The sequence below is a fragment of the Panthera tigris genome, chromosome C1 (assembly GCF_018350195.1).
Source record: "Panthera tigris isolate Pti1 chromosome C1, P.tigris_Pti1_mat1.1, whole genome shotgun sequence".
NCBI lineage: Eukaryota > Metazoa > Chordata > Mammalia > Carnivora > Felidae > Panthera > Panthera tigris.
The window spans coordinates 40,785,108-40,846,055 of NC_056667.1; the positions used below are offsets into that span (position 1 = coordinate 40,785,108).

The 60,948-nt window shown below is 48.2% G+C and overlaps 1 protein-coding gene across 10 annotated transcripts; it reads right to left on the minus strand.

Moving 5' to 3' along the window:
- Positions 1-3,269: 3,269 nt before the first annotated feature.
- On the minus strand, positions 3,270-57,737 carry TTC39A (tetratricopeptide repeat domain 39A). Of its 10 annotated transcripts, XM_042997133.1 has the most exons (19): positions 36,067-36,280; positions 35,851-35,958; positions 35,586-35,690; positions 26,833-26,964; positions 25,940-26,016; positions 24,707-24,774; positions 22,978-23,042; positions 20,858-20,957; positions 19,483-19,548; positions 17,477-17,585; positions 16,889-16,956; positions 16,746-16,805; positions 15,704-15,865; positions 11,036-11,127; positions 8,753-8,873; positions 6,568-6,679; positions 6,050-6,164; positions 4,839-4,955; positions 3,270-4,305 (listed from the first exon to the last, which is right to left on the minus strand). In XM_042997133.1, the coding sequence occupies exons 3-19, from the start codon at positions 35,648-35,650 to the stop codon at positions 4,182-4,184; spliced, it is 1,653 nt and encodes a 550-aa protein (XP_042853067.1). In that variant the 5' UTR covers positions 35,651-35,690; positions 35,851-35,958; positions 36,067-36,280; the 3' UTR covers positions 3,270-4,181. The 10 variants fall into 10 exon arrangements, with proteins under 10 accessions (XP_042853067.1, XP_042853061.1, XP_042853060.1 ...); XM_042997127.1 differs by lacking the exons at positions 35,851-35,958; positions 36,067-36,280 and adding an exon at positions 57,292-57,737; XM_042997126.1 differs by lacking the exons at positions 35,851-35,958; positions 36,067-36,280 and adding an exon at positions 57,292-57,737 and having other exon boundaries at positions 35,586-35,693.
- Positions 57,738-60,948: the final 3,211 nt, after the last annotated feature.

Genomic DNA, 60,948 nt, shown 5'->3' on the forward strand with positions numbered 1-60,948 from the left:
ATTTTGAAAAAGTAATGAACCCCATTTCTCAATCGGCCTCATAGTACTTAATCTAGGCCTTCCAAAAGCAAGTTTTAGGCATTGTGTAAATTCGGAAACCTGGATTATGCTATCAGAAAGACATAGGAAAAAGAAACCATTGAGATTGGCCTCTGGCACTGTCCATTCTAGAGGTGTGGTAATAGGCTACATTCTGCCAGTTCCAGAACCATGTCACATAGACAAAATGCTCCATGTGTTCAAGCCAAGGATTCTGGTGTTTGAGCTATTATCCAGTACTTTTTCCACCCTTAATAGTGGCCCAGGGGCCAATATAAGTCAGACCCAGCTTTAAACTGATAATTTTACAGTTTGACCAGCAGTTCAGCAAAGGATGGGCTTTAGAATTCAACTGCCTGGCTTTAGATCTTTCTATTGTATAATACCTGTGTGATTGTGGGCAAGCTATTTAATCTGTGTCTCAATTTTCCCATCTGTAAAATGGCAGCAATAGCCCCTTATCATAGGGTGGTTATGAGGATCAGATACACGTAAAGTGCTTAGACTAGCAACTGGTAAATAGCGAGCACTTGATATGAGCTGTTATTCTTCCCAGAGCATATGGTATCTGGTGTTCTGACCAGTTTGCTAATGATGTGAGGAAAACAAAACCCAATCCAGTGAATTGTGAGGTATTGCCTGTGGTTTGTCTGATTAAACTTGAATGTCAACTTTTAGAAGTCCATAGCAACCTTCAATAACTGTCTTCCCAAAGGAAGGGCTCTACTGTATTTTGTCACTTAACAGTTGGCTTTATACAGTAGAAGCAATTCATAGATTGCTCATTTAGAAATGAATTTCTCAAGGCCTAGATTTCAAAAGAGCTTTGCTAACCTAAACAGAAAGGCGTTTTCCAACCTTGGAAAGCTGCATCTGAGAGGTGTGTGTGTGAGAGAAGTTCCCTTTTTTGCCTGGTATCCAGGTACCTCTCATTTACAGTGAATTAGTATGATGGTGCTAAGGATATAGACAGTTGTTGAAAAGGCACACTATTAACGCTTTAAATTTAAAGCAAAGGAAAAGACTTGTCTACTCACCATGATCTAAGAAACTTAGGAGTAACTCCAGAGAACTCTCTGGATGTTTTTTTCTTTGATTCTAGCACTCAGCAGGCCGAGGCTTTCTGAAAACCTCCTGGGTGCTATTCTTCAGTTGCTGGGACTCTTCCACCTGGGCCTCAGCCAAGTCTTGGGTTGGCATTGGCTTTTTAAGGGTCCTGGCTTTGCTGTCAGGTTATGACTTTTTGCTGTGAATGACGAAAGCTGTCTTGGAAACATTCCCATTCGGACTTGAGAGATAAGGCTTAAGGAATCCTGCCAACACATGGGAGAGCTGATAGGGACCAGCATACTGCTGGAAGCCACTTTGCCAGTCCAAGGGCCTATGACCAGTGAGAGGCAGAGGTAGACTTTCCATTCCCAGGGGCCTGTTTAGATCATATTAAACAGTTACTACTTCCTAACAATGGAGTTCCTTTGTGTAACAGGATTTAGGTTTTCCCAAAATAAAGATTATTTGCTCTCCAAGTGTGCTGGGCTATTACAGAGGTCTTTGATTGAGAAAGCCAGTCATTCCTGGTTAAGTTGCTTGGGGATACAAGGCTTTGGCAAAGGATGGGGAGGTATATATCTTGCCTCATTTTGGAGATGAAAAGCCAGAAATGTACTTGACCAGAGTACTGTTGACAGCAGGAAAGAGCCTTAATCTAGTGCAAATTACTAATTTTTAGAGGATCCATGACTTCCCAAGGTCACTCTGAAAATTGGTAGCAATCCAGGGACTAGAATTGAGGTCTCCTCCTCGGCCAGAATTCTCCACCTGATGTCTGCCTCTCCAGGGCAGATGTGCTGGAAAGCTGCACTACTTAGAGAAACACCAACCAGAAATGGCTCAAATAAGACAGAATGAGATGCCCAGGACAGAATTTTCACCTTCAAAGCCTCTGTACAAGGATATGGTATTAGACACCTGATGTTTGCACCCTACTTCCCAAACATGTTTTTAATAGACTATCTCAAGCCGCAGGGGGCATAAGGGAGACAAAACCCACTGATTTCACTTACTAGTCAGACTGCAGCCGTGGCAACAGAGATAAGGTGATGTAGGCTAATTAATGAAGCTCAGCAGGAAATCAGTAATAACATTGACAAGAAAAACATCCTGGCATAATTTTAAAAAAAAATAAAAGTGCCTAAAATGAAAAGTTTTTGTTTTGTTTTTAACTGCAGTTTTTGCCAACTGTGCTTGGTATTCTGTGACCAGTGCTGTTTTCTTTTTATACAGTAGTATTAGTGTTCTAATATGTGAGGGAACCACAAAAGGCCACCCTCATTCAGTAGCCTGGTTGTAGTCACCCCTCTCACACTACCCTAACAACCTAGAAATAGGCTGATCTCCCAGAATCCAGGCTGTGGAGGAGAGAGAACCTACAAAGGACTTGCTCTTGGTGTAGAGCATTCTTGTGTCTAGTTCTAACAAAAAGAGAGTTTTCTTTCATGACATTTCTGCTTTGACAGCACTAAGTGCTGCAAGATGATCTTGAATGAGGGTTTTCCGCTTTGTTTTTCTAATGACAATCTGCTTTGCTTAAAACCTAGGACTTCATTCGTATTAGTCACAGAAGACTGGTTGGCTGTATGTTAACCTGCCCCTGGCAAGTGTTAAGTGTTTACTAAAAATCCAGCAATGCTGGAAGATTGGAAAAGCTCTGTGGTTTCTCCCTTACAGAAATTGCATTCATCATGTATTTGAGGAGTCACGTTTCACAGATGAATATTTTTACTGTGTACATGATTTTTCCCTCCAGGGAAATGGTTAAGTTGAAGTATGCTGTCATTAGCTTGTGAATAGTAAAACTTGGTGTTGGTCACTAAACTTGAATTCTCCCTGTAACAGTCCCAGAGTTTGAAAATTCAGATGCTTTTAGGGGCCAGAAGGGTAATATAAGTGTTTAAAGCAGTCCCTACTCAGTTCCAACTGATTGTTGCCTTATTTTCTTATAGGGATGAGCCCAGTGTTGATAGATTGGATTTTCTTTTTAAATAAGAGGCCAGAAACCAGATTTTTAGTGAAATCTCCCCATTCTTAAATGTTAATAACTTACTCTAAAACATTTTAGACATGTTGTCTAAATAAGACAGACCTGGGCCACATGGCTTCTGATCGAGACTTTCTGCCTTGCCCAAGAATTCAAGCAACATATTTTACTGAAATAGATGTTGCATGATCTCTTAAGTTGTGTAAGTTTTATTAAATATCTTTTTTTCTCTTACTAAAAAAATCTAAAACATATACAACAGGCCAAGAATAACCATTCTAAGAAAAATGCTGTCAGTAAATAAATGTACTTTGGAGTGAAATACAGAAGATTTTTGTTTCGTAAATTATTCCCAGTTGTTTCAGTTTGGCATACAGTGAGGATGCAGACTTGTGTCTGAGAACCTCCCCCCAACAGAAGGGCCACACAGCTCCCCTTCCATCCCCCCGGGCAACCCCTATTTCTTACTGGTGAATATTAATATATTTTTTTCCTACAGATGGACTCACATGTCTTTTTAGTGAGACAACTTTCATTTTTTTTTAATTGGAGAGTTACTGAGGGAATGAAAATGAAGTGTAAGACGTAAGGTAGAGGGTGTCTGTATGCAACCTCTATGCCCACCCCTCAGAAGCCTTGAAGCTTTTGAGGTACAGACCCTCCGAAGGGTCCTTTCAGCCCTGGAAGATGAGACCTTGCTGAATTTTGAAAAGCAATTTGGTCCTGGACATCATAGATTTACCTCCAGATTAGAATGGGTTAAAACAGATTTACAGGTGGTTGGTTACTTTTTTTTAAGCCAACTGTGATACCATTACTGTATTTCTAACATGTAAACTCTTCATACATTCTTTTAAACATCACAGTGAAAAACAAGTACCCGTATGTGTGATAGGGCAGGCAGAGGGCTCCACCTGCTCTGTCCTTGGTAAAGGCCCTTGGCCACACTGGTGAAAATGCCGACTTCTCTTCTGCATGAATACAAATGTTGTGCCATCCCACTGGAGCACCGGTGGACCCCGAAGGCAGGGCAGGGGGAGGGGACCTTTTTGAAATGTTTCTAGCTCTGTCCAGCTGTCTTCCAGCCTGGGAATGCCGCATAAAACTATAAGGACACTGATGAGACCATGGATCTGTTGCCATTCTCTAGGGAAGACTTGGCTTGGAGTATGGCTGCCTGGATTCTAAAATGTGTCCTTGACTCCATGGAGTAATTCTTGTAGTTTTGCCTGGAAGAGACCAGAGAATCAAACATAAAAGGCTGCTCGAGGAAGTACTTTTCCTTCAATCTGAACTATAGGAACCTACTAGGCCAAGGAAGATTTTTAGAAGCTTAAATCCTGGTCTGTCTAAAAGAGTTGGGCCTTGCCCAGTAGGGATTAACAGAAAGGATGGGTAGTCCCTCACCCTCTGGAACCAGTGTTATTCCTGTTGAGTCCCCAAGCTTGAGGGAATGATTTGAAGAAGTAAATCCATGAGGCTGGAAGGCAGGAGACCTGGGTGTGACCAGGTAGTTGTGCTGTGACCCTGGGTAATTCACTCCCTACTTCTGGGATTCCAATTCTCACTGGCAGATAATGAGGGAATTGCCTTCTACACCAGGTGAGAGCTGGGTACCCAGGGACACAGGCCTGGCTTCTGGACTGCCATAATGCCCTTGCCAGCACCCTCTCTTCCTGCGTCCTGTGCTCCTCTGCCACCAACCAGGGTGAAGCTCCTGAGGGGGTAGGAAGACCAAGGCTATTCAAGCCTCCAGCCTTACTTGGCAGTTTCCAAGAGTTTGACAGCCTCTTCGTTTCTGCCTTGCTCCATGAATAGCAGGGCCAGCTCCAGCAGGGCATTTGGGATCAAGTAGTGGTCATACTTAATCTTCTTTTCACTGTGGGACAGAGGAGGACATGTCTTATAGGCTCTGCCCTTGAGACATCCTATAGGTTCTTGAGCCTTCCCCCAGAGGGAGGATCTAATCCATGCCCTCAAGTGGAGTTCCTGATAATGAATTCTGGTTGGAGAAGGTTTCCCTTCATAGCCACAGAAAGGCTTAAGATTCACTGCAGAGGCTTCCAGTCCTCTGCACCTAGAGCCCCCAATTCCCTAACAACTTCTGGCTCATGCCATGTATTGCCCATGCCTGCCTCTGTCCCCAATGCCCTTTGTCCAGGTTAAATGATTTACTAAATTGGGAAGTCTATGGTCTCCATTCCGGCCCTTCTGACTCACTCTCTTTGGTCTGCCAGAGATATCCTTTTGAAGCCCAAATCTGCCCTGCCCAGTCACCTTCCTGGATCTTTTCTGTCTACAGGATTAAGTTCAGCCATGTAAGCAAAACATCCAGGACTTTCTCAGTCTAGTCCCCCTTATTTCATCTGTACCTTTTCCCTCTATAACTTCACCAAGGCAGCAGAGGACCTAATCACTGTCACCCCAACCTCAGGTATTTTTCCTGTGTCCAGGCTTTTTTGCAGAATGCTGTACCTACTCTACTTAAAACTCCTGCCTTTCTTTCTCTGCCTGATGGAACTTCCCAGTTAAAATGGCATCCCTGAAAAGCATTTCTTGGTATCTTACTTTACGTATAGGTCCCTCCTCAGGGCACCTGCTGTCCTCTCTGCTTTCCTGTAATAGCCCTGGTCATATCAGATTGAGTTGCCTATAGCTGTCTATCTGTAACATTTGTGCTCCTCAAAGGTGGAATTGAATTACAAACTCCAGGAGGCACCATTCACCTGAAACTTTTGTGTGGATGCACCCCTGTAGTTGGGCAATCTGGTGGCCCTAGGGGATGAGGTCTGAATGATCTCTGCCCAGCAAGGATCCTGGCATAGAAGAGACACTAGTAAAAGTGTAGTGAATGGGGGTAGGCTAGGGTCAAGCACTGGAATGCATGTGAGGAAGGAGAAACCCAATTCTACCCAGGAGATGTGGGCCCAGCAGTAGGCCATCTGGAGTGGGAGCAGCCTCAGAAGCACTTACTTGGAAGAAATGCTCCTGAAGTTCTCCTCAGCCTCCTGAACACGGCCGAGGTATTTCAGACAGAGGCCTTTCAGCAACTTCACCAAGCATTCATCATCCACTGAGTACTCATTCTCTAAGAACAGGGGAGTGAGGGAAGACAGGCTTGTTTATTTCTGCAACAGTTCCTGCATGGAGCCCCTACTCTGCTGGGCCTTGGGGACAGAGAGTTAACTCACACATGGTCCCTGTCCTCAGCAAGCTCACATCTGGGAAGTAAAGACAGATACTGAGACAATGACCGTACAGTGAGATTAGGATTGACTGAAGGAGGCCCAGGGGTTGTGGGAGCCCAGAGGCGGCCTTGACCCTACCTGGGGGACAAGGGACAGCTCAGAGAAACTGCCACTGAAGCTCAGTCTAGAAAGGCAAAGGTTCATTACCTGGGTAGAGGAGGAAGGACATTTTTGGTAGAGGGAAACTTTAAAGACCTGTGGTCTGACTCAGCCTAGCAAATTCAAGGGCCTGAGGGTAGTCACCTGGGCCCTTTTCCAGCGTCTCTTCAGCTTTGGTGATAATCTCAAGTATCCCATCTGTGAGTTCAGGCTGCTTCCCAATCACAGCGTAGCCATTCCAAATGTACATCATTTCCTGAGGGTAGGGGAGCAAGTCAGTCAGGTTTCCTCCCCAGTGGAGCCTTGGTTTCCCCAGCTGTAAAATGGGCAGCTCAGATTAAAAGCCCTTATAGTTTTAATCTTTTATGCCAAGTCTCAGCCCAGCCTATGTAGTTGTGGACTTGAAGGGATCATGGCAGGGAGCCTCATCACTTTTTGGGATCTCACCTTACACCAGTGTGGATTTAAGATGGGCCCATATCCTTGATGTTCTGCTCACAGCTGCACATAGGTTTCAATTACTCTTCTGTTCATAGCTTCCCTGGGTGTTCAGCTCTTTCCCAAACCTCTCTGTCAAAACTCTTTCCCCATACTTTGAGGACCAGGCCTTGACCCACACTCTCCAGGAAGTCCTCCCTGTTCCAGCTGGCAGGATAAATATTGGAGGAACCATACTTACTTAAGCACTTCAGGATTTCCAATAGCTCTTAAGACTGTGTCACCTTCTCTTTTCCCCCAAGGCACTGGGCTTGAGTTACCCTCATAAATACTATGAAACACATCTGGATTCCTTTCTTTGCCTCAACTCTCAGGAAGCTCAGAATACTAAATTAAATATTCATTTATAGTAAATGTGTTAGCATTTCCTAAACTATGAAACCAGGGAATAGATGTGGAAGTGATTTGTATACAAAAAGTTCTATAAAGATGTTATTATGTTTCTTGTTATACTCCAGGGATGGAATTAAGTTTAGAACCAGTATTCCTCAAAAGGTTTATATGGTCCCAAGTTAGCAAATATTCCATTAAAAAAAGAGGCCTGTGGCCAGTTAAGTTAGGGAAAAAATCATCTTCATGCTTATTCTTGAAGACTTACAACATATTATTACATAAAGGCTCCAAAAGGTATATACAGCAAATAAACTTTTTTAGACTGTCTTGAATACATTTAATACACAAAACTATTTTAGGCATAAATAAACATTTTGCAGATTACAGTTTGGGAAATTCTAAATTTTTTGTATAGTTGCTTCCCCATTCCTTTCCTTCCCATACCCCCCCATATGATAGTTTTATTATGCATTTCAAACTATAAGCAGTTTCAAAATTTGTTTAAAGATATCCAGGATATAGAAGTTCTGTATTAATATTCAGTTTTTTTTATTTATAAAGTACTTAACACATTTTATCAGCTAATTCTCTTAACTGCTCTATGAAATGGGCAAGGTATATATTTTACATTAAGGGAAAGGGAACCCTATCCAAGGTCACACTGTTAGTGAATAGTGGAGCCAGGACCAGAAAAAAGCAGTGCCCTTTCTACTTTTCGGGTTACCTTAGTATTTAAACAACACTCTTAACAAGCTGGAAACTTCTGATGCCAGCTCAGATCATGCATGGAATTAGCATCATACAACACTGGTTCAGAATATGGGCTCTGGAACCATTCTAGATTTAAATTCTAATTCCCAACTCACTAGCTGTGTGACCTGGACAAGTTATTTTTATATTTATATCTATTTATTAGACATCTTTCTATTTATCTATTAGGCATTATTATCCCCGTTTCTAAAATGAGGATAACACCAGCACCTACTCTGAGTTGTTTTAAGGACCAAATGAGGCAAGGGGTGTAAAGAGCCTTGATCACACAGCAAGTGCCCAATAATACTGTCAGCTATTGTTATTTCAGAGGCGAACAGAACACGGTCCCAGGCCTCAAAAGCTTGGTCCAGTGAGAGGGACAGTGTAAACAATTATAATCATGTGACAAGACTGAAACAGACTGGGTGGGAACAGAAACAGCTGAGTGATGCCCCTGCCTGGGCACAGGGGTGTGAGCCTGCTCTTTCATCTTGAGGCACCTGAAGCCTGCTCACCTGTTTCCCTAGCCCCACCAGACCAGTACTTTCTCAGGCAGGGGATGGCTCAGACTCATTTGTATGCTTCCCGAACAGTCTCAGATAAACTGAAATCCTTTCCAGGCCCCTGAGGTATGAAGGTCTTGCTTCCTCATCCACTTCCCCCTTGTCATAGCTGTATCTCTGGCTCTCAGATAATCCCCACAATCCCAAACAAGTGCAGAGACAGTCAAGACCTTCCTACTTACCAGAGCAGGGATTGGCAACGAGATTGGTTTGGGAGAGAGGTAGCGTCTGGACTTCCGGATGGCAAACTTCTCTGTAGGTAGAGATTTCCCAGCAATCTTGAGCTTCAAGCCTGGCACTGCTCTGTGAAAGAGATGAGGAGGGTGAGAAAAAACTAAGGACCGAGATCCTCAACCTGCCCAGCCTCTGCTTCGCTCCTCTCTGGGCTTTGGTTCCCCAAGTTTATAGGATAGTGTTGGACTCAGCCTGTGGCTATGGCCTGCCCACTTCCTGAGGCTAGGCAAGGGGCTTCCTCCACATCAGCTGGCAGACATGAGAATGTCAGCAAACTCCCCAGGCCTGCTTTGCTAGTTGTCTCACCACTCCCAGGCCTCATTTCCAGAACGCCAGAGAAGCCTGACCCCAGTTTCATAGGGAAGACTAATACCCAGAGAAAGGGAAGGACCTGCCCAAGACCACACAGCTCAAACCTTTAATTAAGTCCTGCCACGTGAGTTGTGCCCTCAGCTGTTTCCAAAGGCAGAATAAAATGTGTGCAGCTGGGCAAGCCTCCACATGGGGGGGCTGGGGGAAACCTCACCCATTCAGCTCCATCCCACACTCCTGATTTGTGCCACAGGCACTGGGCGTGGCTGTGACCCTCAGGCTTCAGCCATCCAGGCCCAGGAAACAGCTGGATCTAGTTGTGACTTCCCTGCCAAACACCTCCCCTGCTTATTCACTATGGAACCTCTCTGGGCCCCAGTTTTCTCATCTCTAATTGGAGATAATGATATGAAGGGGAGTAGAATTTGTTACCCCAGAATATGCCTGTGTGACATAAGGATTATTTTAGGCTGATTAAGAGACAGCAGATATAGGAAAAGCTCTGAAAACCGAGTAGAAATTTCTCTTTTGTAAGAGACATTTTTTTTTTTTAATTTTAATGTTTATTTTTGAGAGAAAGCACATGCATGAGTGAGTGGGGGGAGGAGCAAAGAAGAGGGAGACACTATCTGAAGCAGGTTCTAGGATCTGAGCTGCCAGCACAGAGCCAGGCATGGGGCTGGGCTCAAACTCACAAACCATAAGATCATGACCTGAGCTGAAGTCGGACACTTGGATGTTCAACCTAGTGAGCCATCCAGGGGCCCGAGACAATAACATTTATAAGGGAGACCTCCATTTGTAGGGGCATCTCCTCTGTACCTGGAAGAGGAGGAAAAGCCCTAGAAACTCTTAAAGGAGGCAGAGACTTAAATCTGCATAACAACCTTATCCCTCCTTTACTGTGCTTTGCCTGGAAACCTCCCATAACTGGCTCCCTGTCTCCAACATCTTTTATCTTTAGCTGGAGATGGTTTGGGTGATTTCAGTTACTGTTTTTCCAGAAAAACTGGGTCTCTCCATGTGTATAGGAGGTATACATGTTATTAAACTCTGGTTTATTTTTCTCTTGTTAATCTTTTATTAATGGGGGGCGGGGGGGGGGCGGTGGTCTCAGCCAGTCTCTAGCTAAGAACCTAAAAAAGTAGAGGGTAAAAAAATGATCCTTCCTCCCCACAGATACTTAACCTCACAGGCTTTCTGGAAGAGTTATGAGATTGAGAAGTGGAGGCACTGGATAAATGATAAACACCCTACGACTGTGACAACAGTAGCTGAAAGCTCAGGTTACCACAACTTCCAGGTCTGCAAATTAGGGTCAACCCTCACCCATGGCCAGAGGAAGGCCCTAGGCTCCATCCTCAGCCTGCTGAGGCTGAGCCCTGCTCTAGACACTTCGCAGAAGGCAAACAGCAATACAGACTAAGAAAAACAGCCAACATTTAGTGGCTCCAGACCTTACACCAATGTCTTAAATATAGTCTCTATTTCATTCACAAAACAACTCTGCAAGGCAGAAGTTGTTATTCCCATTTTATAGCTGCTGAAATGGTTCACAGTGACAGCTAAGAAATGGCAGAGGGTGGATTTCATCCTGTTTGACCTCTTTGGACAGCAGTGTCCACATCTGTCCCATTGACCAGAAGAAAGAGACTCAGTGGAAAAGATGTTGACAAACCACTTTCATGAAGTGGGGGGAAAGGCCTCCGAACAGATTCAAAGAGCTGGAACAAGCAGCAGCAGGAGATGGTGGTTATGGAAGGGAATGGGGCACATGGGGGAATCCTGAGTGAGGGTCAGGGAGCCCAGAGCCAGGGGAATTAAGAAGCCCACCACCACCCTCCCTAGTGCCTACAGCTCAGGGCAGCTGTGGGCAGATGTGGCTGAGGCGTAGGATAGAGTGCGTTGGTAGGACCCACCTAAACAACTCCACTTCATCATCCCCGAACGGCTTGTAATCCTCCTTCCCAAACATGCTGAGGTAGGCGGCCTTCATGTAGATGTAGGTGGCCTGTGCAAGGCAGAGCAACAGGTGTGAGCAGCCGGCCTTCCAGTCAGCCCCAGATTGGCACAGATACCTCATTCAGACCTCACTAGGCCAGCACAGTAGCCAAGCCCCAGGGGAGAAACTGAGGGTAAGGAAGCTGAAGTACCTTGAGGACTTGAGCTGGGAGCTAAGTCCAGGAAAGGCCCATGTCTACTTAAAGTAGCTGCCCTCCCTCTGAAGCAGTGGAGAGAAGGACTCAAGCAACTAGTGGATGTGCAGGGCAGGGCAGGGCAGTGCTGAGGCAAGGATAGATATACAAAGAGGACAGTAAGAGCTTTGGGGAAGCAATTATTTTAGATTGGACCCCTGAGAACCATGGGAAGATTCACAGAGATCTGAAAAAGGACCTTTCAGGCAAGGGCAACAGCCTCAGCAAAGCCAGGGAGGGGCAGAGATGTGTAGTAAGAAGCATAAATCATAGCATAAATCATAGAATGTGTAAAAGAGATGTGAGGCTGCAAGAGTGTGTCAGGGGTCGGCTCAGGGTCCCTGCCTTTCTGTGTGCCAGGAACTGTACATACACCACCCTACAGGATTCAAAAGACCATGTTAGAAAGGAATCTGCACCTCGCCTCTGCTTCCTGGGACTGCAGAACTTATGTGGGGGGGAGGGGGGGGCAGCAGCAGAGCTGGAAATGACGCTAAGTGTGTGTGGCTTTAAGGGCCTTGCCCACTGGATCCACAGCCAACCCAGACAGGGAAGATGCAGTTGTGCAGAGACCCCTATCCCCACCTCCAGATACATCCCTTCCCCAGAAGTCCAACACCAGAGGAACCTGGTTCTGTACTGCCCTCCAGTGGCCAAGCCTTGAACCTCAGCTCCTGCTAGCTGGGGCTGTTGAGGAAGTACCTGCGGGTGGTCTACAAAGAAGTGTAGGGGGTGGAGAAGGAAAGGGAGCAGAAGATCCTGGAGTCTAGTCTCAGGAGAAGGCAGAAAGCAGCCTCCACCAGGGGCACCTCCCAGGCTGAAGCCAGGGTTACTCCCAGTTGCACTCTGCCCTCCACACTTTCATCCACCCTTCAAAAAATGAGGAAAAGCTGGTCTTTGAGGGGGTATGGGAAGAATCTACCCCCTCTGAAACTGTTGCCCATCCTGTCTTTAGCCTGGTGTCATCCCTACCTTCTCCCTCTCTGCCCTGGAACTGAGTCACCAAGTCATGATGATCTTACCTCCTATAGCTCTTGAATCCCACTTACTGCAACCAGCCTCCACCTTGGGTCCCTGCTCCAGGCCACCAGGGATGTCTTTCTACTGCCCTTGTCCATACGGTCTCCTAACCCATCTCCTTGCTCCCACCCCTGTCCCTGCAAGCCATGTCCACCCCATTGCCACTCTGATATTTTAAAGTCAGATCATGTCAGTCCCTCTTTGAAATCTTCATATCCCATCATGCTTAGGATAAAATCCAGACTCCCTGTCAATGGACTATGAGCCCTCACCCTGTCTTCCTCAGTTTCCTCTCCAACTTTATCTCCTGTTGTTTCCCCCTCACACACATCACTAGCCACAATGGCCCCGGGGCTGTTTCCAGAACATATCAAACACACTCAGCTTCCCCCTCCCTCACGCTTGCATTTTCAGTGTCCTTGGTCTGGAATGCTCCTCATTAAGATACCCACATAGCTTTCTCCTGCACTTCATTCTGGTGTCTTCTCAGACAGGCCTTGCCTGATTTTTCTTTACTACACATACCAGCCTGACATATTACACTGCACATCTATTTGTATGTTTCTTGTCCCTCTTCCCATTAGAATATGAGCCTTGAGATGGAGGGGTCTTTGCTCTGTTCACTGCTGGATGTCTTCGACCTGGCACATGGGGTGCCAGCAACTGCAGGAGGGATTCTTAGAGCACAGATCCAAGCCACACACATCAGGGGCTCCCCCACTGTTAGACTAAAGGCCTAACAGCCACTTAAGGCCCTCTGCTTGTCTGGCTCCTCTTGTGCCATTCCTTCCCCATCAGTCCTGTGCCATCTCTCTGCCTGGGAAGCCACTCTCTCTTCTCACCAGGCTCAGCCGCGGGCTTCCTCCAAGAGCCTTCTCCTACCCCTCAGCCACCCAAAACAGCTTACCCTCACTGAATCACCAGAAGTTAGGATGGATAAAGTAACCTAGAGTTCTGAGACCCACAGACATCCAAGTTATCAAAGGATGCTATACAGCCACACCGCCGCCTCGCCTGCTGGGAGTCCTGTCTCCCAGGCTTATCTGACTGCCCAGTGACTCCACACATTTATTTTGCTGCATTACTCTACCAGGGTCTGTGTAAACAGACAGTACTTGTCCTCAAGAAGCTTACAGCCAGTGGCCTGGGGGAGATCCCTTTGCAGCCGCCTGCACTCCCACCCACAAACCCCTTCACCTGGTGACACAGAACCTCTTGGCAGCACCCTAGCTCCTGAGCCTCTGTCCTTGCTGTTCTATTGGCTCCACTTCCTCCACTCTGCCACCCTAATTCCTCCTCCTCTGTCCTCTTGGCTGGGCTACCCAGGGCTGCCTGTGAGTTCCCCTTGGATTCCCCCACTACAGCCCTAAGCACACCACTGTCACAGAGCACAGGAGTGAAGGCTCCACAGGGATGACTTGGCACAGTTCAGGCAGAGGAATGCAGAGCAGAGGGGCAGGTGCATATGGCAGTGACCATAAGCTTAAGTACCTAAAGCTGGAAGTTGGTGGACTCTGATGGCCAAATGCTGCAGATTAGGAATGAATGAGGCCCCGAACTCGAGGCGCTACAACCCCCACTCCCAGAAAACACTTCTGAGGGAAGCACTGGAGAGGGAAGGGGACCAACCACCTCAAAGTCACACAGCAGGCTGGAGATGGAGCTGACTCATGTCCAGATTTCCTGACACCTGGGAGGCTGGCGCTCTCTCTGCTCCTCACAGCAGCTGTGAGGCCACCCCAGGCCTCTTCCCTGTGTAGGTGAACCCAGCTGCCTGCCTTCCACCATAGGAAAGCTTCTAGGTCACTTCAGTTCAACAAGGTTCCTTCCCTGATGTTGTTTTTCTCATTGGGAGTGGGAGGTGAAGAGGAATGAATGTCAGGCCCACAAAGGCTGGGTCTGAGAGTACACCTTCAACAGCAGGGTGGTCTCAAGGCAGGAGGGGCCTCCTCCGTGGGACTTAAGGAACAAGGGAAAAGCAAAGGCCTCTGAATCACACAGAACTGTCTTCAAATCCAGTGTCTGTCACCAACAGCTGTGTGGGCCAGGAAAGTCACATACCCTCTCTTGGCCTCCAGGTCCCTTGTGCGTCCAATGCAGATAACTTCTACCTCAGTGGGTGTAGTGTGGAGGAAATGGCAAATGCTGGGCACACAGAGCTCAGTGAAAACCTGCTCCCTCCTCCAGCTCTGCCTGCCCCGGACCTAGAGAATTTCCTTTCAGCTTGGTCTCCAGGCAGGGGTACTGAAAAGGGACTTCCATGCAGAGGTGGGGAGGGATGAGAGACAGGGATTTAAGGTCACTGAGACACAAATTCTATATATTTGCCAATACCAGATTGGACGCTCTCTGATGATCTCTATGATTCTGACTCTTGGTTCAGAATTCTGTGCTATCGTTACTATGGTAATATCTAGTACTTATTTTACCACTTACACTAATGTAAGTTTTCACCTATGGTAGACATCTATCTGCTTTGCTTTACTTTGCCTTCATGGTATCTTTTTAATGCTTCCCCCCAAACCAACACTTTTTATAGGGACATCACCTCATTTTTTTCCGGAGAACCACCCTTCTACTCTTGATCCATGAGGAGTCTTCCCACCCCTGTTTCCAGGCACTGAAATGTGATCTATGCTAGACCCAAGAGCCTCTGTTGTGGGACTATGGTTGAAACTGAAGGGAAGATGTTGAGTTAGGAGCAGGCAGTCCTTGGCCACCCTGCCTATCACATGGAGAGAACCTGCCTGCATAGCAAAGATGTCACAGAGCAGAGGACAGCCACAGATGGAAAAACGCCAAGCTGAAATGACATAATTTGAATTCCTGGATCCAGCTGTACCTGAAATCAGATGTGCCTAGAATGTTTAGTTCTATGAACCAAAGAACCTTTTGTGTTTTTTACCTGCATAGTCCAATACAGTGGCTACTAAACCCATGTGACATTTTAAATTTAAATTTGAACTAATTAAAATTAAATAAAATTGAAAACATCCAGTTTCCCAGTTGCACTAGCACACTGCAGGTGCTCAGTGTGCCCATGTGGCTGGTGGCTACCACAGTGGACAGAGCAGAAATAGAACATTTCCATCATAATGTCAACGTTCTGTTGGACAGCACTCACCTAGACAGTGTGAGCCATGCTTCTGTCCCTTATGACTAAAACTGTTGACTGATGCTTTGTAATTCTAAACTTTATCTGCTCCTCATGGTCTTTAGTTCCTTCCAACCTATTAGAATTTATGGTTCTATTTAAAATTCCAGCTGATTTTCAGGTTTCAGTTAAGGGTGTGGCTCTTATGGTCTGGAGTCTTATGGCCAGGCTGTGTTGGCCCGGTCCCCCAATGACCCCAACACTTGGTGTCAGCCCACCTTAGACCAGGAGTTCTCCTTGCTGAGCAGGTCGGCATAGAAGTAGGCCATCTTCCACTGGCCCTTGTAGGTGAAGCACCACATCAGCTCCCAGTAGCACATGTGGTGGAACTGCTTCCAGTGCTGCTGGGCCTCACAGCACTCCTCAAACCGCTGGATGGCCTGTGGGCACCTGCTGGTCAGCCTCATGGCCCCACCACCCCACCACATCGCATAGAAGACCCAGCCTTTTCCACAGGTCTAGTCTAGCCCTGTGCCAGGCTTAGGGAGGGAGGGCAGGCCGCAGCACTGGGGAGATGGGACAATTCTGGGCTCCAGTCCTGGTTCTACCCACTAAGTCTCACTTCCTGCCCAACTCTGGGACTCTAGTCTTTCAGCACAAAATGAAAGGATGGGATAGAGCTATAATGGAAGGATAGGAGACAGTGGAAAGTTATTAATATTAAAGCAGCATAATAATGTCTGCGCCTCAGAGCAGACTCCAAAGTTTCCAGTAGCTCTCATGAAAGGAACTGGACCTAGGGCATCTGTCCTTCTGCTTGAGGAATCAGATCCAGGGCCAGCTGGAGACCCCAGAACGCCACACTGTAACAGTCCATCCTGGGTATTCTGCCAGACCCATGACCCTCCCCCTCTAATCCCTTCATTGGCTCCATCCCACCTATGGAGTCCAGACTCCTTAGCCAGGCTACCAAGGTGCCAATCTCACACCCTGGCACCACTACTGTGCCATTCACAGTGCCCGTTGTCATGCCCTGAGTAGGCCTTCCCACCACTCTGCCTCACTCAAGGACCTCCCTCTGCAGGGAGCTGCAGTCTTACAGCTCCTTGCCAGATCCTACTCACCACAAATGCCACCTCCTCCCTCATCTTCCTAGACTGTCTGATTCAGAATTGCTTCTCCTACCCTGCTGTCTTGTTGGTTCTCCCTTGGAGCACTCCTCCCAGTCTGCTCTGTCTCTAGTGTGTCTGTGTCTGTCTGCTTACTGGTCTGGGAGACCCCAAGGAGTCGCCAGCACTGGCCCAGACTCCCATTACTCACTGTGTCAACATTGCCTTTAATGGCTTCAATCCGCCCCGCAAAGAACAGGAAGATGGCGCCCTGCAATGACACGCACGTGGGTCTGTGTGGGTCCACAAGTCACACATTGGCTGGGGGTGTTGCAGCAGGAAGCAGGGGCTCACCTTAGGATATCGCTTCAGGTAGGGGTTCAGGAGCTTCTCTGCCTCCTCAATGTTCACATTCCCAGTACCTAAAGGAGGTGAAGGGACAACACACATCACCACCACCGGCTCTTGTAATCCCTCCAGCAACCCACTAGGAGCTTCTCAGGGCCTCTATTTCCCTCTCTGTGAAATGGGGATGATAGTTCTTCTACCTCCAGGATGATGTGAGCATTAAATAAGATGATACAGATATCATCCTGGGACATCACAAGATTCAATAACAAAGAGCCATGCCTGCCAAGGTGGTGCCCAGAACCCCAAGGACCTAACTACAGTGCCCTCACACCCTGCACAAGGTGGGCATGGCCATCCCCATTTCACAGATGAGAAAAATGAAGTTGGAACCTGGTCACATTGTGAGGAAGTGAGTGGTCAGCAAGCCAGGCCCGAACACAGCTGATGCGGCTCTGTTGATTCTGGTGTCAGCGCCCCATCCCCAGTCTTGTGGACCCAAGCAGGGTCTGCAATCCCTTGCCATCTCATCCCCTGCCCTTAGAGCCAACCAAATCCCAGAAGCCCCAGCTTTTGCCCAGGAGGCGCACCTACCGAGCACAAAGGTGAGGAAGGTGTGGTAGCAGAGCAGCAGCATGACACAGAGCACAGCACGGAAGCTGTGCCCGGACGCGCCCTCCTCCAGCTGCAGCAGCCCGTAGTCCTGAGGGAAGAGACCGACAGGCTGAGGCCAGCCCCAGCGTGGGCAGGGGCCTGGGAGGTGGCTGGACAGCCTTGAGAGCAGTGCTGCTGGAACGGGGGTGGGGGGGTAGTGGGAGGGGACAGCGCTGGACTCCAGACACATCTGGAATCCTGATGGCCAGGCCTCCTCTAGGGGCCTCAGCAGCCTTCCTGGGGGGCAGGGGACACTGCTGCCAAGGCCAGGGCAGAGGCCTGGGTCTAGGTGTTCCCTATTTCTGCAACAGCCCCTTCCCTGTTCCTGCCTTTGTTCACCTGCTTGCCCCATGGTGGGTACTGAGCCCCTGAGCAGCCCCTGGTGGGGGAGGAGGAGGAGGCCAGATTCCATTTAGGCAAATAATCCTAACCACAGTCTCAGGGCATAGATGGGGCCAAGATGACTGCAGTCTGGGAAGGCTTCCTGGACAAGAAGACTCTAGAGCCTGGCTGGGGAAGAGGAGAAGCCAGATTCCACTTGTATCCCTTCCTGTAGTCTCTGCCCATCCTGTCTGTTCTCCAGGGTGTTCTTGTTCTTTCTAATACACAAATCTGACTTACCTCACCCTTACCTCAAACCCTCCAAAGCTTCCTTGCCTTTAGGATAAGACAAAGCCAGAGCTGGTGCCTGAGGGCCCTCACACTCTGACACTGCCTCCCTCTCCTCCTGGCCAGGCAGGCCACATTATCCCACCTCTTGGCCTTTCTCATCCTCTTCCCTCCTGTCATCATCCTGAAATCCTTCTCGTGACCCAATGGCCTTCTTAAGAAAAGAAAACTAAAAGGGACCTTCAGAGCCTCTGGCTGCTGTTTCCCCAGACCAGGGCCATGGACCACAGATGGCAACCAAGATTTTAAAGGTCTCCAGACAGACATGAGGCATGGAGTCCCAAGTAAGGGTCTTCCCCTCTCAATTCTCTGTCTTCATGGCATCAGGGAGAAAGCCTCAGTCCCATGCTGGTGTGCGTTCAACATCCCTGTTGCTCTAAAAACCTCTTCTCACAGGAAAACAGCCTCTACAGATCATACAACCTGCTTTTGCAAGATTGCTTGGCCCTCACCATATCTATGATTATGTTCTTATCGTGCCAAATAATGTGGGTTTTCTACGTAGTAATGTTTCCTTTAGATAAACTTACATAAAAAATATGAACCATTTTTGGGAAGAATAATACATAAATAATAATACAGAGGTCTGCAGACATGGCAAAAATCAGGAAAGGTCAGAGGAAGTTCAAGTTGAGAGGCAGTGATCAGTCAAAAAAAAAAAAAAAAAAGTCCCTTGTTACACCCAAAAAAAGGCCCAGAGGAGGTTGGTTTTTGCTCTAAATCACAAGGAGAAGGAGATGAGGCTGGAATGACCCAAGGCTCCTAACTTCCAGGCCACTGTTCCTTCTGCCACATGGGGCCTGCTCCACCAGGGAGCTTCCCCTGATCTGCTACCTAGTACTTAGACTCCTGCCCTTAGCAGAGCCTCTGGGTGCTTCAGTCCTCTGGTTTCTGCCCTCAAGGTCTGCAGGGCTTCCCTCAGGCATTTCCCACACAAGAAAATGGTCCCAAGGGAAAGAACCTGCTTAAGGTCTTCCAAAGGGAGGTGGACCAGGATCCTGACACCGGTCAGGCTGAGAACATGATTCCAGACCACTGCACGAAGCTGCCCTTCATACCCACCCTTACCCTAGAGCCTCTTCACTCTGTGTGAGGCCAGGCAGGTATCACTGGCCCCATCTGATTGGAAAGGAGACTGAAGCTCAGAAAGGCCTGGGCCTTGTCCAGGGCCACATACTGAGGGGTGCTGTGCCATTACTGGCACACAGATCCTGCAGCCCCTCAGCCTCACCCTGTTCAGCTGAGCCACTCAGAGGTCCCAGAAGTCAGGTGGTTACCTTGTTTCCTGAAAACCCCACAAACTCCAGCAGCCGCAGGATCCTGGTAGGAAGCATGGACAGCGTCTGCAGGAACAGAGGCAGGTGGGCCTGTGGAGGGGCTGGAGCTGTCCCTCCTACTCCCCAAGCCCCCAGAGTCCTGGGGGTAATCCTGGGGGAGTAGAACCTATCTCCAGAATGCCCACAAGAAAGCCCCAGGTTTCCCATAAAGCCAACTTCCCTAGATAGAGAAGCACTACAGTGTGACATTTAGAAGCAGACTGTGTCTAAATCCTAATCTCACCATGCCCACTGGGTCACCCTGGGCTAGCTACATATCCCCTCTATGACTCAGTTTCCTCATCTGGGAATAATAATGCCCCCTACCTCCTCGGGGTCCTGTGAAGATGGATCAAATTAATATATGTAAAGCATATAATGGAGCCTGAACATAATAGTTAGCCATTATTGTTGTTACAAAGAATCCCTGCTCTGCACCAGGGCTCCATCATTGCATTTGATCCTCAGAACAGTCCTGCAAAGAAAGATTACTGCCCCTTTTGACAGATGGAAAAATAGAGGCATGGATAAGTGACAGGACATGTCTAAGGCCCCACAGCTCATCAGAGGGGAAGCCAGTTCTTAAACCCAGGACAGTCCAGCTGTAACATGCTAAAGCATCCAATGAACTCTGCCGTTTGTACTTCTCACCACTTGGGCCAAGATCCCCGTTCTCATTTTACATACAAGGAAACTGGAACCCAGAGTGGGGCAGGGACACCCCACCACCCAAGGCCTGCTCTTGGAACAGGCTTTGCCTAGAGGGGAGAGAGCCATCCCCTGCCACACACACTTCTGGACAGGTCTGTGGACACCCAGGGCCAAGAGTCTAAATTTTCAATGAGCAACTCCTCCTCCCAGGAGTAGGCTCAGAGCCTCTCTCACATTCCTTCTGCCTAGGATGCCCTTCCCCACCTATAGATCCTTCAAGATCCAGCTCAGACACTCCTCGCTCCTTGAAACCTTCCCCAGCTCCTCCAGGAAGGGGTCTTGGCTCTGTCCCTGCAGGTTGCCTGCTGCTTCCAGGCCTGTCTCCCTCCCTACTACTGGGCAATGTTTAACCACCAGCTCTCCAGGATGGAAAAGGCCCTGATTTATTGTGTTTGTCTTTTTCTGGTCCTATAAATACTGCCACCATGGTGCATTTCAAGCTTTCAACTTGACTTGGGAAGAAATGCACAGAGAGACTCTGAAGCACCTCCACCCCACCTCCATCCCAGCTCTGAGCTCCCCATGACATTGGCAATGCGTCTGCTTTATCACTAGGTCCCAGGATCAGCTCAGCGCCCAGCACGGTAGGCCAGCAGAGACCATGTGAAGGTGAATTCCCACTCACCAGGTTGAAGGCTCCCACGCCGAGCTTCACCCCTCCTTCAAAATGCCTGTGGTTCTCTCCCTTACAGTATTGTGAGGACTGCACGAGGCTGTCCAGCTCCCTGTGGAGACAGGCAAAGTCCTTTTCAACCACGTAACAGCGGCTAGGTCCCATTCCAGCTGGGACTAAGGTTGTCCCCCACTCCCAGCTGATCTCAGAACTCCCTGGTGGTAGACTGATAACAGTTCTGGCAATCAGAGAGCTGACATTCAAGGAATTTCTGACCCCGTCTGCCTAATAACATAGTCTTTGCCCCTGAGCGTCAGCTTTATCAGCCCCAGCACACTTGCCTTGTCCAGCATCTAAGCATTTTCACATGCTCTTCATTCTGTCTAGAACAATTTCTCAACTTTGGCACTACTGACATTTTAGGCTGGATAAATTCTTTCTTCAGGTAAGGAGGGGGCTATCTGTATATCATAGGATGTTTGGCAGCATCCTTGGCCTCCACCCACTAGATGCCAGACACAACCTCCCCCCAGGTTGTCACAACCAAAATGTCTCTGAATATTGCCAAATGTCCCAGTGAAGAGCCACTGGGCTAACTATAACACCCCCTCCTTCAGGAAGTCTACCTGGGGTCTCTTGGTTGAAATCCACCCTTCTTTTTCCTGGTCATCAATTGCACAGAGTCCATATCCCAGCCCGTCTTGGGCAGGACAGAAGCTTTAAAGATGTGCCTGCCTCTTTCCCAGGCCATGAGCATCTTGAAGCCTTTCAATCATCAAACACTGACTGAGGGCTCCCTGTGTCAGGCACTGGACGACAACTAGAAGCAAAGCCACCAAGTGGCTGCCGTCACAACTCTCCCACTCTAGGGAACAGATCCTCCCCCACCCCCACCATCAAGTCACTGTGGGGATGCAGGGGGGCTTCAAAGGAGAAGACTCCTGGGGTTTTACCCAGTCTGGGGTTCAGGGAAGGTTTCCCTGAGAAGCCGACACTTGAGCTGAAACCCTAGGGATGGGATGGTTAGCCTGGCACAGAAAGAGTGTTCCTAGCAGAGATACAAGCATGTCCAAAATCCATGAAGTAGGAATGAGCTCAGCATGTCTGAAAAACTGAGGGAAGGCACAAATGTTTGAGGCAGAGTGGGGTGGAAGCTGTTGCTAGGAGGGCTAGGAGGAGCTCCCGGAATGACTCGGGACTTTATCCCAAAAACAAGAGGAGTGTCGGGAACTGGTAAGGGGGTGACCTGACAAGGTTTGTGCTTTGGAAACATCGCTTTGGTAGCTGAAGAGACTGGAGGGGGCAGAGCACAATTCCAGCACAGACCCACAAGGCCATGCAGTGTCCATATACTACATGGTGTGTTATATCCCAGTGGTACCTTGAAATCACACTCACAATCTCTCTCCAGGGAAACAGTCACATTAGATGGAGAAAATAAAGATGATAAGTAGTCTCAAGTCAATTCAACTTTTAATAGAAAGTGAGTTTTAATGCCAAACTTGGGGGAAGAAACTGGGCTTTCAAAGTTTTTTTTTTTTTTTTTTTTTTTTTTAATTTTAGAATTAGAGACAAGAATTGTGGTGCCATGTTGAGTAGAAGTGTTCTGGACTGAGTCTTATTTCTTTCATCCCTAGACAAAGCCTGTGCTTGGCCCAGTGCCGAGATGGCATGGAAATGATCTGGCCCTCAGGGAGCTCCCAGCTTGGGGAGGCTGTGTGTGTGGACACCATCCCTGTGTACTAGAGGGGTCCAAGGAAGGCTTCATGGGGAAGGTGGCATTTGGATTGGGCCTTAGTGGATACACAGGGGTTCTGCTGCTGTTCTCAAAATTACTGTTCCTGTGTCTGTCTCCTAGCCTCTACCTCATCAAGCTATTTGTGCAGAATCTGTCTTATTTTCCCCCAGGGTCAGGCATAGACTCAGGGGAACCAAATGAACAGATATACCCAGGAAACCACATAAATAATATTCTGGAAAACTGAGGTCCCGAGGGTAAAGAAATCTGCCTGAGGTTATATGGCATTCTAGGCATCCAGCATCCAGCCAGTGCTACCTCCCACAAAGCAGCCTAAGAGGCACAGGGTAGTAGATGCTGTGGCCCCAGGCTCCCCCAGACCAGCCCCACTCACTTGTAGGTCTGGTAGCTGTTTCGAACTTTGATGCCGCCCTTGATGAAGCTCACCATGTTCTCATCCTGCAGGAGGGAGAGACGCTAAGAGTCAGGCTGGATGGGTAGCCACAGGCTTGAGAGGGATCATACAAGGCTCTGGGCCCGGCCTGCCCCACCTTGGGCCCAGCTCTATGAGGGGTTCTGGGCGGCACTCAGAGGTTAGCCAATCCAGTCCTCTGTAACCCCTGGGACTTGAGATGAGGATCTGCTTGCCAAACAAGACCTCTAAAATGTCCAGGGCCTGGAGGAGGCACTCCCGGTGGTTAACAGTGCCTCCTCCAGGTAGAGGAGTTGTGGGAGAGCAAGAAGGACACTCAGTTTTGGACTATTTGTGTTTTCTACAACAAGCATCTATTTGTCACATTTGTAATTTAAAGCACTAATACCTACAGCCCACTTGTAGTTCCACTCCTGGGAGTACATGAGTATGCCCTAGAGAAACGAACAAACATGGGCTACAGGAGTTACCTTCAAGAATGTTCACTGCACTACTCTTCACAGAGTACAGAACCAGAAACAACCCCAATGCCCTTCAGCAGGAGACTGGACGAACAAACTGCTATACCCATAGAAGGGAATATTATACAACTACATAAGGTTGGGTAAAGAAAGCAAGTCCCACACAGCTTGAGGCCTTAAGAAGCTTGAAGCTAACTAAAATGTAACAGTATGCTCCTCACACATGAATAGGAAGCTGAGAAAACTGTTTTTTTAAAAAATAGGTTGGGGGATAATAAAACTCTAGCCAATGGTTTCCCCATGAAGGAAGCAGGGGACAGGGTGGGTAGAAGACTCGCCAGCAGTATTCTGTTCTCTAATTGGGTGGGGGAATTCATGGGTGTTTATTATGTGTAATAATAGAATAAAAAAGGCCATACACAATGCAATTATTAACAGTGATCCTAATGAAGAATTAGGATTATCTAATTCTAATTATGTGAGGTACAAAAAGGGAGGACAGCTAACAAAAGTAAACAGTACCCCAATAAAATTCTTATGTGCCTGTATACCCCAACACACGTATTTACATGATGATTGTTATGTTATAACCCAGATTTTCTGGTGAAATCATGAAGTGATGGTTCTCATAATTACCACTGTGTGGTGAGGAGCACAGGCTCCAAGTCAACCAGACCTGTATTCAAATCCCAGCTCTGCCATTTGCTAATCACGTGACTCTGTGAAAGTGGCTACTCCCCTCTAATCCTCCCCTTTACAAGCCTATGGTGAAGATTTAACAATATATGTACATTTATGTAAAAACAACATGCAATGTGTGTAAGGTATGTAAAAACTACATACATATAATATACACATAAAGCCTGGTATGTCGTAGAATCAAGTTTGATTCATTCAAACTTGTTTGTTGAATGAATCAAGTACAAAGCAGGCTTTGTGCTAATGCTGGTCACCCCACGTGACCCTCAGCAGGAAAACAGCAGTTGTGAGGTGGAAGGAAGCACATCCTAGTAGTGGACGGAAACATGTGTGCTGAGTGTGGAGGGGGTAAAGCCCATCACCTCTGTCACTGAGCCTGGCTAGGGTTGGGAGTGTTGGGGTGACTGAGCCTCAGTCTTCTCCCGAACCATAAGGAGGCGGACTGTGGCTGCTTATAGACCCTCTGGCTTGGATTTGGTGACTGATCTTCTGAAATCCCCAGGCTGCTTGTACAAGAAGAGGGTTCCTACCTGTAGAAAGGTCAGAGCTGCTCTCTGCAGCAGGCACTCTGCATAGCAGACTTCAGCATGGATTTCCTCTGTGGGGAGAAAACCAGCCCTGAGGCCTCCTGGGACTCTCAGCAGGCAGCACAGGCCAAATCCTCCCCACTCTGGGAGGTGGTCTGGTTCCTTCACAGCTATCAGCACTGTCTAAAATTTTCTCACTCCTTGCACTTGCCTTCCACCTGGTTCCCCCATCCCACCATCCAGAATGTCAACATACGGCCCTAGACCTTGTTCTCTTGTTCTCCACGCATCACAGTGCCAGGCAAGGAGAAGGTGCTGGGTTGAACGGATAAACAAAGAAGATCCTAATCCAGGGAAGCCCACAGGCTGTAGGAGTAAGGGAAGGAGAACTCACACAGCCCAGGGAGTCAGGAGAGACTTCCAGAAGAAAGGACATTTGAATTGAAAAGGAATGGAAAGGCGAGGCAAGAAGAGCTTTCTAGGCAGAGGCCTGGGAGAACCAAAAAACTCTGATGTTTGGGGACAGCCAAGCCACAGAAGGTCGAAATGGGGTTAAGGTAGGGAGAGACTTAGGGGACAGGTAAAGATGAGGGGCAGAGGTCTGACTGCAAAGGGCCTTATACATGGGAGGGGGGTGCAGATTTGGCCCTGTGGGTATCAGGGAGCTATGGAAGGCAAGAAGGAGGAATGGTCTTGTCAGGTTCATTGTCTTATGTTAAAAACTTCAAGGGCTCTTGAGGCTAGAGAACACCATTTGCTCCTGCACTGAAGAGCCCTACCTTGCTCCAGCTGGCTGCTGCTACTTCCGCGACTGCTGCATGGGGTCGCTGCACACAGGCTCTGGCAGCCTAGACCATCTCTCCCACTGCCTTCAGCTATCTGATCCCAGTGCAGGCTCCAAAACCATATTCCCCTCCAGGGCACTTGTGATCACTATGATCATCAGGCCAGTAAACCTAACCAGACACACAATTCTAAGCCCACCCTAGCCTGAAAAGCAAAGCTAATGACCTTGTGATGGCATTTTCTCTCCCCAGCTTCCAGGTCCTCAGCAGGTAATGCCATCAGGTAAGTGAGCCTCCCCTGCTCCCCAGCTCACCTGAGAGCAACTTCTCAAAAGGGCCCAGCCCACTCTGTGAAACTGGGAGATTAACCGCCCCTTTCCCCACCCATTCCTGGGCTGGGGACAGGGCTGCCTGGGGTCAGCGGGGTTGAGAGGACATTGAGATGCCACACCTTCCGTGAATTGGTCCATAGTGGGGCGATGCACCAGGTTGCTAAAGGAATCTGTTACAGAGGACTTCTTCCGGTGCCTGAAGAGGAAAAAGGGGCCTCAAGTCATTCAGTGAGGGTGAGCCAGGGGCCCAGGTGGGCTCAGATGCATCTCCCACCCTTCCCATGGACTCCACACACACTGAACTGGCAACTCTCCCAAGTCCAGGCTTTCTCACACTCTTGTTTCTGTTGTTACCCCTTCTCGGAGCCCCCTCCCCTCCTTCCTCTGCCCTGGCCAGTTTCCAGTCAACCTTTCAGGAAGCAGCTTTGGCATAACCTCCTCCAGGAAGCCTTTCCTGCTCCTCTGACAAGAACCCTACAGCCCCTGACCAGGCAGTTCAGGTGTCAGAGGTGGCCAGTGCCCACCCAGCACAGGGCCTGGCCCAGGGGTGTGCCTAGTGAAAGACGATTCCAGCTGTGCATAAACACTGAGGGTCCATTTGTTCATTCATTCACTCAAGTGGTTTATGTGTACTGAATACCAATTATGCACCAGGCCCTGTGACCCGTGTCTTCATTCAGTCCCCACAACAGCCCTACCTTCATACCTATTTTACATATGAAGAAAGTTGAGTCCAGAGAGAGACTTGCCCAAGATCAAAGAGTTACCACTTGACAGAGCCAGAATTCATCTCCTTAAAATCAGGCCTGGCCCCTGGAAGCTGCTTAGAGACTGGCTCAGATCATAAGACTCCTGAGGCAGAGCTGACAGGGACAGCTCCTAGCACTTGGGGACACACCCTCTTAGCCAAAAGGAGCAGCATTAATAGTGGCATTTAGGCACTGGGATAGGCCAAGAAGACAGAAGGACAGACCTCATGACCCCTCGTCCCTGCCCGCCCCATGGCCCGGACCTCTGACACAGCGTCTGCGCCTCCTTCATCATGTTGCCAGCAAGCAGGATGTCCTGAGGGTCAAAAGTCATCATGGCCTGCATCTCCAGGATGGTGGCATATGTCAGCGAGTGGTACATGCTCTCCTTGGTTCTGCCAGAGAGAAGGGACATGAGAGCGCCAACCCCCAGACCTCCAGAGGTAGCTGGCCTGTGCCGATCACCGCCATAAACTACCCACCCAGCATGGCAGGGAAACAGAGATTCAGAGAGCAGAAGAGACTCTCCCAAGGTCTGACCCTCCCATTGCTGCTCAAAAGGCCTCAGATCCCAGCTCCTCTCCTTCCTGCTAGTGGCACCAAGTGACTTTCCAACTCTGAGCCTGTTTCTCATCCATTCTGTAGGAATGGCAGCAGCAAGAATGTTGTGTGGACTAAAGTAGGACTTCAGCAACCTGTTGGCCTGAGACCATATGCCCAGTGCCCAGGGCCTGCCTCTCACCTTCTGCCACACCTCCTAGAGCAGAGCCCAAGTCCCTTCTATCCTCAAGCTCCCCTTCCCCACCCTGCCCCCTGAGCTTGCCCTATCCTTGTTCCCTGGGCCTTATTGGCCTCATCCCCTCCTGCCTTTCCCCATCCCATCATCTGACCATGTGGCTTTCTGCTTAAGTTCTCCCATGGCTTTCATGTCCCATGATATAATGCCTGGGCCCAAGGCTCCACACAACACAGGTCCTGCCGACCTCTCCAGCCCAGCCCTCTTGTCACTTCTGTTTCTGCCCCATGACCTGCCCTCCCTGACTCATCTATCAAGGCTCTCAACTGCCTCCAAGGCCACTGGGCATCCAAGGCTCCCTCCTCGGGGCGCATGTGTCTATAATGAAGCACAGGTCATACTGAATTTATATCAGCAGAGGCTTAGCTCTCTCCTCAGACTGAACTGTGGGCACCTCAAGGACAGAGCTTGTATGGAACTCATCTCTGTCCTCAGTACCAGCGCCACAGGCCCTTTGTGAGCAGCCTCAGGAAGCCTTCTCCTCCTGCCATCTTGCTTCTTCACAGCCCAGACCTCTCAACAGAAAAGCATATGGCAGGGGCTTTTAGTCTAACACATGGAAAGAAAAGCAGGAAGGGAGGGACAAGAAAAATGCCAGTTCCCCTCTGCACTTGGGGAAGTTACGACGTGTCTCAGCCTTGATTTATACTTCTGCAAAATGGGGACAATAATTCTGGCCTGCCCAGGTCCCTATGGGATTGGCAGGGGATCACTCTTGCTCGTCACATGGTAGGAGCTACAGCAGTTTTCACTCCCTTCCCTACACATCCCCTCATTAATTATTTACAAAACTCCTCAGTGCCAGGCTTATGCTGGGAACTTCAGGGGAAAGAGATGACTGTTCTATTGTAAAATCACATGACTTCACCCCTTTTCATACCTTTCTCATTCATAAAACTGTAAAATTAAAAACGCTTTGTAAATTAAGTGTAAATTCTGGGTGACCTCTCTGCCCAGGTAATATCCTGGGGAGCCAAAGGTTTTTAAAGGAAACCAAAGGCTGGCCCACCCCTCACCAGCCCTGGCAGCTGTCCCAGGTCTTTGCTAGAACTCCTTAATCTGAAGGCAGTGGCTTGTGGAAAAGAGGCCACAGCCTGAAGTGGAGACAGAACTCAGGCTTCAGCGTCCCTGAGACACAGGCTGGATGGAATCTTGGCTTTGCCAGTTACCAGTTGTGTGATCCTGGTGAATCTTATAAACTCTCTGAGCCTCAAGTTTCTCCTCTGTAAAATGGATACAATAATCATTCGCTCCCAGGGCTCTGGGTTGCTTAAATAGGACACCCAGGCCAGAGCCACATCATTGATGCTCAATAAACGTGAGTCTGCCAGGGTCAAGGGTCACTGCCCTAGAGAGAAACTCTCCCCTTCAGCAGACGTTTCCCTGGCAGTACCCAGACCCACCCCTCCAGATAATCCCCTCCCACCCCAGGCCTCTTGAGTTCTCAAGCCCCTGCCCCTCTCTTCCTCTTTACACACCAGTGAGACCTGGGACTTAGCCCTAAGCACCCAGTCTGATACTGGGTCCAGAAGGAGGGGCAGCCCCACGTGGGCAGCTGGCAGGCAAAGTGGAATTTCTAGTCTGAGGCCAAGTGCCCAATATGCACTTGCAGCTAGGAATCCTGGCTCTTCCCCAGCCTACCACTGGAAGGCCCTCAACTGCGTTCTGGACTAGGACTTGTGGTACAGGCATACATGGAAGGTACTGAAGGTTTGGTTCCAGACCACTGCAATAAAGTGAAGCAAGTCAAATAAATTTTTTTGTTTCTCTGTGCACATAAAAGTTTAATTAAGTATGTAACAGCATTATGTCTAAAAAAAAAATACAAAACTTAATTAAAAAATACTTTATTGCTGGGTTATTGGGTGGCTCAGTCAGTTAAGTGTCCAGCTTCAGCTCAGGTCATGATCTCACAGTTCATGAGTTCGAGCCCCATGTCGGGCTCTCTGCTGTCAGCACAAAGCCCGCTTTAGATCCTCTCTTCCCCTTCTATCTCTGCCCCTTCCCCGCTCTCTCAAAAATTAAAAAATAAATAAAAAATACTTTACTGCTAAAAAAATGTTAATCATTATTAACATTTCATTGAGCTGTAATAGTTTTGCTGGTGAAGGATCTTGCCCTGATGTTCATTGCTTCTGACTGATGAGGGTGGTGGTTGCAGAAGGATGGGTTGGCTGTGGCAATTTCTTTAAATAAGACACCGGGTGCCTGGGTGGCTCAGTCAGTTAAGCATCTGACTTCAGCTCAGGTCATGATCTCATGGTTCGTGGGTTTGATCTCCACACTGGGCTCTGTGCTGACAGCTCCAAGCCTGGAGCCTGCTTCAGATTCTATGTCTCCTTGTCTCTGTCCCTCCCCCACTCATACTCTGTCTCTCTCAAAAAAATAAATAAATAAATCATTAAAAAAAAAGACGACAATGAAGTTTTGCTGCACTGGTGGACGCTTGATTTCACAATTTCACAATTTCTCTGCACATGTGATGCTGTTTGATAGCATTTTACCCACAGCAGAACTTCTTTCAAAATTGGAGTCAATCTTCTCAAACCCTGCTGTTTTATCAACTAAGTTTATGCAATATTCTAAATCCTTTGTTGTAATTTCAACAATCTTTACCAGGAATAGATTCAATCTCAAGAAATCAAGATCTTTCTTTGCTCATCCACAAGATGCAACTCCTCATCCGTTCACGTTTTATCATGAGATTGCAGCACCTCAATCACATCTTCAGGCTCCACTTTTTTTTTTTTTAATTTTTTTTTTTAATGTTTATTTATTTTTGAGACAGAGAGACAGAGCATGAACGGGGGAGGGGCAGAGAGAGAGAGAGAGACACAGAATCGGAAGCAGGCTCCAGGCTCTGAGCCATCAGCCCAGAGCCCGACGCGGGGCTCGAACTCACGAACCGCGAGATCGTGACCTGAGCTGAAGTCGGACGCTTAACCGACTGAGCCACCCAGGCGCCCCCAGGCTCCACTTTTAATTCAAGTTCTCTTGCTCTTTCTGCCACATGTGCAGTTAACTTCCTCCCCTCAAGTCTTAAACCCCCCAAAGTCATCCATGAGGGTTGGAATCAACTTCTTTCAAACTCCTGCTCATGTTGATATTTTGACCTCTTCTCATGAATCACAAAGTTCTTAATGGCATCTAGCATGGTGAATCCTTTCTAGAGGTTTGCAACTTACTTTGCCAAGATCCATCGGAGGAATCACTACCTATGGCAGCTCTAGCGTTATGAAATAGATTTCTTATGTGGTGAGACCTGAAAGTTGAAATGACTCCTTGAACCATGGGCCACAGAATGGATACTGAGTTAGCAGGCATGAAAACAACATTAATCTCATTGTACATCTCCATTAGAACTCTTGGGTGATGAGGTGCATTGTAAATGATCAGTAGTGTTTTGAAAGAAATCTTTTTTTTCTGAGCAGGTCTCAACAATGGGGATAAAATATTCAGTAAACCATGTTGGAAACAGACATCTGTCATCTAGGCTTTGTTCTTCAATTTAAAGAGCACAGGAAAACTAGATTTAGCATAATTCCTAAAGGCCCTAGGATTTTCAGAATGGTGAAGGAGCACTAGCTTCAACTTAGAGTCACCAGCTGCATTAGCCCCTTACAAGAGCCAGCCTGATCTTTGAAGCCAGGTCCTGACTTCTCCTCTCTAGCTATGAAAGTCCCAGATGGCATCTTCTTCCAGTATAAGGCTGTCCCATCTACACTGAAAATCTGTTGTTTAGTGTAGCCACCTTCATTAATGGTCTCAGTAGAGCTCCTGGGTGACCTGCTGCAGCTTCTACATCCTGTCACTTCACCTTGCACTATCATGTCATGGAGACAGCTTCTTTCCTTAAACCTCACAAACCCACCTCTGCTAGCTTCCAACTTTTCTTCTTCAGCTTCCTCACCTCTCTCAGCCTTCACAGAACTGAAGAGAGTTAGGGCCTTACTTTGGATTAGGTTTTGGCTTAAGGGAATGTTGTGGCTGATTTGATCTTCTATCCAGACCACTCAGACTTTCTCCATATCAGCAATGTGGTCAGCAATCACTTTGTTATCATTCTGTATATTCACTAAAGAGCACTTTTAATTTCATTCAAGAACTTTTCCTTTGCTTTCATAACGTGGCTGTTTGGTGCAAGAGGCCTCCCTTTTGATCTGTCCTGGCTTTCAACACATCTTCCTTACTAAGCCTAGTCATTTCTAGCTTTTGATTTAAAGAAGGGACATGCAACTCTTCCTCTTACTTGAATACTCAGAGGCCATTGTAGGATTATTAATTGGCATAATTTCAATGTGGTATGCCTTTACAGAGGTAGGACAACTCCCCAAACCTCAGACACCCCAAGTTTAGTTTATAATCCAAAGTTCTTGTTTGCTTACAAAATCCTGACCCCTGAAAATAAGAGTCCCTCACCTCTGAGCTAAACCCAAATCTGGGACATGATGCCCATTGGGGTCCCACTTTCTGGGCCCAGACCAGCTGTCAAACTGGAGAGGGCACTGGAAGAGCCATCAGAAAAGCACAGTGTTGGGACCTGGGGACTCCTTGGCCATGTGGAGATCAGCTAAGCCTTGGGGCCTCCAGCTCTTCCCTCCTCTACCAAAGACAAAGTAAAATAAAGCTACTCAAAGAAGTGACAAACACAGAAAACAAATGCCCAGGCTGGGGAGGAGTGGGTGGTGGGGCTGGAGCTTGATGAGCCCATTATTCTCTGAGGGCAAAGTATGAATAACAATTAAATGAGACACTGCATGCACAATGAGGAACAGTGAATGAAACTGGACCCCAACATTTTTTGAAGCTTCAATGGCTACAAATGGAGAGGAAAGGTCATTTTTTAGCAAGAATTATTTCCCCTAGGGGCACCTGGGTGGCTCAGTCGGTTGTGTCCAACTCTTGGTTTTGGCTCAGGTCATGATCTCATGTTTCATGAGTTTAAGCCCCTGTCGGGCTCTGTGCTGACAGTGTGGAGCCTACCTAGGATTCTCTCCCTCTCTCTCTTCCCCTCCCTGACTTGCTCTGTCTCTCAAAATAAATAAATAATTTAAAAAAATTATTTCCCCTAGACCAATGGTTCTTAATAAAAATGGGGAGATATTTTTCCTGTCCTCCTCACCCCAAGCCTCCATCCCAACCTCTAGCATCTGCCAAATTTCTCAAAACATGTTTTGGTTGTCACAAGGTGGGTGTGGGTGAGAAGTGTGTTAATAACATCTACTGTTTGGGAACAACACTCTTAAACTGAAAAAGAAAGAAAAGATTCTTTTCTGGAATGGGACAAGAGCTAAGATAAAGAGTAGCTTCACTACCTTAAGTGTGAAGTTAAAAGATACCCTCATGGAAAAACTGGTTTTCTCCATGGTGCCTCCTTCAGGGCAAGCATTTCCTCTCTGAGGCCTGAATTGTAGGGCCTGAGGTGTAGGACTCCTGAGGTGAGGGAATGAATGCCCTACTGAGGTGAGGGAGGATGAGGCAGCCCCTCAACATGCAGTGGCTGTGGGGAGGGGGTGTAGAACATGTGGGGGAAGGTCGGCAAGGAAGGTGGCAGGGAAGAGCCTGCTTAGGGACAGGTAATGACCAGAAGGGAAGTGGAGCTGGGGAGTCTTCCAAAATACTGGGAGGGGAACCTAGATGTTCAGGGATGGAGCAAGACAGAGCTTGGCCTGCCTCAGACTGTGGCCACACTCTTGCTGCAGACCCAACCCCTACCCCACCTCAAGCCCAGATCCCCTCAGAGGGTGGGGATGAGGTGCGGGGACTGCTGCAGAGGGATCATTATAAGACTCATGATCATCACATGCTGGAATCCCCACTGCCCCCAGAAACTGGGCCATTAACTCCAAACAGGACAACAATGGGTCAGTCAAGTCTACAGAAATTGAACAGGTCAGGCTTGTGAACTCAGGGGAAGCAGTCCCCGAGTCAGCATTTGCCTTCCCTCAGAACTTGAGGGAACCAGATGTGGCAGAGGACAACCACAACCTAGAGCTGAAAAGAAGGCGTTAGGCAAGTAGGCAGCACACGTGATTAGCCCCCAGGCCCCTCACCCCTACCCCAATCCCAGAATTCAGGCAGCCAGGGGTACTCTGACCAGGCTGCGGAACAGCTTCTCTGGAGAAGCTGACATCTGGGGCCAGGTCATCCAAAAGCCAATCCCAGCAATTACAAGGTCAAGGAGCCAGGTGCTTCCCTTCTGGTCATTACCTGTCCCTCCTCCCTGCCACCTTCCTTGCCCACCTCCCCCAATATCCAAAAGCCAATCCCACCAATTACAAGGCTAAGAACTGGCTCTTAAATATGACCAGACAGTCAGGGACCATCAGGCATTTGAGGAAAGCCCCCACCAGAAGATTCTCCCATTACATAGAAAAAGGGAACCTGGAAAAAAATGGAGATTATACAGGAAAATAATAAAGCATTTAAAAGAGAAACATATTCTGTGATAAAAATAACAACAAATACTTACTAGAGTGCTCACTATATGCCAGGCCCTGTCCTAAGGACTCTCATACTCCAAATATAGATATAAAGAACAGAATGCACCCAGAAACCAAGAATAAGATGTTGTAGGGAAAAAAAGAACATTCAGAAAACAATGAGTCTGAGGAAATTAATCATATGATCTCAGAAAAAAAGAAAATAGAAGGATCTCTTCTAACTCAATAGAAGGATTTAATGATAAGGTTGAGGAAATCACCCCCAAACTAAGAGAAAACAAAAAGAGAAAGAAATGCAAAACTGAGCAGAAGGTAGGAGGCTTAGAAGAGGACTAGCCCAGGAAGTCCAATGTTTGACTTAAAGAAAGCCTGAGAAAGGGAGACAGAACATGGAGGGGTTGTGCTAGACAATGTCCTAGAACCAAAAGGCAGTCTCCAAATTATTTTTAAAAATACCTACATTTCAGCACATTATCATGAAATTTCAGATTTGCAAGGATAAAAGAGACGATTCTAAACATTTCTGGGGAAGGAAAAATGATCACGTGCAAAGTTAGAAAAAATTAGGGTTCCTGTGGCTATAGTAGATGCTAGAAAACAGGGATGCAATGCCTTCAAAATTCTGAGGGGGGAGAATTATATTCATGTAACTCCTTCCTAGGAAGTTTCTAAAGCATATGCTCTGATAAAATGAGGGAGGGTACCAGAGAAAAAGCCAGGTCAAAGAAACAAGAGAGAAGTAAAGAAGTAAATAAGAGAGAAGTTCCAGGAGATGGCTGGGAGATGCCCAGTAGACACAACTATCCTCCAGGGGACAGGTTTCCAGGAAAAACGTTATAAAGAGTTCAGGATGAATGTACAGTAAATTAGGCCAATGAAAAGACAAGGCAGGGGTACCTGAATGTCTCAGCCAGTGGAGCATATGACTCTTGATCTCAGGGTTGTGAGTTTGAGCCCCACATAGGGTGTAGAGATTATTTAAAAATAAAAATAAAAAATCTTAAAAAGAAAGACAATTAACTCCAAAAAAGAAATGTAATCTTACAATGTATGACTCATCTCTGTGATGAGCATTAGTTACCTAATTATAATAATGTAAATACTATAAATTTTTCCAGACACTGTAATATAAAGATAAGAGAAAGGATGAGGGAAGGGGAAGGGAGGTAGAGCAGGGGTGTAAGAAAGCTAAATTCTTGTCTACCAATAAATGTTTAAAAGTAAAAGGTAAAAAAATTAAAAATGAAAAGGAAAAAAAGAATTTTATGGAGTATAAATTCTTAATGTTTTTAAAAAGTAGAAAAAAGTGATAAAGAGCAATATAAGCATATTATTTAGAAATAAGGCAGCAAACACTAGAAGAAATGGCTAAAAGACTTGAGTAAAAGCAACTCAAATCTTGGGTATTCTGGGGAAAAATGAAGAAAAGCAGCTGTGTTACAGCTGACAGGGGAAAAACCCCGAGTGGATTCAGTGGGAACAAGAAATCAAACTGGGAAAGGCCATAAGAACCCAAAAGTAAGGAAGTCACAGTGACCTTGGGGAGGACTGGGCTGCTCAGGGCTGTAGAATGGGGAGCCCGAGCCCCTATTTTTATGGGACTCCCAGGGGTCATGGTGACCCAGAAGGCTGAAGAGATTCAGTTACATGGAGTTCCTCTTACATAAGACCTCTGGTTCTCCATGACCAGACACTACACGTAGGCTCCCGTGTATGTGCACACGCGTGTGCACACACACACACCCGCCCCCACCCCCAATCTGGGCTTAAGCCTCACCTGGGCTTGAGGTAGCTGAGTGCTTCTGAGAACTGATTGGTGAGGAAGAGGTCCAGGGCAGTCATACACTGGTCCAGGGCCTCATGGAGGCTGCTCACAGGAGTCCTGCTGGGAGAGACACGGAAGTGACCAAGAGCCCTCAACCCCTGTCCAGGCTAGAACAAAGCCCCACAGGGCCCATGCAACCTCCCTGCCAGCCTTGGATGCCTGTCAAAAGCTCCTCCAGGGGAGGAGACACAAAGACACAAAGACAATTTGGACATACCTCTAAGTGTTCCTAAAGGTGGGAGAAAAGAAGAATGGGGGTGTCATCTGAGATCTGGTGGAGGGGTTTGGGGACACAAAGACAATTTGGACATACCTCTAAGTGTTCCTAAAGGTGGGAGAAAATAATGGGGGTGTCATCTGAGATCTGGTGGAGGGGTTTGGGGAGGAGCAGAGGATGGAGAGCAAGGAAGCCTCAGGAACAAATTTATCTTACCCCTCACAAGGTTAAAGGGAGTCTTTATGGCCCTTCTGACCCATCAGGCTTTTTTGCCCCGCCTCCCAGGGGGGCACAGCCCACCCTCTAAATCCCACTTCAGTCCTTTTCCTCTTCCTCCTTCTCCAGGACTTCTCCTGCCCATCTTGAGCCTGCACTCTAGAACTCCAGAGACACTGTCACAATGGGCTGTGGTGTGCAGGCCTCTCAAAGGCCACCTTCCCTGTACCTGACCCTCTTCCAGCCCTTACATTTCTCTATAGCTTTTATCACTCTCTGACATACACATATATATTTCTTTCTTTCTTTCTTTTTAATTTTATTTTATTTTGTCTGTCTCCCTCCACTAAAAATAAGCTTCCTGAGGGCAGGATTCCTTCTTCTGTTCAGTGCTGCATCCCCAGAATCTAGCATCTGGTACAAAGTGGGCTTTTGATAAGTATCTGTTAAGTGAATGAAAACTGATTGAATGAAGAGTCTCAGGCTGGAACAAATCCCTGAGCTGTCTGGGTCTCAGCTTCCCCAACTGAAAAATGAGAGATTAAACTATGAAATCCCCAGAGTCCTATCTTGAGGATGTCTCTTCTCAAGGAGTCTCTTCTGAGTGAGAGAAGGTTCCAAAAGCGGCCTTGATGACCTCACTGAAAGGAGACCCTTTCCCCCAAAGTTAGTTAAGAGAGTCCCTTTCCACCTGGCAAACATCTACACATAACTTTCCCAGTTCTAATGTCTCTTCCTCTCTGATGCAGCAGCAGATCTTCCTGGCAAAATGAAACAAATTGAAACATGTACCTTGTTCAAAATTGAACTCTTGTTCATTCTCTCAAGCCTGTTCTCCCCCAGTCTTTGCCATCTTAATGACATCCCTCTACCCAGTTTCTCAGGCCAGAAATCTGACAGTCAGCCTTGATACGTCTACCCCATCACTAAGCCCTATCAGTTCCGCCTCTGGAAAATCTCTTAGCCCAGCCCCTTCTGTGCCCAGTGAAGGCCACCAGCACCTTCACCCAGGGCTGATGGAAGACTGGCCCTTCCACTCTCACTCCTCCTGCCCCTGTTCTCTCTCTGTTAAATCGTTCTGCTCAGTATTTCAGGTCTCTCAACTCTCTTCTTTGCAATCTCTTTGAATCTGTTACAGTCTAAGTGATTTCTTCAGATCTTTCATTTCACTAATTCTCTATAAGGCATGTGTGATTTGCTATTTTTCCTGTCTACTGAGTTTTTAATTTCAATGATTATATTTTACATTTCCAGAATTCCATTTGCTTCCTTTTCAAATCTGCTTGGTTGTTTTGGGCAGTATTTTGTTCCCTGCTTATTATTTCAAGTCCATCTTGACTCCTTTACTTGTTTTAAAAACATTTATATTCTAGATCTCATAATTCTAGCATCTTTAGACTCTCAGTGAAACAAATTCTGTTGTTTCTTGCTTTTGGTGTCTACTACTCACAATGACTTGTTTCCTTGTGTGTTTTGTAATTTAACCAAGAGTTCCTATTTGGCTGATCCCAAAGGGATCTTAGGAGAAGGATCTATTCCTCCAGAGAGGATTTTCATTTACTTTGGCCAGATTCCCTGGGCTACTACCATCCTATGATACTTAAGTTACTTTTTTAGGTTAGTATTTCTAGGACCACAAAAGGAATAGGTTTTCAAACCCAAAATTTGTGTGAGGGCAGATTAAAATTTATAAGTTTCTAGGGAGCCTTTTTTCTCCACTAGACCTGTCGTCCCCCTTTATGAAAGGGTGTCTACCTCTTTCTGGTCAATATTCCTATTTGCTGGGGGGATAGCTCTTTGGAGGTCCCAGATTCATGTGGTGGTATAAGGGGGACAAGTTTCAACTCCTCACACTATCACTGGGCTGGTCCATCCCTTGAATGGTCATTAAAACTCCAGGCTCTACCAACTTCAGCTCAGGTCATGATCTCGCAGTCCAGGAGTTCAAGCCCCACATCTGGCTCTGTGCTAACAGCTCAGAGCCTGGAGCCTGCTTTGTATTCTGTGTCTCCCTCTCTCTCTGCCCCTCCCCACTCGTGCCCTGTATCTTCCTCTCTCAAAAGAAATACACGTTAATTTTTCTTTTTAATTAAAAACAAAAACAAAAACAAAAACGAAGTCCTCCAGGTTTTAGATTTCTGGAATTTATAAATACCTTCACATTGCTATGGCTTCATCTCATTTATCAGCATGATTTCAGCTTTTTATTCTTGGCTTTAGAAGATTTGTTACTTTGTGGAAACTCAGGAATGTATTTTAAAGCATGTTTGGAGTAACCCATCCAGCCTCTAGGTAGTTTTTATAAGGGAGAATATTGGAAGCATTATTGCCTCTAACCCATCCCTCTCATAACAGCCAAAGTTCTCTTTTTAAAACCTGAATCTGACCATGTCACTTCTGAACTTGAAATCCTTCACTGGCTTCCAATTCTCTTAGGTAAAGACCAAGTTTCTTTCCATGGCCAAAAAGGCCCCATCAGAAACAGCCCCTGCCCCTCTCTTCATGAGAAGGGCACAGTGTCTTCCTTTGTGCCCAGGGCTTAGCCTAGTGACTGGTGTTCAGTCTGCCTATTCTGTGAGCACTTACTGCCCTGGGTGTTTAACTGGCATTCTCTCCTTGAGTCTTCACAAAGCCTGTGAAGTAGGATTATTATCCCCACGGTAGATGAGGCACCGAGGAGAGGTGACTAGGCCAAGATCACATGCCCAAGCATGGGTCCTAAACAAGTTTCTGCCTGAGCCAGTGCCCTTCAGCTCAGCCCCAGGAAGACAAGTCTGTTGTCCTGGCTTATGACTACCTCTAAACAATTCCAGAGCCAAGAGCCTACCTCCCATTTCTGTATAAACACCACCACCACTACCACCACCACATCCACCTCCCATCAAGAAAGAGGTTCTGGGGGCACCTGGGTGGCTCAGTCCGTTAAGCATCCGACTTCAGCTCAGGTCATGACCTCGCAGTTCATGAGTTCGAGCCCCACGTCAGGCTCTGTGCTGACAGCTCGAAGCCTGGAGCCTGCTTTGGATTCTGTGTCTCCCTCTCTCTCTGCCCCTCCCCCACTCATGCTCTGTCTCTCTCTCTCTCTCTCTCTCTCTCTCTCTCTCTCTCTCTCTGCTCTCAAAAATAAATAAACATTAAAAAATTTTTAAAAAAGAAAAAAAGAAAGAGGTTCTGCCTGCTTGGTCCACATGGAGAGAAAGATGCACAGACAGATGGACATAGAGCACAGAGGTGAATTCCCTCCCTTGGCAACGCTAGCACCTCTTCTGCTGAACCATAGTGAGGTGATTCTGAGGTGACTCTCCAGACTGGGAGCTGCTTTGGGGTGGCCCTGGGGCTGATTTTCACCTTCCTTTTCTCCCACAAATACCCTCTAATCTCTGGTTCTGGCCCAGCCCTGGCCCTGCCCTTGAAGACTTCACAGTCTAGCAGAGAGACAGAGGCAGACAGAGGCATTGACAGCCAGAATCATCAAGGCTGCATCATGGGAATCACTGAAGGCTAAGGACGCCCAGAAGTGGAAGGGGAGCACTCAACAGAAGCTTTCTGGAAAAGATGGCACTGAACTGAGGACAAGATGGAGAAAGAAGTCCATGAAAGGGAAAAAGCCGAGCAAGGAGCTAGAGTCATGATACCACAGCGACAAGGAAGCACAAGCTATAGGGGCAAGGTGGCAAGACAGGCTCTAGAAAGCTTCCTCTGGAGGGGTGAGGCAGGGGTGTCCTGGCTGGCTGGGGAGCTCAGGAAGGCTGGGGACACTGACCCCATTTGACTTAATGACTGCATTAATTCACCACCACTGAGAATATCACTCCAAGTTCTCAATCCTCCCACCAGCCCAGAGGCAGACACGCTTATCTGCATTTGACAGATAAGGAGATAAAGACAGTGAGGGCAGGGGCCTAGTCTCCTCCACCCAGGAACCTAGGAGAAGGCAGAAATGCTTTCCATAAAAACAAACTGGCCAAAAACATTTTTCTTCCCCTGACTGTGACTGAGGTCCCCACCTCTCTGCAGGCTGTCCCCATGTCTTCAAGACCTCTATGCTCCAAGTCACCTTGCCAAGCCCAGATTAACACATTACTGAGCTTCTGAGGGGTTGATGGTGGCCTTTCCACTGTGCCTTGGAGAACCTGAGGCATGGAGGTGGGGAGGGGGGCGCTGAGCTAGATGGAGCATAGAGCAGGACTGGTAACTGATGCCAGGAGCTTTGGCATCACAGGGGAGGGATGTTTGAGGCCGGAGTGAGAAGGGAGGTGGAGTAGGGGAAGGGGTGTCAGACAGCCTGAAGTCACCCCATTCTCCCTTTTTTTAGCAGATTTTTAAAAAAAAAATTTTTTTTATTTTTTATTTATTTATTTTTGAGACAGAGAGAGACATAGCATGAGCAGGGGAGGGGCAGAGAGAGAGGGAGACACAGAATCTGAAGCAGGCTCCAGGCTCTGAGCTGTCAGCACAGAGCCCGATGCGTGGCTCAAACTCACAGACCGTGAGATCATGACCTGAGCCAAAGTCAGACGCTTAACCGACTGAGCCACCCATGCACCCCACCCCATTCTCCCTTTGCCTCCCCCTCCCCACTTTAGTCTGCCTGGAAGCTGCTACCCTGACATCTGATGGGCAGAGCTGGATGGAGCAGAGGAACCTCTCATTCCCCACGGGGGCAGTAGAGGCAGTGCAAGGAAGTCACTTAGGGAGCAGAATGGAACCACAGCTGGCTTTTCCTCCCTGCTTCACCATTCAAGGGGAACTGTGGCTGAGGGGAGCAGGGGGATGATCTGTGCATGGGGACCTATCGCTTCCAAAGTGACCTTTCTTCTTTTAAATTTTTTTAGAGAGCACAAGCTGGGTGGGGAGCCGGAGGAAAGGGGCAGAGAGAGAGAGAGAGAGAGAGAGAGAGAGAGAGAGAGAGAATGAATCTCAAGCAAGCTCCATGCTTAGCGCAAAGCCTGACACAGGGCCCAGGCCTCAATCCCACCACTGTGGGATCATGACCTGGGCTGAAATCAAGAGTCAGATGCTCAACCGACTGAGCCACCCAGGTGCCCCCCAAAGTGACCTTCCCAAATTGCATATATGATTGTGACTCTCCTTCCAGAAAGTCCCCTTAGCTGTGAATAAAATTGAGCATGATGTGGCATGGAGGGATGTGACGTGGCCTAGTACAGTGTGGCCTTCAAGAGTATTGAAAGTGGATAACCCTGGTCTCAAACTATAGCTCAGCAGTTACTTGTTGGAAAAAGTTAGGAAGGTTCTTTAACCTCTATAAGCCTCAGTTTTCTCATCAATAAAATGAGAGTGGCAGTACCCACCTCCTAGTGTTGTTAAGAAGAACAACTAAGACAATGTAAAGCACAATAAGAAGTATTCAGGAAATGTTAGCTGTTGTTACTTTTTTTCTACGGTTATGTATTTCCATCATGTCTGGAGCAACATTACGTTTATTATTTTTTTTTAATGTCTATTCATTTACTTTTGAGAGAGAGAGAGAGAGAGAGAGAGAGAGAGAGAGAGAGAGAGAGAGATAGCAAGCAGGGGAGAGGTAGAGAGAGAGGGAGAGAAAAATCCCAAGCAGGTTTCATGCTGTCAGCAAAAGCCCAACACAGGACTCCATCTCACGAACTGGGAGATCATAACCCAAGCCGTAACCAAGAGTCGAGCACTTAACTGACTGAGCCACCCAGGCACCTCTGCAGCAGCACTACTTTTATAATGAAACCAAATAACTTCAAAATACTGAATGTCCATATCCTATAACCCAGCAATTCCACTCCTGTGGGACAACCGAAAAGATAACTCACGTGTGTACAAAGGACAACCCTATAAGAATATTAACTGTTTGAATAGCAAGATGCTGGGAACTACCTCAATGTCCATAAAGAAGGCCGATAAATAAATGGGGGACTCTACATCGGGTGGTATGCCATACATCAGGGAAAGTGGGGACGAGAGCTGCAAGAATCAAGAAGGCTACATCTCAGAAACCTGAAGCTGAGTGAGAAAAAGCAAGCTGTAGAATGATTCATGCTGTATTTATATAAAAATTTTAAAGTCAGAACAGGCTACATTTTTTTTAGATTTATACACACTCAGCAAAAGAATAAAAACATAGAATGACAAAACCAATAATACTGTAACAGTGTTGTAGGGTGACAAATGGTAGCTACACTTGTGGTGAGCACAACATAATATAGAGTTGAATCACTATGCTGTTCACCTGAAACTAATGTAACACAGTGTGTCAACTATACTCAAATATAAAACATTTTTTAAAAATAAAAAAATGGAAGTAACAAAACCAAAATTCAGGACAGTGAGAGAAGGAAGAGGGGATGGTCCACAGGGTCTTCAACAGTCTCTGATATAATTTATTTCTTAACAAGAAGAATATGAAATAAATGGGCATGATGTTAACATTTAAAAAGTTGGATGACAAGGGCATGGAGTTCATTTTATTATTTGTTATATTTTTCTGAAGGCTTAAAAATATTTCATAACTTCTGAAGTGGTGGAGATTTAAAGTTCAGTTTGTTTACCACTGACCCTCATATACTGGGTTGGGCCCAGAGCAGGCCTCAGGAGTGTTTGTTGAGTGACTAAATGAGTGTCTATGGTGTAGGTGGAACTGCTTTGCCTCTGCTCTGCTCAGACCCCACCAAGATGGCACTGACCAGGGACAGGGGCAGACAGACCTGTGTGGCCTCAAAGAAGATTGGGACCTGGAGAGCATGCAGTGGAGGCAGGTATGGTTCAGTATGAGGAAGATCCACTAGTGCTAGGAGACTGAGCTTGCTGCCCTGGAGGCCCACGGAGGGGCCAGAGGAGCCTGGAGTTGTAGAGTGGACTCAGGCAGGGATATAAGTGTGCAAGGAAGAGGATGAATGTGGCTTCTAGCCTGGGAGTTCAGGATTCTTTGATAGGTACCCTGTTCCATGCCCGCCTTCTCTCCTGGAAGCTTCTTTTCTGGGCCCAGTAGGGTGGTGCTTAGTCAGGGCTGGGCAGAAGGGACCTAACCAGACTCCAGATTTACAGACTTCAACTCAGAGCAGGAAGAGAGCAGCCAGGCCTGGACTCCCTGTATTTTCCAAAGGAGGGACCAGAAGTCTAGGGAGGATACAGAACGTGGCCAAAATCATACAATAAACATGGTCAAACATGGCAAAACTCACCAGGCAACCGTCCCCCAGGCTGGGTGGGGGGGGTGTCCCCCAGTGACCCAACTTCTAAGCCTTCACCCAGGATGCACACACAGGCCCTATGGAGGCCTGCAGCTGCAGCTGGCACCAGCCTCACCTTCCTGTTCATGTGTTAGTCCTGAGGCCCTTGGCAAATATTGTCCCTGGTGGTGAGGCTCCAGGTAGGGCAGGCACCTCCCAGCTCACCTGAGCCAGATCTCCACCCAGCAACCTCCTAGCAGTCAGGGCTTCCAGCAGACGCCCCCTACCCACCCAGGCCCAGGAAGGGGAGAGCTGCTCCACATCTCCCAGCACCTAACATCTATCACTGCTAACAGGGGCAGTGCAGGGATTCTACACAGTTCCTCAGTGGGGTGGGGATAAGCAGGAGAGCCATATTGAAAGTGACAACACCCACCTTTACTACCCCAGTTCCTGCTGCACCCAGTGGGCACAGCTGATTCATATCTTAGCTTTTCAATTCCTTCAAATATCCCAGAAGATGAAACAGTATGGCATGCAGGTGGGGGCTCTGGAATCAGAGAGAGCTGGGTTCAAATCCCAGGTACACCCTTCACCTCCCGGGTGAAGGGATGCAGGTCACCCAAGAGTTATGCCTCAGTTTCTTCATCTGTAACGGAGATGATAATAACAGAGCCCACCCACAGGTGTAAACGCCACGAGGGGAGGGAGACGGCTCTGACGTGGCCGTTACTACAGCCAGCTTCGTGCGAAAGTTGGGACCCAGAGCTGAGTGATCGCCCCTGGGTCCCTGGCGCTTCCACTCTCCTCGCGCGAGTGTCCGCAGCCCTCTCCCACTCCCCGGCTCCCGGACGCCGGGCGCGACGCCTGGCAGGGGTGAGGGGCTGGAAGCCGCAGTGCGGGCGGTGGGCCGGTGGCAGAGGGAATGCCCGGCCCGCGCCCGTCCCCCAACCACCCACCCCACCCCGGGGCCGCCCCCACCGCGCACTTACCCCGCCGGCAGGGCGTCCGCGGCGCCGGCCGAGCTCATGGCGGAAGGGGGCAGGCAGCGTGCCCCCCGCCGGACGCCAGCCGCGCGGCCCAGGTGCTGCCGCCGGAACCCCAAGGCGGGCGCTGTGCGGCCCAGCCGCAGACGCGGCGGCCGGGGAGGGGCGCGCCGGGGGCGGGGAAGGCGGCGGGGCCGGGCCGGGACTCGGTCTGCCCGCCCGCGCAGTGGGGCCACGGCAGCCGCCCGTCTGTGGCCGACTGGACGGTGGGGTTGGGCGGGGGGCGGCCTCGGAATGCGACCCCCGCCCTCAGCTCTCACAGGGGAGAGGCCCGGGCACCCCAGGTCCGCCGGGCCCATGCCGTGTGCCCTCCGTGCGCAGCCCCAGGGGCCGGAGCTCGCCCCTGCCTCACACAGCCCCACCTATCTGTGGCCAGAAAGTTCGTAGGCCCGAGGTCCACCTCCCGGCCGCTCTCCCCTCCCCCACAGCTCCCGCCTCGCTGCGGCCCCCACCTGAGCCCTTCGTCATCCTACTGCATTGGTGGGGGGCATTCACGCCAGGAAACACGCGGCCTCCGGAGTCAGCTTAGGTTTTAGCACTCCCTTTTGCCCGCTGCATGACTGTGCGTGCGGCAGCGGACAAGAAGATGGAAAATAGCGTGGTTTAACACTCACTAGTCAGTAGTTCACACTCGCCTTCTCAAATAGTCCCTACAGCTGCCATTTTACAGACAGAAGTTGAGGCACAGAGTTTATGTGACTTGCTCAAGTCAATTCACCTAATAAGTGGCTAGTTGTGATTGGAGCCTGGCCCTCCTGACTCCAAGGTGGACACACTCTTGCCTTTTTTCCCCCTTGGTGCCCTCCCCTCTGGGTCCCCAACCCGTATATGGGATCATCCATAACACTCCTCAAATTCTGTGTGCTTAGCCCTGAGGCATATGTCTAGGGCCAAGGTTGAAGCCCACCTGGCCTTCTGACAGAAAGAGCCACTGGCCCATGAAGAGTTAACCAGCCACCACTTCCAGGCCCCAGATGCTCTTAACCATGACTCATCAGAGCACGTGGCTGCCATTAGAACTGTCCCTTCACAAAGGCAGGGGACAGGAGGAGGAGGGACTCCAGGCCCCTGGATCAACCCTTAGCTCCAGGATGTCAGAAGAGGAAGCAGGAGGAGCCTGTAGAAGCAGCCATAGTAGGAAGATGGCTCAGACTAGGTTCAGGGAGAGCCAGGCAGATTGGGCCTTGCGGCAGAGGGGAGAGATTAAGGAGATTACTGTTAAATCTAGACGGGCTTCCTGGAAAGGTAGTGAATTCTTATCCTGCCCATATGTGAGCAGAGGCTAGATGTTCACTTTCAAGGATCATTCTACCTCTCTGATTCTCAGGCACAGGCACAGAAAAGGTAATTAAATACAAGAAGCAGACTATAATGACATCCATAGACTGGAGGGGTGGGGTGAGGGTTTCTTGGAGAAGGTGGGCACAGAGTTGAGCCTTCAAGTTTATATTGTTTATACACAATAAAGTCGTGGAAAGGGTGTACCAGATGGAAGCACAGCATGGGTGAAAGCAGGGAGGTGGGCAAAGGCACACAGATGTCAGCTGGAGTTTGTGAAGCTTGTGAGAAGACCAGCAATGTGCATGAAGAGGAGACTCAGTAAAGAGGCTGGGGCACCCTATCACACATCATGTCCTTTCAAGTCTCTGGGCACGTGTACACGCTCTTCCCTCTGCCTGGGACACACCTTCCTCCCTTGTTGTTACTTATTATTCATTCATTTAATCAGGGTTAGATCCAGAAACTTACAATTGGAAGCCTTCTTTAAAAAAAAAAAAACAAAAAACAAATTTACCAACATACAACTTCCAGGGTCCTGTGAGAGCCCTGGAAAGGGCCGAGTGAGGGGTTCTGAAGCTTTGTGCTACATTAGCTACAGGTAAATCTTTGTTGTATTTGACCAACATTTATTAAGGGCCTGACATATGCCAAAACTTCTGGCCCTGCAGGTTTCAGTTCAGGCACTACATCTAGCTGGGTCAGGGGCTTCCTAGGCACACACTGCCCCAACCCCCTCTGACCTGCCCTCATCACCCTGGGCTGACACCATCTGTGTGTGAGAGTGGTAGAGTGAGGTTTGTATGTGACTGTCTCTGCCATCAGACTGGGAGCTTTTGGAGGGTCGAGTCTGGTCGGACATCTCTGTATCAGTGTCTGATTAATCACCAAATACCAACACTAGGCCTAGCACTTTACCATTTCCCTCTGAGGTAATTATAATAATGACTGATGTTCACCAAAAGCTTATTACATGACACACATGTTAAGTGTATAACATGGATTATTTCATTTAATCCTTTTAACCATCTCTCTGAGCTTCAGTTTCCTCATCAGTAAAATGGAAATACTGCCTGTGTCAAAGGGTGGTTGTGAGGATTAAGAATTCATGTATCTAAAATCCCCAGCACGGTGCCTGATGTGTAACACAGTTACATGCAGTGCTCTGATGGTGGTGATGGTGAGGTGGATGCCATTATTCTCAACCTTTTACAGATGAAAACTGAAGCTCAGCAAGATAAGCAGCCATGCTGCCTTTGGAGCTGGAGCTGTCCCCACACAACAGTGGCAGTGATGCTAGAGCCACTCACCTCATGAGTCAGAGCAGCAAAGTGGCCCACCCCTCAGGAGGGCTCCACCCAGGCAGCTCCCAGCCCCCAGGAGCTCTGGGCCCAGCCGGAAGCCTGAGCAGCCTAGGAGTCATCATTATTTCTGCCTCCCAACCCAGGTGACTTGCCCATCCCCACCTGGAGCTGACAGCCAAGCTGTGGGGACCAGGAGAGTAACCTGAGTCCTGGGTCCCTTCCTTCCTTGCTGGGAGAGTTTCCTAGTGCTTTGTGCATGCAAGCCGCCAGGCCTGCTTCCTCTCTTATTTTCTCCCTAACGTGCAAGAAAAATCACTGGGCTCACCACACCTGATGGCCCTGAGAACCATCTCTCAGCTTAAGAAGGGCCCCAATAAATATCTGTTTCATGAGACCTCCTCAGGATGCTCCAAAAAGCTCCACAGTGGCTTTATCTCCCATCCCACAGATGAGAAAACTGAGGCTTGGACCAAGTGTGATTTGGAATCAGGTCTTGACTCTTTATCCTGTAGGAAAAGTATGTGGAAATGGGAGGGGGTATCATAGAAATAAGGCTGTGAGCATGTGAACAGTGATGCCATTGTTGTAAAAACAGCTTAAGTTGTGAAATCTGCTCTGCCTCTCTCTCTCTGATCCTCAGTCTCCCCATCTGTAAACCTGAGATAACAGTGCCAGCCTTTCAGGGATGCTGTGAGGCTTACTGAACATTCCTTGGGTTGACCCTTGGCACCTTCCCCTTCATCCCCCCTTCTCAGTCCCTTCCTCCAGGCCTTTCCCTGGCATGAAGCACCTGTCCACTAGCTGTCTCTACCAATCCAGAACTAGCCAGTGAGACTTCAGAGCTACACCCCCCCCAACCCAGCGGGCTAGTGACTGTAAAGCGGGTTTTCTTAAAGTGAATGGGCCCCACCCAACAGATTACAGGCTTGGGCAGGTTAATAATTCACAATCAACAGGCCCATCAAGAAAGGGCCCTTGAACAGGTCTGTGACAGTCACAGTTCTGAAATATTCCTTGGCAGGGACTCTTAGGGAGGACCTAGGCCTACGTGTTGGGCCAGCCTCCTCCCTCTCCATGAACTCTGACTCCCGCTAGCTTGGGAGTAACCTCGGGCAAGTTACTACCCCACTCTAGCCCTTAGGTTCCTTTTCTCCCCATATAAAGGGGAGAGAAGGATGGACCAGGAGATCAAAGCCCTTCCTTGCTCTGATGATCTTGGTTCTGGGATCTGAGCTCTTCTACCAAAGTCTGGTCTCCAGGAGCTGCTGAAAGTGGATCTAAGGAAGGAGTCACTCATGAGGGACCAAGAACTGTTTTGATTAAAAAAAAAAAAAAAGGAGGCAGAGCTCTAATGAGGTGTTTCAGGCATTGACTGGCATCCTGTCGGGGGTTAGAAGTTGGACTGCAGAGCCAGGAAGATCTGGCTGGATTCCTGGCCCCACCATGTCCTAGCTGTCCAGCCCCAAGAAAATGACTGTATGAGCTTGAGGCAGGGCAGGGAGTGATTCAGAGAGCAGGTAAGCACCCCAGCTCTGACACCCTGGATCAGTGACTTCAGCCCTGAAAGGGGATGATGACAGCACCAACCTCATGGGCTGCTGCAAGGACTGAATGACGTAACACACATAAAACACTTGGAACAGGGCCTTATTATTGATCTTTGAGTTTTAGTTTCCTCCCCTATAAAGCAGGGATAACAGGATTGCTGTGAACATGAAATGAGCAAATGGACCCAAAAGAGCTTTGGAACCATATAAGGCTGTCCAGAGAAGAGGGATTTCTTCTAAGATGTGCACACAGGCCTGGCCAGGACCACAAGGACATCCAATTGGACACGTACTACATACCTTCACGGCAAATGTGCTACCTCACACACTGCCAAAGGGAGCAGAAACTGGCAACATCTTTCAGAAGGGCAACTGGAATTTTGAATGAAAACCTTAGAAAGATGATACAGTAACACCTAGGTAACAAATGTGTCTTTTTTGTTTGTTTGTTTGAATTTTATTTATTTAAGGGCGCCTGGGTGGCTCAGTTGGTTAAGCGTCTGACTTAGGCTCAAGTCATGATCTCATGGCTCGTGAGTTTGAGCCCCACATCGGGCTCTGTGCTGACAGCTCTGAGCCTGGAGCCTGCTTCAGATTCTGTGTCTCCCTCTCTGTCTGCGCATCCCCCGCTTGTGCTGTCTCTGTCTCTCTCAAAAATAAATAAACATTAAAAAAAATTTTAAAGTTTGTTTATTTTGAAAGAGAGAGAGAGAGAGAAAGTGTGTGAGCATGCAAAAGCTGGGGAGGGGCAAAGTGATGGAGAGAATCCCAAGCAGGCTCCCCACCCTGGGCCCAGAGCCTGACATGGGGCTAGATCCTAAGAACAATGAGATCATGACCTGAGCCAAAATCATGAGTCAAGTGTTCAACTGACTGAGCCACCCAGGTGTCCCAGACAACAAACATGTCTTAAGAAATAGTCATGGATATAAAGATTTCTGGTACAAAGATGTTCATCATAGTGTTTTCTATAATAAGGACACAACTGGAAATAACCTAAATGCCCATCAATAAGGAATTAATTCAGTGAATTATAGTGAATTTGTAGGGTGAAATATTCTGAAGATATTTAAATTATGTTTATAGAGAATTTCCTTTTTTTTAAGTTTATTTACTTTTGAGAGCAAGAGAGAGAAAGAGAGAGGGAGAGAGAGGAAAGAGCATGCACACATGGGGGAGGGGCAGAGAGAGAATCCCAAGCTGGCTCTGCCCTGTGGGGCTCAAACCCACGAACCAGGAGATCATGACCTGGCTGAAATCAAGAGTCATATGCCCAACTGGCTGAGCCACCCAGGTGCCCCATTTATAGAGAATTTCTTTGTCTGGATTACTACATTGTCTCCCAGGTAGTTTCTCTGCTCCTTCCCTGGTCCGCATATTATCTTTTCCACATAGCATCAGACCCATTTGATCTGATCATGTCACTTGTTTGTTCAAAACTCTGCAGTGGCTCCCCATGGTGTTCAGTGCAAAAGCTAAAGTCTTCACATGGCCCGAAGCCCTGAATGACCTGCACCCCCATATCTCTCTCTGACATCATCTCCCTTTACTCTCTCTTCATATTCAGCCACTCTGGCCTCCTTGCTTTTTTCTAAATATGCCAGGCATGCTCTCACCTCAGGCCCTTTGCACTTGCTATTCCTTCTGCTCTTCCTGCAGATATTCATATAATTACTCCCCCACCTGCTTCACATCTCAGCTCAAATGTCACCTTCTCCATGAGGCCTTCCCTGACCATTCTATTTAATGTAACCTTTGCCCTCATGGTCCCTATTCCTTTACCCTGCATACTTTTTTCCATAGCACTTGTAATCTGACATCCTGAATATTTTGCTTATTCATTTATTTTCTGTCTCTCCCCATTAAATTCTATACTCCACAAGGGCAGGGCTGGTATTTTTCTTTTTTTCATTTTGGTTCTCTAATATATTTCCAGTGCCCAAAACAGTGCCTGGCACACAGATGTTCAGTAATTATTGCCTGAATATGTTTTCTGGAAGGTGGGAAAATATTTAAAAAGCAGAATACAAAATTAGTACTAAAGAAAAAAACCCCGGTGTGTATGCATTTGAGAAAGCACACAGAGGCTCTATTTCCTCATCTATTAAAATTGCAGACAACAAGACCTCCCTGGTCAGAGTTGAGGTGAATGGAAGGTGATGATGCATGTCAAATCAGGGCACAGCCAAGCACAGATCTCGCTGTTATCAGATCACTGAGGCAGCAGGGTGGCAGGGGATGGGGATGTTGTAGAGGTAGGGGCCTAGTTCAGAGGGTGCAGGGGAGAGAAGCTGTGGTTGGAGGGAGCAGTAGTAAGTGAGGGAGAAAGGAGAGGGTAGTGCTGGGCACTGAGCCTGTGGAAAGATCATCCCTTTTTTTTTTTTTAAGTTTATTTATTTATTTTGAGAGACCATGTATGAGCAGAGAGGGGCAGAGAGACAGGGAGGGAGAGAATCCCAAGCAGGCTCTGCACTAACAGTGCAGGGCTCAATCTCACAACTGTGAGATCAAGTTCTGAGCCAAAATCAAGGAATGCTTGGAATGCTTACCCAACTGAGTCCCCCCCACCCCCCCCAGGTGCCCTGAGAGGTCATCTTTCTTTGACTGGCCTGTCTTGTGCTCAGGGACAGTGCTTTTTTGTGCCCTTCAGTCACCTACGTATAAAGGAAGTATCCAACCATCCATCTACTTGGAAAGGCAGCAGAGTTACCTTCAATCTGAGACTTAGATACTCTATCTGGGGGAGGGTGTTTATTAGTTGGAGATGGATTCTTGCAGGGATGGGTCTTGCCAGGGCAGACTCTGCGAGGGAGTAGAGGGACACCTGAGGCTGTGGGAGGGAATGAGCAGGGACAAAGTTCATTCCATGAGGAAAAAAGGGAGTCAAAAGGTATGGAGCATCTAGCACAGGGCTACCTGGATGGGGCACCTGATGTCCCACTCACTGTCATAAGTCCTAATATAATTGTCCTGCTGGGGGACATGGGACAAATCCAGCCACTTAGTAGGGTGGGGGAAAGATTTTACCTAAAAGCAATAGATTTCTTCTTTGCTGTTCATCTGAAGAGGGCTGATATTGGGAAAGGAAAGGAAGGCCTGGGAATCTTGGCTTAAGAGAGAAATTTCCTCCTCTCTCCTGGGAAGGAAGATGTGGGAAAACATATACTGCACCATCACAGAAGTAGAAGTTCTATAGTCAGGCTCCTATCAGGATGGTTGAGGGACTTGATGAGGGGCCACAGAATCATAAAAGTCCTCTGTTACTGATTCCCTGAAGTGTTTTTTTCTTTTGTTTCTTTTTTTTTTTTTTTTTGAGAGAGACAGAGAGAGAGCGTGCACGCATGCATGAGTCAGAGAGGAACACAGGGATAGAGATAGAATCTTAAGCAGGTTGTATACCCAGTGCAGAGCCTGATGCAGGGCTTGATCTCACGAACCATGAAATCATGACCTGGGTCAAAATCAAGAGTTGGTCACTTAACCGAATGAGCCACCCAGGTGCCCACCCCACCCCACACACCCCCGCCCCACCGTAAGGTGCTTTAAAAAGTTGCAGCCTTATATATACAATGGAATACTACTTGGCAATGAGAAAGAATGAAATCCTGCCATTTGCAGCAACGTGGATGGAACTGGAGGGTATTATGCTAAGTGAAATAAGTCAGAGGAAGACAGATATCATGTTTTCACTCATATGTGGAACTTGAGAAATTTAACAGAAGACCATGGAGGAAGGGAAGGGGAAAAAATAGTTACAAACAGAAAGGGAGGGAGGCAAACCATAAGAGACTCTTAAAAAGAGAGAATAAATTGAGGGTTAATGGGGGGACAGTGGGGGAGAGGGGAAAATGGGATGGGTGATGGGCATTGAGAAGGGCACTTGTTGGGATGAGCACTGGGTGTTGTATGTAAGTGATAAATCATGGGAATCTACCCCCAGAACCAAGAGCACACTGTACACACTGTGTGTTAGCCAACTTGACAATAAATTATATATATATTTTAAATTAAAAAAAAAGTTACAGCCTGGTTTTAGGTCAAGCTGGAGAGGAATCGGGAAGGGTGTGTCCCACCCTTGGGATGGGGTGATACAGTGAAGAGCCTCAGGGACCATTGCTCTCTAAGTCCCCCCACCCCTCCTGGGCCAGTGTGGTGGTGGTAGTCAGGCTGAGAATGGGGCTGGGGTTGGCAAAGTCACAACTGCAGGAGAGTGGTGGGTGGCACAGGCCCCCAGAGGGTGCTACAAGGGACTAGTTCCCAGCTCTTAGGCTGTCTTAGGCTGAGCTGGAAGACTCTCAGAGCGACGGGCAGGGGTGCTCTAGGGAAATCATATTTTGGATACTTCATGAAACTATGACTTTATTTTAAAGGCCTGCTCACTGGCCACATTTACCTTACAACACTGAGCTCCCCTAACTTGTTTTTAGGGACCTACTTCTCCTTCCCTCCTTTCTAGCCCCATTGGCCGAACGGTAGAGCCTCTTATTTGATTCCACCTCTCAGGGCACAGTGATTAGTTGAAAGAATGGCCAACTGGATATTTCCCTGAGCTTTTTCAAACTAGACTGGTGGAGAAGCCCCTTCTAGCTGAGGGACTAATGACAACAATCAGTAACACTCCTTGGTTACACTGTCTATGTGTTAGGCACTGTTCTCAGTGCTTTATTTACATAAGTTAATTCACACAATCCTCATAACCACCCTGTGATGCAAGTCCTAACATCACCCTCGTTTTACAGATGAGGAAGGTGAAATACAAAGAAGTTAAATAACCTGCCCAAAGTTACACTGTCAGAAAGTCCCAGAGTCAGGATCCAAAATCAGCCTGTGTGGCTCCAGGGTGCTTTTCACTGCTTTGTCTTACTGTCCCAAGCCTTAAGCTTGGAAGCTGCTGGTAGCCATGCCTTGCACAGAATGGAGAAGTACAAGAGAATGACTTACAAGAGAATGGAGCTGACCGCAGAGAGAAACTGAATTGAGAAGCAGAAATTTTCAGAAGGACAAGCAACTCAAATCACAGATTTGGAGATAAATCAGGAATTGGCATGCTGGCAGAGCTAACACTGCAACCTACATAATCTATTTCCAATTGACCTCAAGACAGGACCAAAAATGTCCTAAGTCAGAATCCTTGATAAAAAGGGACAAAGGTTACCTGGAGTTTCCCATGGTATCCTCACCAGAGATTGAGGATTTGAGGGCTGCAAACCCTCTCACACCCTGTGCAGCTGTCCTTGACAACAGAAGGTAGGTGGGAACCTTGGGACCAGAAACTTCAATAGTGTAGAACCCTGGAGTTTTAAATCCTGAGTCTCACAGTTCACCTGTGAATTATCACCCGAGCCTTAACTCACAGAATCTGAGAATCGTAGAGGTGAACACTCAGCGCTGGTCTCCAGTCCAGATCCTGTCCTGAGGAAGGGCCCCCAAAGCTGCTCCAAGAATCCAGTCACCAAATTCGAAACTGCCTGCCTGGAGGCATCTGACAGCTCCTGGAGCTCAGGGCTCAAACTGACAGCAGGAATTCTGTTGATGGCAGTCCCAGGAAGCCCCAGCCTCTTTGGCTGGGCCCCTCCATTCTCAGAGGGGCCCCTCCCTCCCACAGCAACGCTGCTACTTAATCACTCTCTCAAAAGCAATCTGCCTGCTACACTTTCCCCTTTGCTCCCAGTGCTGCCTCCTACAGGAGCAGTCTTGAGTGTGGCAGGTTACTGGTATGGCTAAGAAGGGGCCCTGTTTGTAGTGCCAGCAGTTGGCAGTCCCCACTGTAAGATGTATGGGCACCATTTCTCTTTCCTAACACTTCCTGGCTACCCAATTCTAGTGCCTGGAATCCTACCATTGGCTACCAAACCTTTCAGAATCTCCTCTGTTCCCTAGTTCCCTCATACGAAGGCTAAGAAGGAAGTGAACTCACATTTACCGAACACCAAATATGCCCCAGTGGCTGTCTGTTAGGTCTTTAACCAATGGGACTTCATTAGGTCTTCCCACCACTCAGTGAGTAGCTATGATTTTATAGGTGAGTAAACTTAAGTAGGCACAGACCAAGTAATTGAATCAAGGCCATAGAGCTAGTAAGTGGCAGCCTAGGGGCTGGGCACCCTCCAACCTCTTCACCCTTTGGCCAGGCTGTGGGAGACCGGACAGCGTGGTGGATGAGGAGTGAGGGTAGGGAAGTCACAGCTGGGAGAATGGAAACCTGGTCTTGTGCCTCAGGTATGAGACTTTGTGGGGACAACTAGGAGTATTCTCTGGATATTTGTGTCCAGCAAGTTCCACCTGAAGTATAAAGGCACATGTGTTCAGGCCCTCCTATATACTCCCTCACCCAGGCCCAAGGAGGGATGCAGAGGCCTCTACTTGGCCAGTCTCCCTTCCCCCTCCCATCATTAGTGATTCTGAGTGTTACCTCCCAGTCTGTCTATTCACCACTTAGCAGTTCTTCCTCCTTAGCTTCTTTCCCCTCACCACCCTGCATTCTCCTAATCCGCACCCCAGAATCCACCCTGGGTCATCATGCCAGCCTCCCCTCTGGTCTCCCTACCTCCCTCCACACTGTGACATCAGCAGCATGCACACATTTGAAACTCAGAAGGTTCCTGGTGCCTACAGGACAGAGCAGAACCCGATTCTCACAGGCAGGGCAAGCTTTGGGCAAGAAATTCATCTGGACATAGCCATTGTTCCCTATCCCAACCAGGAGATCTCACCGTCCTTGGAAATTATTCCCTCATGTCCTCATCAAAACTGAAGCACACTCTAAGACCCTGTCTTCTGTCCATATGTACCGGGGAGACAGAAAAGGATGACACGGACTCAGTGTTGAAATGGTCTGTCCCTCAACAAATCCTTTCTCCCTGGGGTAGCAGGGTTACCTTTTTTTTTTCTTTCTTTTATTTATTTTGAGAGAGAGAGAGAGAGAGAGAGAGAGCGAGCACGAGCAAGCGAGGGAGGGGCAGAAAGAGAGGAAGAGAGAGAGAATCCCAACCCAGTTCTGCACTGTCAGCATGGAGCAGGGTCATCTTTAAATATATAAATCCTCTCCCTGATGCCCTCTAGTGGCTTCCCAACACACAATGAAATCCAAACTCCTTGCCTTGTTCTGGAGCAGCCTGCCTCCTGGATCCGATCAGACACTGATCCTCAAGGACTCCCTTTCTGCTCCCCAGACACAAATCACACTTTGACATGAGCTACCCTCACTGCTGGGAATGCTCTGGAAATGATATATTTTATTGTCCATCACATGGCCCTATTTTAAGCTTTATACAACATTGTTTATTTGCTTGTTTATTTGGTTACTTGTCTTTTCCACTAGAACATGGTCTCCTGAGATCAAGGAGTTGTGTCTCTGTAGTAATGCCATATCCACAGCACCTAGTACAATGCCCAGAGCATGGTACATGCTCAAAGTTGTTTGTTAAATGAGAAGGAGAGAACTGAATGAGAACCATGAGAAGGAAGCATAGAAGCTGAAAGCCTCTGAGTCTGACTCAAGATTGGGGTCAGAAAGGCTCTCTAAAAGAGGTCACCCTAAGTTGAGTCCTAATGGGCTGAATGTCAGGAGCGGAGGATGGCATTCCAGGCAGAGGCAACCTGGAGAAGCCTGGAACAGTGCAGTCAGTGTTGCTGGACCAGAGTGAGCATTGGGGAGTTACGGGCCTAGGCAGGTCACCACCTCTCTTAAGAGCCTTGAACTTTAACCTCTAAGTGATAGAGAGCCATGGAAGTTTAGAAAAATGACATGGTCTGTCTGTGCTTTAGAAAAGTTCAGTCTGAAGGGTGCATGGAAAGAAGACTGGAGGAACTGGGAAAGTTAGGGGATGTTGCAATAGTCCAAAGGGGAATGAATAGCTTTGAGAGACACCAGAGAGAAAATCAACAGGACTTGGACACTGGGGTGGAGATGAGGGAGGGAGGTGAAAGGGATGACTTCCAGGTTCCGGGCTTGGGCAACTGGGTGGATGACTATGCCATTCACTGAGATGGGAAGAGGAACAGGTTTAGGGGTGAAGGTGTGAAGTGTGATTTGGGGCTTGCAGAGTTTGAGGTTCTCATAGGACAGTCAGATGGAGGCACTGGGAGGGCAGCTGGATTGCTCTTCTCCAGGGAGTAGGAGGGTGAACTTTATGCAAAGGGAAGAAATTGGGGGGAGGGGGTGTCAAAGCTCAGAAAAGAGAGGACTGTCCCCTCTCCTCTTTCTTAAGGGAACACATCTGGAGACACCAACTCATCCAGGAGGTGGGGACAGCTAGGTAAGTGGAGGTGACACACAGGAAACAATGACACATCCCCGAAGGGCTGACCTTGGAGGAGCTGTGGGGGCACCTAATTCCACCATTGACCAGCACTGGCACCCAAGATTTCCCCCGACACTGCTGCCCCCAGATAGGAACAACTCAGGGTGGGGGTGGATGCTGTGCCTGCTCTCACCTGTCGGGACACACAGGGTGCCCACGGCTCCCCTCTCGCAACGCTCTGGAGGACCAGGTGCGTGAGCCGTACCGCTGAGGGGAGACTCGGCAGCCCAAACCTGACTCCCAGCCCGCCCGAGGGCCAGCCCACCTGAGCACCCTCGCAGGTGGCGCGCAGACTGCGGCACCGGAAGCGGGGCTCGGGTGCGGCCGGGGTGGGGGGTGGGGGCGCATCACTACTCCCCCGATTCAGCCCCAGCCCGGCTGGGGGCCACGACACGCGAGCAGCGGGCACGTGAGGGTGTGAGAGGCGCTGGGCTGCCCCTCCCTGGCCCTCCGGCCGTTACCCCGCGCCCAGCAGCCAGCGCGTTGCGGTCTCCAGTTGTACCCCCACAGCCGTCCCTCCCGTCGGCTGCCGCCCGCCGCCCCTCTGTCCCAGGCGCGCCTCCCGCCGAGTCCCCGCCCCTGCCTACTACCTGCGGTCGTTCTTCCCAGAGGCCGCCCCCTTCCAGGCGGTCAGAAAGGCCATGGACGCGGGCCGGATTCGGACCGCGGCGCGGGCGGCCCCTCGTGGCGGCGTGGGCGGTAGCGGCAGCTCCAGCGGCGGCACCTGGACCCGGCGGGCGGGGCCGGACCGGCGGCTCCTCCCCGCCGCGGCCCAGCGCCTCCCAGTCCCGCAAGGACGTCGGTGTTCCCTGAGCGGACCTGGGGTCCCAGGGCAAGCCCACTCTCGTCCAGAGCCGTCGAGACCCATCGTTAGTCACAAGGAGAAACTGAGGCCCAGGGCCACATAGAGGGCCAGTGACAGCACTAGAACATAATATACACCAGACCTCTCCAATCCCAGTCTAAAGCCAGTCCACTGAACCGAGGGGCGATGATGTCACCAACGCCTTTCCCTTCTGCTTAAGTACAGAAGTCTGCATTGCCAGGGCTCTACGTGAATGGGGTGGGCGGGTTGGGACTGTAGGAGTGGCAGGTAGGGGAGCAGGGAGGTAGGTAGGAGCTGCCTGGCCTGGGAGTGGAGGCTGCTGGCAAGCAAGGCACTGGGACAGGAGGCTGTGCACAGACTTCTGCTTCCCAGAGCCCCCGTGGGAGGTGTGGGAAAGAGAAGGAGCCACAGCCTGTCTCCAGTACAAACTTTCTTTGAAACCGCGTATTTTGTCTTTGGTTATGCGCATTTAAAATTTTCACTTTATTTTTTAAAGTAAGCTCTACACCCAAAGTGGGGCTTGAACTCATCACTCTGGGATCAAAAGTGGCATGCTGTACTGCGCCAGCGAGGGGCCTGCAAAATTTTCCCTTTATCCAGTAGATGAATCTGCTCTGGAGCAAGGTGAGCCCCTGACAGTGCAGTCCAGCAGGCTTCCACAGGAGACTCAGCTAAGAACTAGGAGCAGGGTGTCTTGAGGAGGATCACTATAAGTCCAGCATGAAGGATGGATTCAAAGGTCCCTGGAGACTTTCCTTGTGAGAGGATGGAGGTTGAAAACAGGATGGGGCAGGGTGGCTGAGGGACCATTTCTGTCTCCCTTTGGCCTGGGTTTGTATTGCAGGCACTTGTGCAACACAAATCATGTATCTACTAAATGGTGACTGATTCTGACAAGTCTGAGCCCTTCTCTAATGTGCCAAGCCCTAAGCCAGGTGTTTTTACACAAGTTCTCATTTAATTTCATCTTATTAAATACTTACTCCCATCAGTTGATTAAACTGGGGCTCAGAGGGGAAAATGGACTTCCCTGAAACTAAGCTGTGGAGCTAGGTCTTACATCCAGGTCTGTCTGCTTTATCTGCTGCTGGCCCCCCAACCCCACCTGTGGTTGCACGTGGGCTGGGCAATGGAGTGGGAGACCTGGGCAGAGGGCAGAAGCCTCAAGGATTATCAGGGCAGTTTCTCTCAATCTTCCTTGGTAGAAGAGGAAACACGACCTTTCCCCCTTTCTCTGAGAATTCATGTCATGGTCTTCGCAGATCAACAAGGGCCAAAGAATGCTGCCTATCTGACCACAAAGCTAGAGCTTCCGGATCTTGAAATTCCAGTTACATCCACCTAGAGGCCCAAATCCCTCAGCCCACAGGGCCTTGCCCAGTTTGGCAGCATTGGGAATTACAGATGGCCAACTTCCTTCTGGGCTCACAAGGATGAGTATCACAAGGCCTCAAAAGCCTGGCCTCCTATAATAGGCCCAGAGCCCAGTCAAATTCCATTTGGAATTAAAGTCCCACTCAGCCTCTGTGCCCACAGGCAATATTACTTCCTCCAGGAAGCCCACCTGTATCTCCTCAGTGGAGGAACCTCTCCTTTTTGGAGGTTACATTTGTACCTGTCTCTTTCACAGCATTTAGCACTACGTATTTTTTAATCCTTATGTTAGTTATCAATGACCAGTTTTACTCTTCAGATTTCTAGCTGAAAATACAGAGAATATCTCACCTCTGTGTGTTCCATGGATGCTGGCACCACTGCTACACTAGTAGGTGCTCAGAGCAGAGTAAATGAAGAAGGAACTAATATTTATAGTTTCTACCCTGTGGAAGGCACTATGCTGAGGGCCTTTACATACCCTACCTCCAACTCAGACAACTCTGTTTTGACAATATTTGAGTCTGAAGTTAAGAAATGTTCCTGAGATCAAGTCAAGGAGCTAGGATTCAATCCCAGTGGTCTCAAACTTCAAGGCTTGTTTCCTGTGCTTCCTCTTCACCTTTTCCTTCCTCTTCCTCTTTGCCACCACCATCATCATCTTCTTCATCGTCGTCATCATCACCATCAGTTGTCTAGAACTATCTTAGGCATTATTCTAAACTTTTCAGATGTACCAGCTCATTTTATCCTCAGAACAACCCTATCAAGTATTTCCTTATACAATCCCAATTTTTACAGTTGAGAAAATGAGGCAGAGTAATAAGTAATCTGCTCAAAGTCAAAAAGGCTAATCAGGTGGCAGAGTGAGGATTTAACCCAAGCAGTCACCCTTGAGTCTATATCTTAACCCCCAGCCCCAGTCGGCCTGCCATACAAGCTCTTAGAATGCACTCGGCATTTGTGAATCACTTTCCCAAAGCTTATCTGATTTTGAATCTCATAACAACCCCAAGGTAGAGCAGGTTTTATTCCTTCTCTTGCTCTGGAGCCAGAATGCCTGAGTTAGAATTTTGGCTTCACCACTTGACAGCTGAGTATCGCTTCAGGAAAGTTACTTAACCTCTCTCTCTGCTTCAGTTTTCTCATCTGAAATGGGGACTGTATAAAATGGGGATAAGAAAAGCACCTAGCACAAGGCTTGTTGTGAGGACTAAATGAGTTAATGCAAACAAAACAGAATAGTGCCAAACACGTAGTGTGTGTTATGTTCACCTCCTACTATGTAACAGTTTTATTCACAATCCATGAAGAATGAAGTGTTCTGTGTCAATAAACTGTTCAGTTATACTGAAGTTTATTCCCTTTAATTTAACCATGGTTACACGTTTTTCCTAAAGTGTATCATTACCTTTTCTGTCTTCCTAAACACAGACAGCTCTTAGTGAATATCTGCCATGTCAAAGGAATAAAGACTTCATATCCATCATCTTTAATCCTCACAGAAACTCACAAACTGTTACCTGAGAGGTTAAGAAGTATACCCACAGTCACACAGAAAATGATAAGGCCAGAATTTAGACTCATGTTCATAAGACTCAGAGATCTGGATTCTTTCTACAAGGCCAGGAACCTTCTCAGAAAGCTGTGATGAATCAGGGTTTTCTTTGAGAACATCAGTTCTGTTTAGGGCCCAGGTTTACTGTGTTTGATCTTTGTTACCACTTAGGTCCAAAGGCCTGCCTTTAAGGCCAGGCATACAAAAGGCAGCCTGGTAGTGGAAAAGCAGGTCTCAGAACCAAGGCACCTGGGCTGGAACCTGGCATGGTCTCTACTAGACTGGGTTGGGCTGGGGCAGGGAGGGTGGTCATTGCTAAGTTATTTCCATCTTTCTATAAACTCAAGTTTTCTTTCTGTTAGAAGTGTTTTGAGGATTAAATAGGGTTATATATGTTAAGAGCCTTAGTGCTAGACTCAGAGAAGCTCCTCAATAGCTATCAGCTACTTTTCCTTATTCCTTTCCCTTTCCACAAAATAACTCAGTTCT

Excerpts from the sequence above, each read along its gene's own strand:
- TTC39A (XM_042997126.1), bottom strand. The coding sequence starts at position 57,569 with ATGGGTCTCGACGGCTCTGGACGAGAGTGGGCTTGCCCTGGGACCCCA. Across the intron at positions 35,694-57,291 it reads TCTGGGAAGAACGACCGCAG|CAGGACTCCTGTGAGCAGCC; the intron begins GTAGTAGGCAGG and ends TGTCTCTCCCAG. Across the intron at positions 6,680-8,752 it reads CGTTGCCAATCCCTGCTCTG|GAAATGATGTACATTTGGAA; the intron begins GTAAGTAGGAAG and ends CCCTACCCTCAG.